Source organism: Poecile atricapillus, chromosome 2, assembly GCF_030490865.1.
Source record: "Poecile atricapillus isolate bPoeAtr1 chromosome 2, bPoeAtr1.hap1, whole genome shotgun sequence".
NCBI lineage: Eukaryota > Metazoa > Chordata > Aves > Passeriformes > Paridae > Poecile > Poecile atricapillus.
In genome coordinates, this window is record NC_081250.1 from 83198358 (window position 1) to 83268670 (window position 70313).

At 48.2% G+C, this 70313-nt stretch overlaps 2 protein-coding genes across 2 annotated transcripts; both read left to right on the plus strand.

Annotated features, from left to right (window-relative positions):
* The first annotated feature begins 11145 nt into the window (after nucleotides 1-11145).
* On the plus strand, nucleotides 11146-24924 carry LOC131576624 (myosin-7). The gene is made up of 40 exons (XM_058833537.1): nucleotides 11146-11221; nucleotides 11833-12050; nucleotides 12461-12604; nucleotides 13015-13171; nucleotides 13292-13319; nucleotides 13548-13659; nucleotides 14057-14149; nucleotides 14274-14337; nucleotides 14599-14697; nucleotides 14786-14889; nucleotides 14969-15107; nucleotides 15192-15310; nucleotides 15419-15568; nucleotides 15744-15914; nucleotides 16073-16382; nucleotides 16463-16530; nucleotides 16669-16756; nucleotides 16873-16990; nucleotides 17078-17201; nucleotides 17353-17489; nucleotides 17572-17698; nucleotides 17811-17939; nucleotides 18010-18252; nucleotides 18596-18772; nucleotides 18886-19031; nucleotides 19124-19214; nucleotides 19879-20268; nucleotides 20358-20484; nucleotides 20588-20706; nucleotides 20998-21194; nucleotides 21401-21584; nucleotides 21823-21988; nucleotides 22070-22194; nucleotides 22277-22585; nucleotides 22714-22917; nucleotides 23121-23246; nucleotides 23349-23624; nucleotides 24051-24146; nucleotides 24584-24718; nucleotides 24805-24924. The coding sequence occupies exons 2-40, from the start codon at nucleotides 11850-11852 to the stop codon at nucleotides 24823-24825; spliced, it is 5814 nt and encodes a 1937-aa protein (XP_058689520.1). The 5' UTR covers nucleotides 11146-11221; nucleotides 11833-11849; the 3' UTR covers nucleotides 24826-24924.
* Nucleotides 24925-27106: 2182 nt separating this feature from the next.
* On the plus strand, nucleotides 27107-43892 carry LOC131576623 (myosin-6). Its single transcript, XM_058833536.1, has 39 exons — nucleotides 27107-27220; nucleotides 28042-28243; nucleotides 28732-28875; nucleotides 29447-29603; nucleotides 29766-29793; nucleotides 29886-29994; nucleotides 30075-30167; nucleotides 30290-30353; nucleotides 30882-30980; nucleotides 31122-31225; nucleotides 31739-31877; nucleotides 31963-32231; nucleotides 32525-32695; nucleotides 32840-33149; nucleotides 33254-33327; nucleotides 33464-33551; nucleotides 33636-33753; nucleotides 33835-33958; nucleotides 34151-34287; nucleotides 34377-34503; nucleotides 34595-34723; nucleotides 34811-35053; nucleotides 35287-35463; nucleotides 35565-35710; nucleotides 35785-35875; nucleotides 36144-36533; nucleotides 36623-36749; nucleotides 36852-36970; nucleotides 37349-37545; nucleotides 37729-37912; nucleotides 37988-38153; nucleotides 38235-38359; nucleotides 38442-38750; nucleotides 38846-39049; nucleotides 40676-40801; nucleotides 40904-41179; nucleotides 41595-41690; nucleotides 43540-43674; nucleotides 43756-43892. The coding sequence occupies exons 1-39, from the start codon at nucleotides 27117-27119 to the stop codon at nucleotides 43774-43776; spliced, it is 5922 nt and encodes a 1973-aa protein (XP_058689519.1). The 5' UTR covers nucleotides 27107-27116; the 3' UTR covers nucleotides 43777-43892.
* Nucleotides 43893-70313: the final 26421 nt, after the last annotated feature.

Sequence of the window (70313 nt, forward strand, 5' to 3'; positions counted from 1 at the left end):
TAAAGTTTTTATAAATGTGTTTCTTGGAGAGAATCCCATAGTCCAGATCTTTCAGTGTGGGCAGGCTCAGTTTTACCCAAAACAAAGGTGGGCAACAGCAGCTTCAAGCAAGCCCTGTAAGCCTTTAAAATTTCTAGTTTCCTTTGAGATAATCTCAAGAAATTTTGGTTTTGTGTCTATTTTCTCCAGTCTTTTAGGAGTGGTAAGTAAAGACTGTATGTGTTTTGTAGATGCAAGCCAAAAACAATTCCTGGGGAATTTGGTAGTTGAGTACTAGTCAAAAAGATGAAAATAGCTTGATAACTAGGAGAAGGTATCTTATTTTTTATTGGACTAACTTGCATAGAGAGAAGAAATAAGAAAATGTTAATGTACAGAAACTTTGTGTGTTGAGCAGAAGGCACAGATTTTAAAGCTGAAGAAAAAGTTGAGTGCTTGCTCTTATGCAAACCAAAATTAAACATATCCCTATACCTGATAATTTTTCTATGGCATAAAATTTCCTGCCTAAATCTTTTAACCAAAAGAACAGTAGACCTCTCCCAGATGATTTCATGTTGTACAGTTACAATCTGCAGCAGCTGAAGCAAAGGAGTGATTCAGAACCTCCATTTAAAAGGAAAAAAAAATAAGCAAAATAATCTTGCATCACAAAAAGTATAGTTGAGATACAATCTGAATACTGATAAACATGATCTTGTTCCAGGTGCCATCCGCAATTTCTTCACAGGTAAAAAGCTGTGGGTGAAAACTTTGCAAGCAAAGCACCTGCTGCCAGGGAGCTCACTGAGCAAAAGCTGCCTCTGCTCTGCATCAGCTCTATTTCAACATCCACACTATTCAACAAAGCTGTCTTGAAAAAAAGGGTCCCAGCAGAGGGGTCCCAGCAGTTCAAGCCACCCACTCTGGTCCATCACAGCTGAGCATTACCTAATCCCTGATCACCAATACCAAATAATACCACTAATACTAAATCAACATGAACTTCCTGCTGCCCAGGTGTGTCTTTGGAGAAGACAAACCTGTGACTAGCATGATGTAATTGTAGCTCAGAAACAACCTGATGGCTGAATGGCAGGAGAAAGAGCTGCATTTCTGGAGTTTTAAATTAGATTTGAGGTTATAAATCAGCCCAACTCTCTGAAAGAGTCTTCAGCTGCTTCACCACTGGCTGGCAATGCCCAGGTGAATGGTATTGCTGTGGCTCCTATCTGCAGATCTGTGGCCTTTTCTCAGAGCTGTGCAAGCCTTCACTCAGCCAGCACCTTCCCTAGCCTTCCTCAGGCTGTCACTCTCATGCTGCTGTGGCCATGGCCTTGTCTCTGCAAACAACAATACCCTTGTTATGGTGGGTTCTCAAGGAAAATAGTTTCCACCAGTGCAAGAACTACCCCTTCTTTCCCACTTTTCCTACTCCTTGAGTACAGTTTTAGTTTGTGATATAGGAAAAAGAAATACTACCTGGGGTGATGAATAGTACAAATCACTTTTTTCCCTGTGTTTTCATTTTTTTGGCTCAGCTTGTTGTTGTTCTTGTCCTGACCAGGCTGCTGCCCTGTCACACCCTTAATTTCTATTTCAAGGGGTTGGGGTGGGCCTTGAGTGTGTAAAATCAATGAGAAAGATGTCCAATGTGTTTATAGTATTTTAATTTTTTTTCTTAAATAAAGACCAGCCACAGCTGTCCTGTCCTGTCAGCATTTCCAACTTGTTCAGGATTATCTGAAAAAAGTGTCTGAGCACAATTTTTGCAATGTGAGTTTTTGCTATTGTTCCTGGCTCAGCCAGGAAAAGCTTGTTACAAATAATTTGGTAACAAATATAATTTATCTCAAGAAAACTCTGCTGTACAGAAAACTGACATGCTTTCATTCACTTAACTGTAAAAAAGTTAAATCTTTTTAAAAATAAGAAATATTAATTATGAATGGCTTAGGCTGTTGCAGGAAGAGATATATGTATGGAAAGTTAAGAGTTTGACTGTGCTTTTCTGTAGTGTTTATATTGAAATAACATATATTGTTTAGCACATGACTAGCTCTCTAATTTTTTTGATAGGAGAAAAAGGTGTAAAAATTATATACCTCATTACCATACAATGTATCTATGATCATGACTGCTAAAGCTGGAATAAAAAAGAAAAGAGACCTTTCTTAGTCATCACTTGGTATTAATTCAAAAGCACCATAAGGAGCAGATGAAACAAACCATCTAAGTTAATATACACTTGTCAAGCAAGAAGCAGTACAATGGCATGACTCCAGTCTCTCAGAGGAAGGAATTTTTTTGTTCAGTGAAAGATGATATCTCAATGAGCTGCCCAGCACAGAAATAGGAAATGAAGCTAAGAAATGCAAAGCTCTTCCATTCTTCTCATCTTTTCTCCTTGCACCAAAAAATTGCTATCTTTAATTTTATGGGAGGATAGAAAGAAGAAAACAAACCATAACTTGTCATCAGAACTTGACAAAACTAGAAGTAAGTTTTCTTTTGTTGTTAACACATAATGACAATTTTCACAGACTATTAAAGGTATCAGCTCCCTATAAATATTTCTGTCCTATTATAGCTAAGCAATACTTAGGGGACAGAAAGCAGTTGAATGAAAACCTATCCCTTGCTAAAGGAACAAACAGTCAGTGGACTGCCAGCAAAGTCACGTAGCAGATTTTGGATGACATGCATGCCAGAGTTCCTTTGGATCTATCTAATATAAAGGACAATGATCTCTTTGTGTGCCAATCTGTACTTCATTACCTCATTAGGTAAAAATTAAACAAGGGCCCAATCTTCTCTCAGCAGACTAGTCTAGTTGATAACTCCCTACTTCATATTTTCACTAATTCACAAATTCACAAATTCATTAGCTGACAAAGGCAGTAACTCCAAAATACACTCTCTCAGCCAGTGTACATGTTGCTCTCACTTTAGCTTAGTCATAATGCTACTGCCATACCTCAGGCTTTAGCATGAGCTGTGTGTTAGGGCAAACCTGAGCAGGGGCCGAGTAATCACCCACACTCCACCACTTAAGTATAGGAAAAAAGTCCCACACTTCAGTGGGTGAGTTACTGCTACTCTTCCTGCCTCACTGTGAGGGTGCGGGAAAGCTTTGAGCACTTCCATGGGAAAGTCTAGCATCACGGTTTATTATCAGATAACATGCTTTCAGCATGATGTTAGCACTAACTCTGGTTGCATAAAAAAGATAAAACACAGAAAAAATTAGAGTGATCCTGAGTTTCAACCTAAGATGCAATATGCCAGTGTCAGACGGTGCCCAATCCATAAAAATCTCATACCAATGATATTTAGCAGTTTGTTCAATTCCTGGTATAGTCTTGACAGTCTGGTCAGTATAGAAATAGTCATTTGTTTCTGATAAGCAATTGTTTTCTTTTACTTGTTGATTAAATTTTTCAGTATTTCAGTTTGAGAATGTACCATGTCCCATAATGTTACTAAGGGTCCTGTCCAAGTTGTAAGATAGTATTTCAGCAGCAAAAACTGCTGAATTAGATTAGTGAATGAATTAGATTTTTAGTTTCTATAAAGTCATCCTGTCGTTGCAGAAAACATCACAAAACAAAACAAATGCAATACATACAACCCAATTTTTACTTGACTACAACCATGCAGTGATCACACACTGAGCCTAAATAGCAGTTACCTGAGGCCATATTATTTGTACAAGGGCCTTGTAGTTCTAAATGCTCAGGGCAGTACCATTAGTGCTTTCCCCATTTTACATCCATGAGTATTGATTGGGTTACCTTTATTATCCATGTATTTGGCCCATTGAACTGTCACCCACATTCTATTGGCTACAGTAATAGGGAATGGGGTGTGTAAATGGGTTCATTTTCACTTTCCCTGCTTATGGTGTGGTGCTAAACAGATCTACCCAACCGACTACTTTTGCTTGCTACTCCTAAGCTTTGTTAAATGGAAGTTATGACACTGGCATCAATCCAAATAACCGGGCCCCTAACATCACAATATCCCCATTATGGATCCTATGGGCTTGCCTTCCATATTACTTTATAATAAAGGTTTGCATGACAATGAGAGCAATGGCACTGCTGAAATTTGAAACAGATTAGTGAACATCAGCATACATTTCCTTGAAAATCTTCTGGAGTTTTCTCCGAGGGTTTAGGCTAATAATCAAGATGTCAGTAGTTGCATCCTTGCCACTTATTATGTTCAGGGTCTGTTCAATTATAGCTTGTCTGCTTAATAGTCCTAGACTGGACATTTAATTATTAAGGATTTCTCAACTGATAGAGTTCAATGCTCTTATGCCTAATCTAACTGTTCCTAATCCTCCAGAAAGATTCCTAACTTTGCAGATGTTCTGGTGAGACAGCACCATTGCTCAGATCTAAGTGCTATCCATTATGAGCAATGGGATTATTCTTGAGCAGACATTGTCCCATCAAACCCGAATGGAACATACAAAAACTCCAGATGTAAAAACTGTGAATCTTTTTGGAAGTCCTTGAATAACTATTACTGCTGTTGTAGTGGGAATGGGAATCAAGGAAATTTCAAATTTCATACTGACCCCTGTGGAACATGACCTTGATGGCTAGTTGGTTCACAAACTTAAAACGAATTCTAATGTTTCTGTTTCCCAGCAGGCATCACCACCCCTTGTTGTGTTATCCATTATTTCACACATGCGCAACTGTGCAAGAGGAAAAACACAGAAGAGCAGGAGCTTCAATAGTCTTGTGATTGTTTTGGGGGTCCTTTATAATGTACTTATTTCTCCACCCAAGTCCAGATTGTCAGATTCTGGGAGAGATCTTTAAACAAATAAAAGGTATCAGCAGTCAGATGGATATCTGATTCTTTCTACCTCACTAGTGGGTTTTGAATATACTAGGCTTCTTAGACTATGTAATGGAAAAGGTATGCTTGATTATAGCATCATCCATAGGTGTGCTTGATTATTGCATTGTGCATCAACATTTCTCTAACAATATCTGAGAATTCCCAATGGAAGGGTCAGGCTTTTTTCATATATGAAGGAAACATACTGACTTTATAGATGTTGTCAACATTCTCTGTGGTGATAACATTCCATCATGGAGAGTATTAATGAAGTTCCAAGTAATAAGTACTGTACTTGCTGGATGGACACTTTCCACAGCAAACAAACACATTTCACTCATATGTCCAAGACATCAGTGGCTCCTTGGGAATGGGAAAGACCTATGACTTGAACTGTGTATACCTCATGATGATAAATTTCATTTCCATTTCCTATGTTATTTTCCCTCAAACTCACTGCAAAATAACCCAGTGTTTTCAGAGCAACAGTGGTGAATTCTCACCTGATGTCCTGGATGCCACACTCTTCAAAGCATCCTGCTTGGTTCAGTGCAGGAGATTGTTCAAAACTGCTGTCTGTCAGGATTTTAAGAATTGCATGGCCTCTGATAAATTTATTTCCTAATTAGTGACACAATTTTTTTAAACAACCTGCTTCATCTTTCTCCTACACCATTACTCTGAGGTCAACATAGTTAATGCAATCCACTTAACTCCATGCCCAATATTTCTGTATTACTTTATTATACAAGTTACCTGACTGTTCCTGTTGTGGCATTGGGTGGGTAGCAAAACCTGGTGGCAAAACACTGTACAGGGGTCTTACACGCTACACCTAAAGGTACTGGCTTACCAGCCAGCATAGGTTAAAGAATAGGTGTTGGCAATGCAATTTTTTGTTCTTTCCATGGGTTCAGTACCTGCCAGTCCTTTGTAAGCTGGAAACAGCTTCTTTTCAAAAGTGGAATGACAGTGCTTATCACAGCCACACGCACAAATACACTGCCTAACAGTGACCTCCTGTGGCAATGGCAATGTTTCCAGTTCTTTCGACAGAACAGCAGTGGTCAGACTGATTAAAATGTGGACAAAAAGGAGTAAATGTGTATAGTGGAATCCCTGCCAGGTGGAAGCAAATTGCTCCCTATCTGCTTCTGGTACATGTCATAGAATCATACAAGCAGAGAATGACAGGCTGGACAATCCAATATTTCTTGTCAAAGCATTGTCTAGACAAGATGGCATAGGCACCTTGCCTAGCTGGATCTTAAATGTATCTAGTGTTGGGGAATCTACTGCTTCCTGGGGGAGACATTTCCAATGGCTCATTGTCCTCACTGGGAAAAATGTTCCTCTGGTGAAACAAAATGTCCAGGAGTAACTTTTACCCATTACCCCTCATTCTTTACATAGGATTCTTGTAAATATAGAATCTCCATCTTCTTTGTGGTCACCCTTCAAATACTAGAACATGGTAATAAAGTCTTCTGTAAGCCTCTTTTTCTCAAGGCTGAACAAACCTACTTCCCACTGAACAAACCTAGACTCTCTTCATATGTCAGGCTTTCCAGTCATTGGGTCATCTTAGAAGCCCTTCTCTGGACCTTTCCAGCCCATCCACATCTGTTTTGCATACTGGGGACCAAAACTGAAAGTATTCCAGGTGTGGCCTAATGAGTGCTGTATAGAGTGGGATAATGACTCCTCTGCTTCTGCTGGTGATATAGTTTTTGTTGTAACTCAGCATCGTGTTAGCTTTCTCTGCACTGTTCACCCATATTGAACTGCTTGTCCACCAGCTCCCCCAAGTCCCTTTCCACATAGCTGCTCTCCATCCAGGTAGATCCTAGCCTGTGCTGCATTCCTGGATCATGTTTGCCCAGGTGCAAGACCTTACATTTGTCCTTGTTGAACTTCATTAAGTTCTTGCTAGCCCATTCTTCCAGCCTATCCAGGTGGTCCTGCAGGGCATCTCTCCTTTCCAAGGGTCCACTTCCACACTCAGTTTGGTGTCATTGACAAACTTCATCTGAGTAAAGAAATACTGTTGTAGAGGAGAAACACAAGCCCCAATGGCTATTGAACTGTAAGGGCACTAGGTTGACCCTTCTCTTGAGATGGAGAGGAGAACAGCAACAGCACAGGTACCAGTGTTGGTGACTGGAGCAATGGGTGTTCATTATGTCCCTTCCACTTCCAATGAATTGCTCTCCACCCCACAGATGAGAAATCTGGCCACAGCTTTTGTTTTCCCTTATCCTCCTCTGGAGCCACAGTCCTTTGTCCCTAACAAAATGTTGCCAAACACTGCCTTTCCAGGTGATCTGTGGTGCACTTGGTGACAACTTTACAACTGACTCAGGCTTATGCAGGACCAATCTGATCTAAGCCAAGGATGCCAGGTTCAAGACCTGCAGTCCCTACTGCTGCTCTTGCATCTGCTGCTGAACTGCATGGGTTCTGAAGGCTTCAAGGTGCTTTTCCTCCTTGCTGCCCTGCAGGAAAATAAAGCCTCTGAAGATGTGACCCTGGTATTGTGTGTCTGCCTGTTCTTTTTCAACAAGTCTCTCTGCAGCTCACACCTGAGGGTAGTGCTTTATCCCCAGGGCTCTGTTCTGCCTTTTAGAGTTCTGTTCTGCCAATTAGAGTTGCCTTAGTTGTACCTTCCTCTCTGTACAAGTCTTTACTCCTCCTCAAGGGAGTACCGCTAAGAAAGGACAGTCTCAGCAGTCTGTATTTACATGTGCTGCTGCGGTCTGATCTCTGTGGCACTGCTCTGTCAGAAGTCACACACTACAGAGGAAAAGGCCACTCATTTCCCCTTCTCATTTCAGAAGGAGCCCTCTGGGGTTTTGAACTACCTCAGGCTGCAAGTGCCAGGCCACCGTGGAACCTGACCCACAGTTCCTGCCTGTCTTGAGTCAGGTCCCACAGGGATCCTGGTGAAGAAGAGGTAAAGGTATTGTGTCATTTTATCTGGCAATAGAGACCATCTATTTTCACTAGACTGAGTGCAAGGCCATTGTGTCAGGGATGCAAATATGTGGGGAGCACGGCTGGGGCAGGTGGGAGGTGGCTCTGCTGGCAGCTGGCAGCACTTGGCACATATGGAAGGCAGGATGGCAGATGGGGCAGCACAGAAACAGCTTTGTGTGATGGTCAGGGAACACAAATAGTCGAGTGGAATAGATGAGACTACTCTTGGCACTAAGAAAGCACTAGGAAAGGAAGCCCTGTCATTAGAGTGGATGGGGGGTGGGAGGGGTTTGAAAGCCCAGAGAGGTTTTGTCTGGCAAGACACAAAAGGCCTAATTGTCAAAACTAAAGTCAAGGAAAGCTCCAGCTCTGTCAGTCAGAATCATGTTCAAGTCAAGTGCTGTTCAGCCAAGAGAGAGGCAGTAGCCGACCTCACCTGTCCTGGGAGGATAAGGAGCTTCTGCAGGACCAGGAGCACATTTCAGGGAGGGAATGTCTGGGAGGGAAATGCCTGAGTGGTACAGTCATTGGTTTATGTGGGCCTTGTTCATGTTCCCATGCCAGTTTTCCAGTTCAGGGTCCTGGGTACGCTGAGAAGTGTTCTCACTATTAAAGACTGAAACTGAGGAGGCATTAAGTACCTGAGCATTTTCCTCATCCTTGTTGCTATGTTTCTCCCCATATCCAATAAAGTGTTGGAGTAAATTAGGTAAAATGTGGAGAAAACAAGATAAGTTATGGAAATGTTGGGGAAAATCAGGGGGAACTAGGGTGAAATTAAGAAAATTGTGGAAATTGTGAGAAAATAAAGGGGAAATTCAGGGAAACGGGGGAAAATTAGGGAATACTGGTGCAAAGTAGGATGGAAATAGGGGTAATCTGGAGAAAATAATAAAAATAAGGAGAAATATATTAAAAGATAGGTAAAGTGGAGAAATAAATGTCAGTTATGGAAATTAGGAATATAGTAAGGGAAAATTAGGAGAAGTTGGTGAAATTTTTGGAAAACAAGAGGGAGCAGAGGAAAATTTGGGAAATGAGATACCTTAGGGGAATCAAGGAAAATGTATGGAAATTTAGGGAAGTGTAGGGGAAATAAAGAAAAACTTGGGGGAAGTGGGGAAAATTGAGGGAGATTAGGGGAAATTCAGGGAGAATGAGAGGAAATTTAGGTGTAAAAGGTCAGAATAAGACAATCTGGGGAAATTAGGGGAAGTAAAGGGAAATTGAGGGAAAATTAGCAAAGTGAGGGAATTAGGGGAAATTGGAGAAAACAAAATTTGGCCATAATTTGGGGAAATCAAGGGGAAAACAAAGAAATTTGGGGCAAATTACTGAAAAAAGGAAGCACATTTGGGGTAAAAAACTGGAAAATTTGGGAAAATTAGGGGACGCCATGGAAATTCAAGGCAAATTGATGGAAATATAGGAAAATCAGGGGAAAACCAAGGAATTTTGTGGAAAAATCAGGAAACTTTGGAGGGAATCAGGAAAATTAGGTGAAATTTAGACACCTGGTCCTCTATAAGGCATCTAATGGGATTAATCGGGCCTGGATGCCTCGGTGCCCCTGTCTGTTCTTGGGTGAGCTATGGGGGTCAAGGGAGGGAAGGGGAACCTGAAGAGCCAGCCCCATATATGGTTATGAGGTGAAGGTGCCCCACAGCCCCACTGGCGTCACAAGCTGATCAGATGTCGGGGGTTGTGGGGGGGGATGTCCCAAAAATATCCCATTGTGGGGGGAGGGAGAGGGAACAAAGGCATAGGAGGAGGGGCACAGATGCCTGAATTCCCTTGGAGGGGGAAGGGGGGGGTCACACCTGTCCTTTGTCTGTCTGTCACTTCCCCCACCCCAGGGGGACCCAGGCATTCAGGCGAGTCTTTTGGCTTGCCTCATCTCTCCCATAATAAACTGGGGGGGATGGAGGGAAAGGGGAGTTGGAGGGGGCCCCTATAGGGGCTGAGAGTGGGCTATCCTGTGGGTCTGGGAGGTCCTATGGGTCTGGGAGAGCCCTATAGGGATTCTGTGAGGTTAGGAGTGGGTTGTATGGAAGGTCTATAGGGCCGGAAGTGGCCTCTGGTAAGGGGGAGAAACTATGAGTGTCCTATAAGGAAATATTTAGCAGTCCTATGGGGCTAGATGTGGATCCCTTAGGACCATGGGACTGGGGAAGAGTGTCTGGGAGTGGGTTCTATGGGGCTGTGCACATTTACAGGGGTCCTATTGAAAGGAAGTAATGGGAACACTGTGGGTCTGAGAAGGATTCTATGCATGCATCTCTAGAGCTGGAGTGGTGTCCTATGGGGCTGGGGGAGTACTGTGGTGCTGGAAGTAGGTCCTGTGAGGTAGAGGGGAGCTATAGGGTCCTTGTGGGTGTGATATATGGGGATCCCATGGGGCTGGTGGAGTTTTATAGATCCATAGGGGTCACTGGACCCTATGGGGCAGTGAAGGTTCAATAGGACTACAGAGCAGAGGGAGGGCCCTATGGATTTGGGGAGTGTACTGTAGATCCATATGGGTCACTGGACCCTATGGGGCAGTGAAGGTTCAATAGGACTACAGAGCAGAGGGAGGGCCCTATGGATTTGGGGAGTGTACTGTAGATCCACAGGGGTCACTATGTCCCTATAGGGCAGTAAGGTGGCCTTGAGGTCACCCGTCTGTCCATGCCCCCCGCCCCTCCACCCGGTGACGCAGCTGTAGAGGGGAGGGGGGATATAAGGGGGGGTCCCCCAGCCTGCATCTGCAGACCCAGGGGCAGGTGGGGCAGGGGGCACTTGGAGCACTGTGAGGGTCTGGGAGGGGGTTATGGGGGAACTGGGGGCAACTGAATGGGACTGGGAAAGAACAGGGAGGAACTGGGAGGGAACTGGGAGGGTCTATGGGTGAACTGGGAGGGTCTATAGGAGAATTGGGAGGGTCTACAGGGGAACTGGGAGGGATTTGGATTATACTGGGAGGGTCTATAGGGGAACTGGGAGGGACTGGGAGGATCTAGGAAGGAACTGGGAGGGTCTTTGTGGGAGGCTGGGATGATACTGGGAGCATCTGTGGGGAAACAGGGTGGGACTGGGATGATGCTGGGAGGGTTTATGTGGTAACTGGGAGGGACTGGAGTGATACTGGGGGAGGAGGGAGGGTACTGGATAAATCCTAGAGGGATACTGGGACTTATTGAGCAGTACTCTGTGTGTTTATGTGTGTGTGTGTGTGTGTCTGTGAGGTGATGTACTGGAGAAGTACTGGTGGGGCTGGGTGGGGATGCTGAGATGTAATTGAACATACTGAGATATACTGGGACATACTGTGGGGTGGGGGTGGGGGGCTGTTGTGTCCCGGAGCAGGACCAGAACCACCCTGAGTCTGCACTGTCATCCCCTGACTTGGAGACCACAGAGAGAGGTGGGGCAGAGAGTAGTGGTAGGAACTGAGGGCTGTCTGGGAAGACTGGGGGTGACTGGGAGGGTCTGGGATACTGGGATACTGGAAGGGGAACTGGGAAGGACTGGGAGGGATTCAGGAGTACTGGGGGGTACTGGGGGGCACTGGGGTGGGATAAAGAGCAGGCAGTGTGAAGCACTGCAAGGAACAGGGAGCACTGAGGTGGGCACTGGGACTTCCAAGAAGGAACCTGAGATGGAGATAAGGACAACTGGCAGGAACTAGGAGCACTGGAAAGGAACTGGAAGCACTGGAGAAGAATGGGAGAAGATGAGATCACCAAGGATGAACTTTGTATGGGGCTGACTGGGAGCACTGGAGAGGAACTGGAAGTACTGGGAGGGAACTAAATGATGGAAGCACTGAGGATGGACTTGGGATGGGCCAGCTGGGAGGAGTGGGAGCATTGGAGAGGAGCTGTGAGCACTGGGGAGAGATGAAGGGGTTGGATTGACAAGGAGGAAGTGGTAGATGTGGAGAAGAACAGGGAATGATGGGTTCACCAAGGAAAGAGCTGCAATGGGGTCAACTGGGAGGAACTTGGAGGGTCTGATCCCTCCTACCCCACCCAGCCCTGTCCAGCACCACCATGCCTGATGTGGAGATGGCCGAATTTGGGGAGGCCGCCCCCTATCTCCGCAAGTCGGAGAAGGAACGGTTGGCTGCCCAGACCCGCCCCTTCGACCTGAAGAAGGACATCTTCGTCCCTGATGAAAAGGAAGAATATGTCAAGGCCACCATTGTCAGCCGTGAGGGCTCCAAGATCACTGCTGAGACTGAACATGGCAAGGTGGGGGGACCCCAGCCACAGCTGGGACACCAGAACCTCAAAATAGCACCTGTATTCCACATGGGACACAAAGAACCCAACCCACCTTCTCTAGAACCCAAGAAACATCTAGACCCCAACATGCCTTCTCCAGCACCTACTATATGCTCAGATTCCACAGCATCTTCTCTAGAACCCAGGAAATATCTAGACCCTGATCCACCTCTCCCAGAACCCACTGGACAGCTAGACCCCATCCAATCTCCTTTGTTACCCCAGAGACACCCAGACCCCAAAACATCTTCTTTATCACTTGAGGAACACCTCTGGCTCTCAAGGGAACACCCATCTCCCAGCCCTTTGGGAGGGAACAACTGGGCAACTCCTTGCCCTGTGTTCCTGCTCCATGGGGTCCTCCTTACCTTAAGCAGACAGTGACGGTCAAGGAGGACCAGATAATGCAGCAGAACCCCCCCAAGTTTGACAAGATTGAGGACATGGCCATGCTGACTTTCCTCCATGAGCCCGCCGTCCTCTACAACCTCAAGGATCGCTACGCATCTTGGATGATTTATGTAAGTTGGGAGCCCATGAGGTTCTTCAGATGCCATCCAAAACTTGGATGCCTCTTCTGGAGACCCCTTGGGCCATATAGATGCAGGATGTCCCTTCTCCAGATCTCATGGTTCACCCATAATTGGGATGGTCCTTCTTCACACCTCTTGAGCCACCCAGAACCAAGATATCTCAGACCCTTTGGGCCACTCAAAACCAGGATGTCCCTTCCCCAATTACATGGGCCATGCAGAACTGGAACATCCTCTCTCCAGACCTCTTTGGTCCCCCACACCCAAGATATCCCATCTCCAGACCACAGGGGTCATCTGAACTCAAGATATCACCTAGACACAAGGATCAATTCTGCAGACCCCCTTGACCACCTGGGGGGTTACACCTCCTGACTTTGACCTTCTCCTTTCTCCAGACTTACTCAGGGCTCTTCTGCGTGACTGTCAACCCCTACAAGTGGCTGCCTGTCTACAATGCTGAGGTGGTGGCTGCCTACCGGGGAAAGAAGCGGAGTGAAGCTCCACCCCACATCTTCTCCATCTCTGACAATGCCTACCAGAACATGCTGACAGGTAGGAACCTTCTGCAGGGACCCCATACTATATTCCCTTATCCTTTCTGGGGAGCAGGAGATGTGGGGCAGAGCCAAAGTGGGCTCCAGAACCTCATGTTTCTTCTCCTCATCCCACCAGATCGGGAGAACCAATCCATCCTCATCACGTGAGTGATCTCATCTGTAAACACTGTCTTAGTCCTGCTTACAGCTAAGACACCCCCACCTGGCACATAGCCCCTCCCCTTCCCCCTTGAAATCATGCCTACTGGCCAACCCTTTATCACTACATGGCTTTGTCTGTGGAGGTCCATTATTCATCCATCCCCAGTGAGTCCCCACCCCCAGCACCATAGCACAGGTATCCAACTATTGCTCTCCTTGGCTACCTTCAGTGGAGAATCCGGGGCGGGGAAGACAGTCAACACCAAGAGGGTCATCCAGTACTTTGCTGTCATTGCTGCCATTGGTGACCGTGGCAAGAAGGAGGCAGGGGCCCCAGGCAAGGTAAGGGCAGTGGGTGCGGGATGGCAACCTGGGGTATGGCCAACATTCTGCCACTTGTCTGTCCAACTAATAACCCAATCAACCACACAAACAACTATCCAACCTAATACCCAAAAATCCAACAAACCAACCAACCAACCAACCAACCAACCAACCAACCAACCAACCAGCCAGCCATCTATCCAACCTTCCATACATCTGTCCCATCCCCATCCAACCAACTAACCATCCCTCCATCCACCTATGGCATCAACCCACATCCCTGTCCATCAACCCGACCACCCATGCAAACCTTCATGGACCACTGTGTTCTCCCATCTATCCATTTCAACCTCACACCCTACATCCCCTGCCCCTTACTGTGAGAACCCCCCTGACACTGTCCTACTCCATCCAGGGCACCCTGGAGGACCAGATCATCCAGGCCAACCCTGCCTTGGAAGCATTTGGCAATGCCAAAACTGTCCGGAATGACAACTCATCCCGATTTGTGAGTGTTGGGGGTGGAGTTTGTGAGGAAGAGTCTATGGGCTGGAGTTCATGGGGAAGGGTCTGTGGAAGAAGGTGTTCTGGGAGAAGGCGGCCACTACCACCCTCTTCCACTATTCTTCCAGGGGAAGTTCATCCGGATCCATTTTGGGGCCACTGGGAAGTTAGCATCAGCTGACATTGAGACTTGTGAGTAGGTTGAGGGATCCATGAGAGGACATCTTGTTGCCCTCCCTCCCTCCCTCCCTCCCTCCCTCCCTCCCTCCCTCCCTCCCTCCCTCCCTCCCTCCCTCCCTCCCTCCCTCCCTCCCTCCCTCCCTCCCTCCCTCCCTCCCTCCCTCCCTCCCTCCCTCCCCCCTTTTATATCTTCAAGCCTCTCACCATTCATCCACCTGGCCCTTTATCTCCTCATGCCAACTTCCACCCATCTTCTCTTCATACCCACCCCAGACCTCCTGGAGAAGTCCCGTGTCATTTTCCAGCTGAAGGCTGAAAGAAACTACCACATTTACTACCAGATCCTCTCCAATAAGAAGCCAGAGCTGCTGGGTGAGCCATGCTCCCAATGTACCCACACATACCTGATCCCACATCCCTTTTGAGACCTGCCTGTCCCAACCCCTTTTTCTCCTTTCAGACATGATGCTGGTGACCAACAACCCCTATGACTATGCCTTCATCTCCCAAGGAGAGACCACAGTTCCATCCATTGATGATGGAGAGGAGCTCCTGGCCACAGATGTGAGATGGGAGGCCATCAGGCAGTGTGTATGTGTCTCTGTGGGCTGCAGAAGATCTTGAACACATTTTTGTCCCATAGAGTGCCTTTGATGTCCTGGGTTTCACCCCAGAAGAGAAGAACTCCATCTATAAACTGACAGGAGCCATCATGCACTTTGGCAACATGAAGTTCAAGCAGAAACAACGGGAAGAGCAGGCAGAACCAGATGGCACAGAAGGTGGGGTCCAGCCAAGGCAGAGGTGGAAACTGGAGTGAACTCCACGATCCTTCTAGGTTCATATTTTCTCTTTTTCATCCTCAGAGGCAGACAAGTCAGCTTACCTAATGGGGCTGAACTCAGCGGATCTTCTCAAAGGGTTGTGCCACCCTCGGGTCAAGGTGGGCAATGAGTATGTCACCAAGGGGCAGAATGTCCAGCAGGTGAGTAGGAGATGCCCAACATGTCCTCCTTTTGGGGTGACATGGTGCCATCTCCAGCAAGGAGGACACCAAGAGGCCACTCTCACTGGTGGGGCATCCCTCTTCCAGGTGATTTATGCTGTTGGAGCCTTGGCTAAAGCTGTGTATGAGAAGATGTTCAACTGGATGGTGATGAGGATCAACAATTCACTGGAGACCAAGCAGCCACGGCAGTACTTCATTGGTGTGCTGGACATTGCTGGCTTTGAAATCTTTGATGTAAGTCCTGGTTAACTGTGTTGTGTTGACCCCATTGGGTCTAGAATTAATCCTATTGGATGCTCAAATGATCTTGTTTTCATTTGTGTTGACCCAGTTGGGGCTCAGGTTGACCCCACTAAACATATTAGTTGCTCTGTTGGACACATTGGCCATCTCCTCTCTTCTTCCCCAGTTCAACAGCTTCGAGCAGCTCTGCATCAACTTCACCAACGAGAAGCTGCAGCAGTTTTTCAACCACCACATGTTTGTGCTGGAGCAGGAGGAATACAAGAAGGAGGGCATTGAGTGGGAGTTCATTGACTTTGGCATGGACCTCCAGGCCTGCATTGACCTCATTGAGAAGGTACCACCTCCCCCAGGATCTCGTGGGGGCTGAAGGGACCTTTGGGGAAGGGTCCTTTCAGTTGCAGCTTGGCAGGAATCTCAAAGTTGGCCAGTTGGGTTGTACTTGGTAGTACAACCAAGTGTTGTACTGTAGCCAACATGTTTTTTTCTTCCTAGCCCATGGGAATCATGTCCATCCTGGAGGAGGAGTGCATGTTTCCCAAGGCCACGGACATGACATTCAAGGCCAAGCTCTTTGATAATCACCTGGGCAAGTCGGCCAACTTTGGGAAGCCACGTAATGTCAAGGGGAAACAAGAGGCCCACTTTGCCCTTGTCCACTATGCTGGGACAGTGGACTACAACATCATTGGATGGCTGCAGAAGAACAAGGACCCCCTCAATGAGACGGTGGTGGGGCTCTACCAGAAATCAGCCCTGAAACTCTTGGCCAACCTCTTTGCCAACTATGCTGGGGCTGATGCACGTAAGAGGAACCCCCTTCCTCATCATCTGGGCTTCTTCCCACCCTGTCTCTGTCCTATCTCATCCTTTCTTCTCCAACAGCTGTGGAGAAGGGGAAAGGAGCTAAGAAGAAAGGTTCCTCCTTCCAAACTGTCTCTGCTCTGCATCGGGTGAGAATGCAAGGGTTATTCGTGGACCCCAGGGTGTGTGGGTGTGGAAAAAATGTCCTAGGGCAAGGGATGACCCTTGGTGGGATAGGCTGCTGGGGTGTATTCATTCCCTTCATCACCTCCTCCTCCATCTTTCAGGAGAATCTCAACAAGTTGATGACCAACCTGCGATCTACCCACCCTCATTTTGTCCGCTGCATCATCCCCAATGAGACCAAGTCTCCTGGTGAGCTGATCCCTGAAGGTTGATCCAGAGGACAGTGCTGGGCCCTGGCCAAAGGTGGTGGTGGGGAACAGTGCTTTGGGGCAGGCCTTGACTCACCAGTCTTGATGACCCACCAGGTGTGATGAACAACCCTCTGGTAATGCACCAGCTCCGCTGCAATGGAGTGCTGGAAGGCATCCGCATCTGCCGCAAGGGCTTCCCCAACCGCATACTCTATGGGGACTTCCGCCAGCGGTAGGCACAGAGGAGAAAATGTGGGGATGGGGTGGACAACCCCACTGGGACTGATTTCAGAGGTTTCCTGTCCTCTCTCCTCACCAGGTACCGCATCCTGAACCCTGCTGCCATCCCTGAGGGGCAGTTCATTGACAGCCGCAAGGGTGCTGAGAAGCTCCTGGGATCCCTTGATATTGACCACAACCAGTACAAATTTGGACACACCAAGGTGAGGTCACTTGCTCTTAGTTATGGTGGTCCCACCATCCACAAGGATCTCATGGTAGGACCAGATGGACTCTATGGTCCCATTATCTACTTGTCTACCCATCCCTCCACCTCCAAATCCCAGCAGCACTTATCTTCATCTCTCCTCAAAGGTCTTCTTCAAGGCTGGGCTGCTGGGGCTGCTGGAGGAAATGAGGGATGAGCGCCTGGCCCGGATCATGACCCGCTTGCAGGCCCAAGTCCGTGGTTTCCTGTCCCGTCAGGAGTTCAAAAAGATCCTGGAGCGCCGGTAAGTGGTGAGATGGAGATGGTGTTGCATCCATGTTGAGTGGAAGCCCCTGGTGACCCACATCTTGATGTGGCTTCTCCAGGGACTCATTGCTGGTGATCCAGTGGAACATCAGGGCCTTCATGGGGGTGAAGAACTGGCCTTGGATGAAGCTCTACTTCAAGATCAAGCCCTTGTTGAAGAGTGCTGAGACAGAGAAAGAGATGCAGGTAGGACAGGGCCATGGGGGGAAAGGTGGGTGGGTGGATGGAGAGAGGAAGTGGTATGTGGGGACAAAAAGGAAGAAATGAGATTTACATGGTGCCTTTTTGCCTCCCACAGAACATGAAAGAAGAGTTTGGGCGGCTGAAGGAGGCCTTAGAGAAGTCAGAAGCCCGGCGGAAGGAGCTGGAGGAGAAGATGGTCTCCATGCTGCAGGAGAAGAATGACCTTCAGCTCCAAGTGCAGGCTGTGAGTGACCTAGATGTCCCAGCCCCTCACTCTTTTTTCATTCACCTCAAACCAAGCTTGCCCCTTCCAGGAGCAAGACAACCTGGCTGACGCTGAGGAGCGCTGTGACCAGCTGATCAAAAACAAGATCCAGCTGGAGGCCAAGGTGAAGGAGATGACTGAGCGGATGGAGGATGAGGAGGAGATGAATGCTGAGTTGACAGCAAAGAAGAGGAAGCTGGAGGATGAATGCTCAGAACTGAAGAAGGATATTGATGACCTGGAGTTATCGTTGGCCAAGGTGGAGAAGGAGAAACATGCCACTGAGAACAAGGTGAAAATGGGGAAAGGTCTTGACCTCAAACTGTAGGGAATTGAGCTGACTCAAGCCAAAGTAAGGGGAGTCTGGTGAAGACCCAAGGCTAGTTGGGTTGGGTTGACAAGAATCAAGGCTGTTTGGGTGGCCAAATTCAAGGCTGGATAAGTTGGGTCATGAAGACCCAAAAGTGCTTGGGTTGGGTTGTGATGATCTGGTTGGATTGCATCACCAAGAACCAAGGTTATGTTTTCCTAAATCTCCTGACTTAGACCCATCTTCACAAAGAGCAAGAACAACCTCCTGTCTCTTGTCCTACCTCTGGTACCAAACTGGAGGCCTGATATTTCTCCTCCTGCAGGTGAAGAACCTCACAGAGGAGATGGCTGGGCTGGATGAGATCATTGTCAAGCTAACAAAGGAGAAGAAGGCCCTGCAAGAATCTCACCAGCAAGCCCTGGATGACCTGCAGGCAGAGGAAGACAAAGTCAACACCTTGACAAAGGCCAAAGTCAAGCTGGAACAGCAAGTGGATGATGTGAGTATAGGCCAGTCCCACAACAGGCATGTAGTTGGTCCCTTGGGGTGTGGAAGTCCTTCTGGAGTGTGTATTTGTGGGGGCTGATGGGTTTGTGTTTGCCTCACTTGCAGCTGGAGAGTTCACTGGAGCAAGAGAAGAAGGTCCGGATGGACCTAGAACGGGTCAAAAGGAAGTTGGAAGGTGATTTGAAGCTGGCTCAGGAGAATATCATGGACCTGGAGAATGACAAGCAACAACTGGATGAGAGGCTGAAAAAGTAAGGGCCTGCACACTTGCTTTTCCTTTGCCTTTAACACCTCTGCTGAGCACTCGGGAGAATAACTTATTGATGTTTCTCCCCACACTTAGGAAAGACTTTGAGCTCAATGCCCTGAACACCAGAATCGAGGATGAGCAAGCAGTTGCAGCCCAGCTCCAGAAGAAGCTCAAAGAGCTTCAGGTGAGGTGGGCTTCAGCTTGGGGGTCAAGCAGAAAAAGGAATTGGTGCTCCCCATTATCTTCTTCATATCTTTGTGAGAAGTACCTAAACCAGTGTGCCACCCACCTGAGGTCAGAAGCCCATGGCATGTCTCTTGTCCTAGAACCTCTGTCATTTATTGCCTTGAAATGACTCATGGGCTCCTGGACAGGTTGGCTTTCATGGGGGTTAAGCTGAACCAATGGGTTTGGAGTACTCAGGGTAGGAAGAGCATCTTGGGTAGAATCATCTGAGATGAGCAGACCATCTGTGTTGAATCATGTTCATTCCAATGTCCTTAGAGAAGTTTGTGCTGAGTTGTCCATTAGTCCAGTTAGTTCTAGGACTGGCTGAGTTGAATGTCATCAAGACATTTGAGAATCTCAAGGTAACTTGAGAAGGTAGAGTGTCTTCAAATAAGGCCAGGTTGATCTGGAGAGCTCAGATCTTGACTAGATTGAAGAGAGCTGGATGGGATCAAGACTGGTTGAGGTGAAGGGTCTACAGTTGTCTGGGTTGAGCTGAAGAATCTACAGTTGGTTGAGTTGATTTGAATTGACTTAAAGAAATCTCCAGCTTGATCGGTTGAGTGGAGAAGTTGGGTGAAACCAAGTCTGCTGAAAACATGTTCATCCCTGGAGCACAGGCACGGATTGAGGAGCTGGAGGAAGAGCTGGAGGCAGAGAGGACAGGCAGAGCCAAAGTGGAGAAGCTGCGCTCAGACTTGTCACGAGAGCTGGAGGAGATCAGTGAGCGTCTGGAGGAGGCAGGCGGTGCCACATCAGTGCAAATTGAGCTCAACAAGAAGCGGGAGGCAGAGTTCCAGAAGATGCGGCGGGATCTGGAAGAGGCCACACTGCAGCATGAAGCCACAGCTGCAGCACTGCGCAAGAAGCATGCTGACAGTGTGGCTGAGCTCAGCGAGCAGATTGACAACTTACAGCGTGTCAAACAGAAGCTGGAGAAGGAGAAGAGCGACCTCAAACTGGAGCTGGATGATGTTGGCTCCAACATGGAACAACTGATAAAGTCCAAGGTAGGAAATAGGTCTCCAGCTATGAAGGGACAACACTTCCACTGCCCTCTCAAGGCTCCCTTTCATCTTCCTGCCCTTCCTGTTTGTAGGCCAATCTCGAGAAGATGTGCCGCACTATGGAAGATCAGATGAATGAGCATCGGACCAAGTCTGAAGAGGCTCAACGCACAGTCAATGACCTCACCACTCAACGAGCCAAGCTCCAGACAGAAAATGGTGAGAGGCTTGCTCCTCCCTAACCCAATTTCCCTATCTCTTACCTAGTGGGGTGGCTTTGGGGTGTGTCCCGCAAGTTATTATCCACCATTCCACCTGACAGGTGAGCTCTCCAGGCAGCTGGAGGAGAAGGAAGCTTTCATCAATCAGATGACACGAGGGAAACTCACCTACACACAACAGCTGGAGGATCTCAAGAGGCAGCTAGAGGAAGAAGTCAAGGTAGGGCTTTGCTGGGGGGTCAATGGGGCTGAAAGACACTTCCAGTGTCAAGGATGCAGTTGGTTTGGGATTGAGAGGTGCATCATGAGCTTGCCCTCACAGAAGGAGAAAATTAATTGAGAGTTCTCAAAAGTTCAGTAGAGTTGACGGGTTACAAGGAAGTTGGGTTCTCTTGGGTTAGGTTAGGTTGAGTTGGGTTGGGTTGCTGGAGTTGGAGTTGGAGAATGCCAACATAGCTCAAGTTGATATGGACACAATTTGTCCTCATCTCATAACTCTCTCCTCTCCCAGGCCAAGAATGCACTGGCCCATGCCCTTCAGTCAGCCCGGCATGACTGCGACCTTCTGAGGGAGCAGTATGAGGAGGAGACAGAGGCTAAAGCTGAGCTTCAGCGCTCACTCTCCAAGGCCAACTCTGAGGTGGCACAGTGGAGGACCAAGTATGAGACAGATGCCATCCAGCGCACTGAGGAGCTGGAGGAGGCCAAGTGAGTCATTTCCCCTTGAAGGGAGCTTCCATGGGGCAGGGGAGAGTGGATACTCTTCACAGTACAAGGATCCAGAGAATGTATAGGAATCTGGAGATGGAGGACGAGATCCAGAGCAGAGCTTCAGCCAGCCAGTGGGTGGAAGAAGGTTTGAGTTGACCCACTTGGTCCATGGGTCACCACAGCCAGGTTTTCTCCCACGGCAGGAAGAAGCTGGCCCAGCGGCTGCAGGAGGCTGAGGAGGCAGTGGAGGCGGTCAATGCCAAGTGTTCCTCCCTGGAGAAGACCAAGCACCGGCTGCAAAATGAGATTGAAGATCTCATGGCAGACCTGGAGCGGTCAAATGCAGCAGCTGCTGCATTGGACAAGAAGCAGAGAAACTTTGACAAGGTGAGAGGACCAAGGGTAGAAAGGGGGAAGGAGAAGGGTGGGAAGGGGGTAGAGAGATGTGGGTCCCATGAATCAAAAACAGGCAGGAGGATCCAGAAGAAAGCTGAACGACTTCCAAGGGCCATATTTTAGCAGAGCTTCAAGTCCCTTTCAGGAGGGTATTGGGGAAAGGAGGAGGAGGATGGAAAGAAAGTTCTTCATGGGCAAAACAGTAGCTGAGCAGGTTGGGTCCTCACAGATCTTGTCTGAGTGGAAGCAGAAGTTTGAAGAGTCACAGATGGAGCTGGAGGCATCGCAGAAAGAGGCCAGGTCCCTCAGCACTGAGCTCTTCAAGCTGAAAAATGCCTATGAGGAGTCACTTGATCACTTAGAGACTTTAAAGAGGGAAAACAAGAATCTCCAAGGTGAGACTGTGGTACTCCCTCTGCCCACCTTGTTGTACTTCACTACCTTTGACCAAGTCTGATGGGTTATCATCTGGGCAGAGGAGATCTCAGACCTGACAGAGCAGCTGGGTGGCAGCCACAAGACCATCCACGAACTGGAGAAGGTCCGGAAGCAGCTGGATGCCGAGAAACTGGAGCTCCAGGCTGCACTGGAGGAGGCTGAAGTGAGCCAAATCACATCCCTGTGAGGCCCTAATTTGTCCTAGTCTTCTCGGTGGCCCCCTAATTTCTCTTTGTCTCCACCAGGCCTCTCTGGAGCACGAGGAGGGAAAGATTCTGAGGGCTCAACTGGAGTTCAACCAGGTCAAGGCAGACTATGAGCGCAAGCTGGCTGAGAAGGATGAGGAGATGGAGCAGGCCAAACGCAACCACCTGCGGGTGGTGGACTCACTGCAGACCTCTCTGGATGCTGAGACCCGGAGCCGCAACGAGGCCCTGAGGCTGAAGAAGAAGATGGAAGGTGATCTCAATGAGATGGAGATTCAGCTCAGCCATGCCAACCGCATGGCTGCTGAGGCTCAGAAACAAGTCAAGACATTGCAAGGCTACCTCAAGGTAACCATCAGACCTCTATCTCATAATCATGTTGCATAAGTCCTACCACCCCAGAGTGGAAGAAACGTAGACTTTAAGCCGCTTCCCCATCCTCCCCATTCACCCTATTCCCTCATGCCACCTTGTAGGACACCCAATTGCAGCTGGATGACATGGTACGGGTCAATGAAGACCTGAAAGAGAATATTGCTATTGTGGAGAGGAGAAACAACCTCCTCCAGTCAGAGCTGGAGGAGCTGCGGGCAGTGGTGGAACAGACTGAGAGGGCCCGCAAGTTGGCCGAGCAGGAGCTGATTGAGGCCAGTGAGAGGGTCCAGCTTCTCCACTCACAGGTGAGACCTCACATACCTTCAAGGACGGAGGTCACCTCCATCCATGAGTGTGGGCTTCTAATGGGTTGATTTACCAAGATCTCCAGATCCTTTAGGCCTGCAGAGCTGGCAGGGAGTAAGGGGGCATTAAGTACATGGGAGCTGAAGAAGGATAGGTCAGCAGTTCAAGAGACACCTCCTGAGATCTTCTCCTCTAACTCTAGAACACCAGCCTCATCAACCAGAAGAAGAAGATGGAGGCCGACATCTCCCAGCTGCAGACAGAGGTGGAAGAGGCCATCCAGGAGTGCAGGAATGCTGAGGAGAAGGCCAAGAAAGCCATCACTGATGTGAGTGCCATGGTGGGACCAACATCTAGAATACCTTCCACTGGAGTGTAATGGAGAACATGCTTTGGTCCTCCTTCTCTGCTTGCTTCTCTCCTTGGGCAGGCGGCCATGATGGCAGAGGAGCTGAAGAAGGAGCAGGATACCAGCGCCCATCTGGAGAGGATGAAGAAGAACATGGAGCAGACCATCAAGGACCTGCAGATGAGATTGGATGAGGCTGAGCAGTTGGCCCTCAAAGGGGGCAAGAAGCAGCTGCAGAAGCTGGAGGCTCGTGTGCGGGAGCTGGAGAATGAGCTGGAGGCTGAGCAGAAGCGCCATGCCGAGAGCGTCAAGGGTCTCCGCAAGTCCGAGCGTCGCGTAAAGGAGCTCAGCTACCAGGTGGGTTGTTTGAGGTGGTGCTGGAGGTGATCCACTCTCCCTTATGTCTCATGCTGTACATGACCTAGAACATGGTTGACCTGCTGGCTGAAGAGACATGGGTAAACTAGACCACCCACTGCATGTATGTCTGATACTGTAGTGGGATCCAGAATATTGTCTGGGTCATGAACCACCTAGGCCACCTCTCGGTCCCAGAATCCATGGGGTCTTTGCATCATCCAGAACCTCACGTAGGACCTCATCAGGGGTGAGAAGATACCTTCACACAGGGAGACAGCCCATTTTCTGCCCCACAGTTGAGGCCACCCACAGATCTAGAGAAGCTCCAAGAACATCATTAACTGTCTCCTGACCCTCATTGCTCTGGTGGTGATTCAAAGCACAGGTAGGGTCATGTCCTGACCCACGTGTTTCACCCCACAGACAGAAGAGGACCGCAAGAACCTGGTCCGGCTCCAGGACCTTGTGGACAAGCTCCAAATGAAGGTCAAGGCCTACAAGCGACAGGCAGAGGAGGCGGTGAGCACTGGAGGGACATCTGTGGGACCCCCCCCCAGGAGGGGACTTCATGGGATTGGGGTGTGGGAGAGGATGTGGGGAGTAGCAGGGGACCTTGGGGTGGCCAAGGGGTGGAGTGTCAGGGAGTGAGGAGAGCAGGTCAAGAGAAAGTGGGGAAAGTGGTTGGGTAGTAGGATGTCGAGATGGTGGTGGGAAGGATGGATGGATAGATGGATGGATGGATGGATGGATGGATGGATGGATGGATGGATGGATGGATGGATGGATGATGAGTAGTTGTTTGGGTGGCTGGAAGATGGGATATCTGGAGCCACAGGTGGGTCCATGGTGGGCCAGATGGAGAAATAAGAAGATAGGATGAAGGGACAGCTGGCAAAGTGGCAGGAGGCCAGACAGTGCTGTGTGCGACCCTCAGCGATGTCCCTCTGCTTCCTCAGGAGGAACAGGCCAACTCCAACCTGGCCAAGTTCCGCAAGGCACAGCACGAGCTGGATGAGGCAGAGGAGCGTGCCGACATCGCCGAGTCCCAGGTCAACAAGCTGAGGGCCAAGAGCCGTGACATTGGATCCAAGGTGTGATTTCCCCCTGCCCTACAACTGCCCCATAGCTGCCTCACAACTTCCTCATGCTCACAGTCCCTTTTCTTGTTCTCCATCAGAAGGGACTCAATGAAGAGTGAAGCTCTGGATCCCCAACAATATCCCCTGGACCTCCAAGTGGCCCACCCCCACTCCTAGCCCCCTAACCTTGGCCAGCCAATAAAAAGCATTGAGCAGCAGCAGTTTTTGTGGGGCTGTTTGTGTGGGGAGGGTGAGGTTTCTCCATGGCATGTCACCCATAAGTTGTCTGTAGCCCACACAAGATCACTAGCCATTGTGCAGCACAGTGTGTCCCACAGCATGATGCAACCAGACCTACAGTGCAAGGTGATGTGAATCACGAGCTCAGCCTTGAGCTGCCCCACAGTGTATCTCTATCCATGGTGTTCTGTAACCCCAACCTGCTCCACACCAACCTAGATCCATGTGGGGGGAGAGACAAGTCTATGCTGGGGTGGGGAGGGACCCCAGGAGGTGGGGGACAGCATCTAGGACTCCCACGTATGGGGCAGAGCCTGAGAGGACTCCTCAGGAATGTCTTGGCTCCTGAGGTTGCACCTTCTCCTGCTGCAGGTATTGTGGTCCCTCTGTCCTGGCCTCAGTGTTCCCCCAGCCACTGGCTCCTCCTTCCCACTGCACACCATGTCCCACAACCCCCCATGCCCTACTGATATTCTGTCCCATGTCCCTCCGTTGCTCTGGACTTTCCATCCATCACCCCACCACCTCTTGGCCCACCAGCCCTGTGTCCTCCATCTCCCATAGCCCTTCTACCTCCTCCATGTCCCCCTGGTTCCTGCATGTTCTCTGTATCCCACTGTCCCTCTGTGTCCTGCCTGTCCCTCCCCAACAACTCCTCTGTCCCTCCCCCCTTCCTGCCTCACCCTCCCTTCCCCTGTCCATCTGTCATCACATCTCTCCCAGTCCTGGTGGCGTCACATGATGGACCCCAGGGGACCCCGGCATCCGGGCGGCTCCCCTCCCCCACCAAATTCCAACTGAGGAAGGGTGGCATAATGTTTCTATGGAGCCTTATGTGGACTCTATGGGGCTCTAAAAAGACTCTATAGGGATCTGCGGAGCCTCTCTGTGACTCTGTGGAGCAGTTATGGGGCTCTATAAGGGCTCTGTGGGGCAGAGGAGATAGTCTGTGGGCAGGGGAGTGGGATCTATGGGGCACATTGGGGAGGTGGGGACCTCCCTGCCCACGGGAATGTGTCACCTCACGGGAACACTTGTCACCTCCTTGATGACAAAGTGGACACGGTGTTCAGGGACTGCTGCCAGACCCCCCCCGTCTTTCAGAACCCATCTGGCCCCACGGCGCCTCACTGGGGGGGACGAGATAACAATCTCCCCCCCACTCTCCGGCCATGTCCCAATATAGACCTGGCAGGGTAGAGCTGTCACCACCCCACGGGTGACAGGACATTGGCCAAGGACCCAGGCATCCAGGCCCCATAGGCACCCCCTTCACAAGGGTCCCTGTAGTCCTAGCCCCATAGATCCCCTCCATGCACAAAGAACCCAAGCATTTGGGCTCAATAGACCCCCCCCCCCCCCCCCCCAAGAAACCCAGGCATGTGAGACCCATAGAATCAGCACAAACCCCACCAAAGCACCCTGGACCCCCTAGATCACACACACATAAGGGACCCTGGCACCAGCGCTCCAAAGTTTCCTCTCCTTGCCCCCTCACCCCCGCCCCCCCGCCCCGAGGGATCCAGACGTCTGGGCTTCATAGACACCTCCTGCACAAGAGACCCAGGCATCCAGGCCCCCAGCATACCTCACATCCCACCCCTAAAAGGACAACCCTTGCTCTGCCCCATAGATCATCCTGTGGGGTGAATATGTGGGTCCTGGATGCCAGGGTCACTGGAGAGATGCCACCTTGTGGCTGGGGAAGTGGGTGGGAGGTGCCCCCCTCCTTCTCTCTTATCAGCCACCCCCTCCCCAGGAATGCTCCTCCCCTCCCCATCCCATGATGGTCTATAAAGGCCTTGGGGCTGCGGGGCTGGCATAGGTGTTGGCGTGGGGCAGAGAGGGAGAGGGTGGGGAGCATAGTGGGAATGTGGGATGTGGATATGAAGAGCTGAGGGATGATATGGGGGGTTATGGGGTGCACAGGAGGGTTATGGGGCATATGGGGATCTATGCGGCACAGGAATCTGTGGGGGATATGAGGCACAGGGGGCCTATGGGACACATAGGGGTTCTCTGGGATGTGGTGACCTGTGGGGTACACATGGGGTTATGAGGCACAGAGGACCTAAGAAGCAGTGAGGGAAACTGTGGGGTAAAACACAGCAATGAAAGGGACACTGATGGTCTGTGGGGCACCCAGGGGGTCTATGTGGAAAAGTGATCTATGGGGCAAAGAGGGTCAGTAGGGGGCATGGGGTGTGGCCCTACTCATCCTCTGCATGTCCTTCCAGATCCCTTCATCTTACCTGCTAGATCTACAGACTGCAGGTGAGTGTGATGCTGTGGGGCATCATGGAAATGGGTGCTTGGGGAGGGGGGTCGGCTATGCTGCTGTAGGGTGTATGTGTTGCAATAGGGTCTGCACATCACTACAGGTGATCCATACTTTGCTATGGGGGTCTGCATATGGGGCTGCACAGGACTCTAAGGTTCCCTGCATTGTTATAGGGGTCCCTGCACTGCTATGGGTCTCTGTGCATCACTGTAGGGATGCCTGAACCACTGTGGGGGTCTGTGCATGGCTATAGGGGTCTTTGTGTTGCAGGGTTCCATGTATCACACCAGGGGTTGGTGGTCCCTGGTTGTAGAGGTGCCTGTATCAGTACAGAAATCTGTACATGGGGTGATGCATGGGTATTGAGGTCCCTGCATGACTATAGGGGTCTTCCTACAGCTATAGGGGTCTGTGCACTGTACAGGGCTCAATACTTGGGGTTATGAATGGCTGTAGGATTCTGTGCATGGGGCCATACACAACCATGAGGTTCTGTATATCACTATTAAGGGTCCTTTAATGGCTATAGGGGTCCTTGCAGGGAGTCTCTGAATCACTACTGGAATTTGTGCACGGTGCAGCGCATGACTATTTGGGTGTGGAGAGGGCTATAGGGCTCCCTGCACATCTATTGGGACCCCTGAACAGGGCTGTGCACAACTACAAAGCTGTATCTGGCTATAGTGTCTGGCACAACCATAGGTATCTGGGCCTGGCTATAGGGGCCCATGCATGGCAATGGGGTGCGGCAAATGGGGTTGTGTGAGCCTCACAGCTCCCCAGGTGATGCAGGGTCCCTGTCTGTGTGGGGCAGGATGGCAGACGCAGTGCTGGCAGCACTTGGGGCAGCAGCCCCCTTCCTGCGGCCAGGGGAGAGGGAGCGGCTGGCAGCACAGACCAGGCCCTTTGACCCCCGCAGCGAGTGCTTTGTCCCCCATCCCCGAGAGGAGTTTGTTCGGGGACGGGTGATGGGGCGGCAAGGAGGGGAGGCCACCGTCCAGACTGAGCTGGGAGAGGTAGGCGACTGAGGGATAGGGGTGGGTGGGCGGAGGGGGGCAAGTGGCCATGCAGGGCAAAGGATTAATGGGGGTGAGGGGGTAATGGAGGAAGGGGTTAAGGATGGGAAGGGTTGATGGAAGGTGGGGGCAAAGATGGCAGGTGGAGGAAAGAAAGGGGGTTGAGGGGTTGGTGGGAAGTAGGGGGGTAAAAAATTAAGAAGGGAGGGATTAATGGGATAAAATTAATGGGGGAGGGGTCAAAGGAAGGTGTGGGGTTGAAAGTTTGGGGGGGAGCAAACAGAGGAGGGGGAAACCAGACTGATAGTGGTGGAGGTCCTAACCCACTGAAGAGTCCCAACCGATGGGAGGTAGCCCCCAACCCATAGGAGACCTCTCCCAACCCATGGAAGAAATCCTACCAATAGAGCACCCCCTACCCCATGGGACACTCCTCAAGCCATGGACACCTTGCAACCTCCACCCCTATATGTCCCCATTCCCCCCAGACAGTGATGGTGAAGGAAGCTGACATTCACCAGCAGAATCCCCCCAAATTTGACAAGATTGAGGACATGGCTATGCTGACCTTCCTCCATGAACCTGCCGTCCTCTACAACCTCAAGGAGCGCTATGCCTCTTGGTTGATCTATGTGAGCCTTCCCACAAGCCTGTGGAGCACTTGGGATGTAGGCAGGGCCTTCCTCACAGCCTATGGGGTGGATGGAAACTAGTGACTTTTCCCTAAAGCTCTTGGGATTCCTGGAACCAGATGGGCCTTCCAGAGAGTCTATGGGCCACCTAAACCTGGTGTGGCTTTTTCATGGATTTTGCTACACCTGGAACCTGGTGGCCCTTCTCCAGCTCCCTTGGGCCACCCAGACCCAAGATATCCCATTTCTAGACTGCCTCAGCCACCAAGACCTGAGATGTTGCATCCCCTGACCCCTTTGGCCACCCAGATCCAAGATGTCACTTTAATAGCCCCCTTCATGGGATATATTATGTCCCGTCCCCAGACCCCTTGGGCCACTGACACATGAGATGTCCCATCTCTGCATGTTGTGGGCCACCCAGTACTGAGATGTCCCTTCTCCAGCCCCTTTTCAGACAACCAAAATCAGGACATCCTGTCACCATATCCCTTGGGCCACCTAGACCTAGAATGTGCTCACCTGGTGGGGTGACACCTCCTGATTCTGACCTACCTGCCCTTTTCTCCAGACCTACTCAGGGCTCTTCTGCGTGACTGTCAACCCCTATAAGTGGCTGCCTGTCTACAATGCTGAGGTGGTGGCTGCCTACCGGGGAAAGAAGCGGAGTGAAGCTCCACCCCACATCTTCTCCATCTCTGACAATGCCTACCAGAACATGCTGACAGGTAAGAATGTTCTGTAAGGACCTTAAACTAAAAGACCCCACTCCAAATAATGGCTCCTGACTTAGAACTGGTTCACACCTGGGAAGATGGAGAACTTCAACCCCAAGACCTCAAGCATGTTTCCCAACTTCATCCCACCTGAGTCCTCTCTTTCCTTGGCAGACCGAGAGAACCAGTCCATCCTCATCACGTAAGGCCCTGCTTTTTCCGTTCCCCCCAGCAGTGGGGTGGGATGAAGGATCCACCAGGGTGTTATCCAATATCTCACTGTTGCCCTCCCAGCGGAGAATCCGGGGCGGGGAAGACAGTCAACACCAAGAGGGTCATCCAATACTTTGCCAGCATTGCTGCCATTGGTGACCGCAAAAAGGAGGTGACCAATAGCAGCAAGGTGAGTGCCTCAGTCTATGTGCCCTTGGCAGAGTGTCTACCCAGTGGTGTCCACACCTAGCTTTGTCCCACCTCATCCAGGGCACCCTGGAGGACCAGATCATCCAGGCCAACCCTGCCTTGGAAGCCTTTGGCAACGCCAAGACCCTTCGCAATGACAACTCATCCCGATTTGTGAGTGATGGGGGTGGGTTCTATGAGGAAGGGTCTGTGGGGTAGTTTGTGGGACAGGTTCTATGGTGTGGGATCTGCTGCATGAAGGCAGCCACCTCCACCTCCTGCCACTGCTTTCCCAGGGGAAGTTCATCCGGATCCATTTTGGGGCCACGGGGAAGTTGGCATCAGCTGACATTGAGACCTGTAAGTGGGTTGAGAGCCCAAGGGGAAGATGTCTTGTAGTCCATCATCCATCCATCCATGGACTTACCTATCCATGGATTTATTCATCCGTCCTAGGACTCATCCATGTATGGACTCCTCCATCCACCCATGAACTTCATCCATCCACCCAGGAACTCTTCATCCATACATATCTCCCTTTCTCCCTCCATCCAATTACCTCTTCATCTCCATCTCCTTATCCCACCATCCACCTGACCCTCCATCTCCAATTCTTTGTCCCTCCATCTTCTTGTGGCTATCTTCCTCCCTCCCTCCTTGCCTCCACCCATGTTCATCCCTTCATCTGTCTTCATGGTTGATGGATTCATCATCTTATCCAACTATCCATCTGACCTTCCATTTTCCTCTCTTCTTCCCTCCATCTCCTCATCCCCCCATCCTGATACCCCTCCTTTTCCATCTCCTCATCCTATCATCCATCTCTCCATATCTCAATCCATCTCCTCCTCCCGACTTCCACCCATCTTCTCTTCATACCCACCCCAGACCTCCTGGAGAAGTCCCGTGTCATTTTCCAGCTGAAGGCTGAAAGAAACTACCACATCTTTTACCAGATCCTCTCCAATAAGAAGCCAGAGCTGCTGGGTGAGTAGGGTGCTTGGTCTTGAGTCTTTTACTTCCTCTCCTCCAATTCTCTGCTCCTTCCTGGGGTAATTAAGAATGATTGGGGCCTTTTAGCCAGTGCAAATGCTGAGTTTTTCTCTCTGTCCTGGGCCCATGGAACAGAGATGCTTCTCATCACAAACAACCCCTATGACTACAGTTATGTCTCCCAAGGAGAGGTGACTGTGGCCTCCATCGATGACTCTGAAGAGCTGTTGGCAACCGATGTAAGTGGTGGGCAGGTGGACATCCCCATGACGTGTTGAAGGTGAAGTGCCAGGTGGATGGTTGAAATTGTAGAAGATGGATGGGTAGAGGAGAGGAGGAACATAGGGATGAGAAGTAGAGGATAGGAAGGGTGGAAGATGGTAGGTTGGTGGACTGTGATGATGTGGGGTGAGGGACAGAAGGTAGGACAGGAGGCAGAAGGTGGAGAAAAAACAGGTAGGGGAGTACTTTGATGGACAGATGTGTCCATGGGTGAACAAGTCCTCAAATGGATGAGCCCATGGATGCTTGGATGGACTTAATGGTGAATGGATGAGCCCATGGATGGATGAGTCAACTGATGGATGGATAAGTGAATCCATAATAAGTGAGTCCATGGTTGGATTAGTCCACAGATGAATGGAGGAGTTTATAAGCTGGAAGGGCAGAGGGACACAAATCGTGGCCAGCAGAGAGTCATGACCACATCTGGTGGCAATGCTCTCTCCCACCCCCTTCCACCTATCATCCAGAGTGCTTTTGATGTCCTGGGCTTCACAGCTGAGGAGAAGGCTGGTGTCTACAAGCTGACAGGTGCCATCATGCATTTTGGCAACATGAAGTTCAAGCAGAAGCAACGGGAAGAGCAGGCAGAACCAGATGGTACTGAAGGTGAGTGGGTACAGGATGACATAGATCTTGAGGTCACCAGGTTAGGTGGAATCTGACAGCATGTCTTCTTTTTGACACTCTGCAGATGCTGACAAGTCAGCCTACTTGATGGGGCTGAACTCAGCTGACCTTCTCAAAGGGTTGTGTCACCCTCGGGTAAAGGTGGGCAATGAATATGTCACCAAGGGGCAGAATGTCCAGCAGGTATACTACTCCATTGGGGCCTTGGCCAAGGCTGTATATGAGAAGATGTTCAACTGGATGGTGGTGAGGATCAACAACTCCCTGGACACCAAGCAGCCAAGGCAGTACTTCATTGGTGTGCTGGACATTGCAGGATTTGAGATCTTTGATGTGAGGACTGAGGGGCTGGCAGGGTATTTGTCCTCTTGGGGGTTGTGTTGATCCAGTTGAGTGTTGAGATAACCTTCTGAAACTTCATGTTGACCTCTTCTGGAAACCTGATCTCTTTGGGCCTTGTGTTGATCCTCTTGGGTGTTGAGTTGACCTCATTGATACTACTGGGCATTCCGTTAACCCGGTTGGTACTCAGGTTCACCTATGGATCTCATAAAGCATTCTGTTGACCCTGTTGAGTGTTGAGTTGATCCATTTAACCCCATTTGCTATCTCCTCTCCTTCCCCAGTTCAACAGCTTCGAGCAGCTCTGCATCAACTTCACCAACGAGAAGCTGCAGCAGTTTTTCAACCACCATATGTTCGTGCTGGAGCAGGAGGAATACAAGAAGGAGGGCATTGAGTGGGAGTTCATTGACTTTGGCATGGACCTCCAGGCCTGCATTGACCTCATTGAGAAGGTACCACCTCCCCCAGGATCTCGTGGGGGCTGAAGGGACCTTTGGGGAAGGGTCCTTTCAGTTGCGGCTTGGCAGGAACCTCAAAGTTGGCCAGTTGGGTTGTACTTGGTGTGTACTGTAACCAACATGGTTTATTCTTCCTAGCCCATGGGAATCATGTCCATCCTGGAGGAGGAGTGCATGTTTCCCAAAGCCTCAGACATGACATTCAAGGCCAAGCTCTTTGATAATCACCTGGGCAAGACGGCCAACTTTGGGAAGCCACGTAATGTCAAGGGGAAGCCAGAGGCCCATTTCTCTCTTGTCCACTATGCTGGGACAGTGGACTACAACATCATTGGATGGCTGGAGAAGAACAAGGACCCCCTCAATGAGACGGTGGTGGGGCTCTACCAGAAATCAGCCCTGAAACTCTTGGCCAACCTCTTCTCCAACTATGCTGGGGCAGATGCTGGTGGGTGAATGGATGATGGGGTGATGGAGGGATGAGTTGATGGAGAAGACTACTCTTCACTAGTCACCCTCTTTCCTGTGTTACCCTATCCCTCTTCTCTCCAGGTGGTGATGGAGGAAAGGGGAAAGGAGCTAAGAAGAAAGGTTCTTCCTTTCAAACTGTCTCAGCACTGCATCGGGTGAGGGACCTACATAGTGGAACCAATATGGGGCAGTGGGAGGATAACCTCCTGAGTGGCGGATCACCCCTTCAGTCCCATAGAACCTCTCTTGCTCTCTCATTAGTCAGCTTCTTCCCTCCTCCCTCCTCAACAGGAGAACCTCAACAAGCTGATGGCTAACCTGAAGACCACCCACCCTCACTTTGTCCGCTGCATCATCCCCAATGAGCGGAAGGAGCCAGGTGAGCAAAGGGCCAGGCTGAGGGCAGGGAAAAGGGTAGTAGGTGTGGCTTGTGGCTGACACCACCCCTCTATCCCACTGCCAGGTGTGATGGATAATCCCCTGGTAATGCATCAGCTGCGCTGCAATGGGGTGCTAGAAGGCATCCGCATCTGTCGCAAGGGCTTCCCCAATCGCATCCTTTATGGGGACTTCCGCCAGCGGTAAGCACAGAGCTATGAGGCAGTGGTGGACAACCGAACTGTGGCTGACCTCAGGGTTTTCATGCACTCTCTCCTCACCAGGTACCGCATCCTGAACCCTGCTGCCATCCCTGAGGGGCAGTTCATTGACAGCCGCAAAGGCGCTGAAAAGCTCCTGGGATCCATTGACATTGACCACAACCAGTACAAATTTGGACACACCAAGGTATGGGCACATGGTCTCTCCATGGTCCTACTACCCATGGGGTCATGTGGACCCCACTGTCTCACCACTGATGTGGTGCCTATCCACTCCACCATCCATTGCTTCATACCCCCAACAACCTATTACCCATTCATCTGTCTATGAACCCTTCCCAACCAATTCACCCTCTCACTTCCCTCCTTCCTTCATCAGGTCTTCTTCAAGGCTGGGCTGCTGGGACTTCTGGAGGAGATGCGAGACGAGCGCCTCTCCCGCATCATCACTCGCATCCAGGCTCAGGCCCGAGGGCAGCTCATGCGCATTGAGTTCAAGAAGATCCTGGAGCGCCGGTGAGAGGGGGAGGGTCTTTCTCCTTAAGAAGGGACCCCTGGTGCATCACCAGGTTTATGGTATAGTGGCATCTGTGTCACCATTCTAGGGACTCACTGCTGGTGATCCAGTGGAACATCAGGGCCTTCATGGGGGTGAAGAATTGGCCTTGGATGAAGCTCTACTTCAAGATCAAGCCCTTGTTGAAGAGTGCTGAGACAGAGAAAGAGATGCAGGTAGGAGGAGGTAGGATCCAAAATGGGTTGGGTGGGGTTGATGGATGGAGGGGATTAGAAGTAGCTACTGGTCTCCTGGGCTTTGCTTCAGAACATGAAGGAAGAATTTGGGCGGCTGAAGGAGGCCCTGGAGAAGTCAGAGACCCGGCGCAAGGAGCTGGAGGAGAAGATGGTCTCCATGCTGCAGGAGAAGAATGACCTTCAGCTACAAGTGCAGGCTGTGAGTGAGACTGCCCCCCAAAACCATGTTAGGGGTTGACCAGCACCCCTCTAAGGCCACCCTACTTCATCTACCACTCCAATACAGGAGCAGGACAACCTTAATGATGCTGAGGAGCGCTGTGACCAGCTGATCAAGAACAAGATCCAGCTGGAGGCCAAGGTGAAGGAGCTGACAGAGCGACTGGAGGATGAGGAAGAGATGAATGCAGAGCTGACAGCTAGGAAGAGGAAGCTGGAGGATGAGTGCTCAGAGCTGAAAAAGGATATTGATGATCTAGAGCTGACTCTGGCCAAGGTGGAGAAGGAGAAACATGCCACCGAGAACAAGGTGAGGGTGGAGAGACGCCTTGACCTTAAGTTGTGGGGATTTGGGTCAACACAACCTGGTTGTGTTGGGTTGAGGAGATTCAAACCTAGTTGATCTGGGCTACGTGAAGACTCAACATCCTTTGAGTTCTTTACCACTGTAGTGGCCTCATTGACCAAGAACAACAGCAGCTTCACCCAGTTTTGCTCTACCTCTGGGACTAAGCTGGAGGCCTAGTGTTTCTCCTCCTTCAGGTGAAGAACCTCACAGAGGAGATGGCCGGGCTGGATGAAACCATTGCCAAGCTAACAAAGGAAAAGAAGGCTCTGCAAGAATCTCACCAGCAGACACTGGATGACCTGCAGGCAGAGGAAGACAAAGTCAACACCCTGACAAAGGCCAAACTCAAGATGGAACAGCAAGTGGATGACGTGAGTATGATCTGGTCCCACAATGGGTAGTGCTGAGGAGGTTTCTGGAGCAGATATGATGGAAAACTGAGGTTTCCCCCCATTTCCATGTTTCCACACAGCTTGAAGGCTCCCTGGAACAGGAGAAGAAGGTCCGCATGGACCTGGAACGGGCCAAAAGAAAGCTGGAAGGTGACTTGAAACTGACCCAGGAGAACATCATGGACCTGGAGAATGACAAGGAACAGCTGGAGGAGAAGCTCAAGAAGTAAAAATGGACCTCTTTCCCTAGTCTAAACTGGGCAAGGGCAGGGACCTCACTGCTAATGCTTTGATTTGCAGGAAAGAGTTTGAGATCAACCAGCAGAACAGCAAGGTTGAGGATGAGCAGGCTCTGGCTCTGCAGCTCCAGAAGAAGCTGAAAGAATTGCAGGTGAGGAATCTATTCTCTGCTTATTTGGGCTGGACTGGAGAGACTCCAGCTTGTTGGGTTGAGGTGAAGAGTCTCTATCTAGTTAGGCTGAGTTTAGGAATTTCCAGCTGGTTGACAATGTTCAGATGTTTGGGATGAGATGAAGAGTTTTCAGCTTATTGCGATGAGTTGTGTTGAAGAGTCTCCAGCTCAATTGGTTGAGCTAAATGGAAAAGATGGGTGGAGCCCAACAGTGTCTGCTGACAGCCACTCCATCCCTGGAGCACAGGCACGGATTGAGGAACTGGAGGAGGAGTTGGAAGCAGAGCGGACAGGCAGAGCCAAGGTGGAGAAGCTGCGCTCAGACTTGTCACGAGAGCTGGAGGAGATCAGTGAGCGTCTGGAGGAGGCAGGCGGTGCCACATCAGTGCAGATCGAGCTCAACAAGAAGCGGGAGGCAGAGTTCCAGAAGATGCGGCGGGATCTGGAAGAGGCCACACTGCGGCATGAGGCCACAGCTGCAGCACTGCGCAAGAAACACGCCGACAGTGTGGCTGAGCTCAGCGAGCAGATTGACAACTTACAGCGTGTCAAACAGAAGCTGGAGAAGGAGAAGAGTGACCTCAAACTGGAGCTGGATGACCTCAGCTCCAACATGGAGCAACTAATAAAGGCCAAGGTAGAAGGAGGGCATGGTGAACATCTTGTCTCCATCATGGGCATCATTCTCCTCTTTCATTCCTTCCCTCCATAATTTCCTCCTCCAAGGTGGGCATGGAGAAGATCTCTCGCACCATGGAGGACCAGGCAGCTGAACACAGGGCCAAGCTGGAGGAGACACAACGAGTCCTCAATGACACTAGCACCCAACGGGCCAAACTCCAGACTGAGAATGGTGGGAACTCTGACACACCATACCCCTCACCCCATATCCTCAGCCCCTGCTCCATATCTTCAAACCCTGCCACACCCTTGAAAACCTGCCCTACCTCTGCAGGAGAGCTGTCCCGCCAGCTGGAGGAAAAGGAGGCCCTTGTCTCTCAATTAACTAGGGGCAAGCAGTCATACACCCAGCAGATGGAGGACTTGAAGAGGCAGCTGGAGGAGGAGATGAAGGTGAGGTTTGTGGGATGGCTGATAGGGTCTCCAGGAAGGCCACAAAACAAGGTGGAAGCACCAAATGAAAGTCAAGTTCACACCAGTTCAGTGGGGTGGTTGCATCTAAGAGTGGTTGAGTTGGGTTACATTAGTCTAACAGCTGAGAGGCTGGGCTAAGAAGGTCAGTTCTGAAGCAGCTGGGTTGGCCTATGGTGGTTGAATAGCATTGGATGAGGGGACTGGGTCAGACTAGAGATACCCATCTTTAGATCTCTCTGGGTCTAGATGTGCTGAATTTGGGTGGGATGAAGGTTTGGCTTAGAAATGCCAGTGCTTACTAAGTTTGAGGACCTACACATAGCTCAAGTTCACCTTCTCCTTGCCTCTCCCTCCCAGGCCAAGAATGCACTGGCCCACGCCCTCCAGTCGGCCCGGCATGACTGCGACCTCCTGAGGGAGCAGTATGAGGAGGAGACAGAGGCCAAGGCTGAGCTCCAGCGCTCACTCTCCAAGGCCAACTCTGAGGTGGCACAATGGAGGACCAAGTATGAGACAGATGCCATCCAGCGCACTGAGGAGCTGGAGGAGGCCAAGTTAGTAATCTCAGGCAGGCATCTCAGGGCAGGGGAGAGTGGACACCCTTCCACTTTAGAAGAATCTGGAGAATGTATAGGTATATGGAGATGGTAGATATCCAGAGCTGAACAGTGGGTGGAAGGTTTGAGTTGACCCATTGGGTCCATGGCTCACCACAGCCAGATTTTCTCCCACGGCAGGAAGAAGCTGGCCCAGCGGCTGCAGGAGGCTGAGGAGGCGGTGGAGGCGGTCAATGCCAAGTGTTCCTCACTGGAGAAGACCAAGCACCGGCTGCAAAATGAGATTGAGGACCTGATGGCAGATGTGGAGCGATCAAATGCAGCAGCTGCTGTGTTGGACAAGAAGCAGAGAAACTTTGACAAAGTAGGAGGATACAGTGGTGAGACAGGAGAAGATGGGAGACATGGGGACAAACAGTGACCCCTTGCTTTGGTCCAGGTATTGTCTGAGTGGAAACAGAAGTTTGAAGAGTCACAGATGGAGCTGGAGGCATCGCAGAAAGAGGCCAGGTCCCTCAGCACTGAGCTCTTCAAGCTGAAAAATGCCTATGAGGAGTCACTTGAGCACCTGGAGACCTTCAAAAGGGAGAACAAGAATCTCCAAGGTGAGACTGTGGTACTCCCTCTGCCCACCTTGTTGTACTTCACTACCTTTGACCAAGTCTGATGGGTTATCATCTGGGCAGAGGAGATCTCAGACCTGACAGAGCAGCTGGGTGGCAGCCACAAGACCATCCACGAACTGGAGAAGGTCCGGAAGCAGCTGGATGCCGAGAAACTGGAGCTCCAGGCTGCACTGGAGGAGGCTGAAGTGAGCCAAATCACATCCCTGTGAGGCCCTAATTTGTCCTAGTCTTCTCGGTGGCCCCCTAATTTCTCTTTGTCTCCACCAGGCCTCTCTGGAGCATGAGGAGGGAAAGATTCTGAGGGCTCAACTGGAGTTCAACCAGGTCAAGGCAGACTATGAGCGCAAGCTGGCTGAGAAGGATGAGGAGATGGAGCAGGCCAAACGCAACCACCTGCGGGTGGTGGACTCACTGCAGACATCTCTGGATGCTGAGACCCGGAGCCGCAACGAGGCCCTGAGGCTGAAGAAGAAGATGGAGGGTGATCTCAATGAGATGGAGATTCAGCTCAGCCATGCCAACCGCATGGCTGTTGAAGCTCAGTGCCACCTGAAAGGAGCCCAGGCTCACCTCAAGGTGGGATCACCACACCTGTAGGGAGGTCTTCCTAGCCCCCTAACCCCATCAGCTGCTGGCTGATGGACATCAGTGCATCCTATTTATCCTAACAGGATACCCAACTGCAGCTGGACGATGCGGTAAGAGCCAATGAAGATCTGAAGGAGAATATTGCTATTGTGGAGAGGAGAAACAGCCTCCTTCAATCAGAGCTGGAGGAGATGCAGGCAGTTGTGGAACAGACTGAGAGGGCCCGCAAGTTGGCTGAGCAGGAGCTGATTGAGGCCAGTGAGAGGGTCCAGCTTCTCCACTCACAGGTGAGACCTCTGAGATGGGTTTTTAAAATCACTAGGGCGCTTACTCATTTCTCACTGTGAGATATGGATTAGAAGAAGGGCAAAACAGACTTAAAAGGTATAAAGAAACTTTATTAACAGGACTACAAGAATAAGAAACCAGAATAAAACCTCCAGAAACCTTTCCTCCCTCTGCCCAACTTTTTCCTTTCCCAAATGACAATGTAGAGACAAAACCTGGGATGTTAAAACAGTACCAACTATAGAATAGTCTTCTCTCAGTCTTTGGAGGGAGACGAGTTTTCTTTTGTCATGCCATGGAGACTTCTCCACAAGAAATAATTCTCGTGGCTTTTCATTTCTATGAATAGCTGCCGCCTGGGTAAAATTCTGCCATCATGAAATTTCCTCCCATTTTCACAGCCCTCCTAGAGGTGTGTCCATGGGCCATGAACTCAAGGGGTATTATTTTAAGGATGATTTATTCAAAGGCAAAGGTTCTCTCCATCTGTCTCTGTGGTCATCTCTGGGAACAGAGGTTTCCTTCTCTCCCTGGGGGCAAAGGATCTTCATCAAATCTCATCTCTCTCTCTCTTTAAGTGTCTCATGGGATTACAGCTACTCGAACATCTGCTTAGCTTCATCAATGGATATCTCTGCTCAAATTTACAGTTTGAATACTTAATTCCCCCAATACTCTTTTATGAATCAAAGGAGATATTTTCACTATATCATTGTCCATCTCCATGGCCCTACCAAAAGAGTATATCAGCCCCATTTAGCATCTCCTCATCCCTCTTCCATCTGAGGCTCAACTCTTTATTTTACTGACCTTGATGTTTTCATGTTGTCTCTCTATATGTCACTCCATCCTTTTCTTTTCCTGGAGAGAGGGACAAGGTCTGCTGGTCATCTGTGTAATGAAAGGGTTAAATCTTTCCCTGGTTGCAGCAGTCACAGTGTTAGTCACACTAACATGTATTTCAGGCCATGTTAGTGCCTCCCTCAGCCCTGAAGCTGCTGGGAGGGGTGTCCTGGAGCCGTCTGTGCAGGATGGGGTGGGGGTTGGTGAGTGTCAGCAGCTGTGGCCTGGCCCAGCCTGGGGCTGGGCTCCCTCCCCTGACCTCCATCCTCCTGCCTGGGAGTCACTGGGGTCTGGCCCAGCCACCCCCAAAGGCTGCACAGGCCACAGGGGAGCAGGGCTGGCTTCATCAGAGCTCTTCTACCTTTCAAGGCCAGAAAAAAAGAGAATTCCCGGGCTTGTGGTTTTTAAAAGGAGGTATTCACAGAGGTGGACCTAATTTTCAATGGTGCAAAATGCTGTTCGTTCTCAGAACTGGCCAGCTATTGGCCTATCTCAGGCACAGAAGCAGCTCCCAGCAGCTTCTCTCAAAGAAATCACTTCCATGGGTGGTTCTTACTCCTTTCCCTAAATGTCAAACTACCACAACCTCAAATACTTTCAAGAAGAGAGGCCACCTCCATCCATGGGTGTGGGCTTCTAATGGGTTGATTTACCAAGATCTCCAGATCCTTTAGGCCTGCAGAGCTGGCAGGGAGTAAGGGGGCATTAAGTACATGGGAGCTGAAGAAGGATAGGTCAGCAGTTCAAGAGACACCTCCTGAGATCTTCTCCTCTAACTCTAGAACACCAGCCTCATCAACCAGAAGAAGAAGATGGAGGCCGACATCTCCCAGCTGCAGACAGAGGTGGAAGAGGCCATCCAGGAGTGCAGGAATGCTGAGGAGAAGGCCAAGAAAGCCATCACTGATGTGAGTGCCATGGTGGGACCAACATCTAGAATACCTTCCACTGGAGTGTAATGGAGAACATGCTTTGGTCCTCCTTCTCTGCTTGCTTCTCTCCTTGGGCAGGCGGCCATGATGGCAGAGGAGCTGAAGAAGGAGCAGGATACCAGCGCCCATCTGGAGAGGATGAAGAAGAACATGGAGCAGACCATCAAGGACCTGCAGATGAGATTGGATGAGGCTGAGCAGTTGGCCCTCAAAGGGGGCAAGAAGCAGCTGCAGAAGCTGGAGGCTCGTGTGCGGGAGCTGGAGAATGAGCTGGAGGCTGAGCAGAAGCGCCATGCCGAGAGCGTCAAGGGTCTCCGCAAGTCCGAGCGTCGTGTAAAGGAGCTCAGCTACCAGGTGGGGCTTTTCAGCTGGCTTAGGTCAATTACTGCCCCTTGGCCATAGAGCCTCATATCTCATGCTGTATATGACCTAGAACATGGCTGACGTGCTGGCCAGAGAGACACAAGCTGTCTAGATTCTATACTAGACTATCCACTGCATGTATGTCTGATACTGTAGTGGGACTCAGAACATGGTCTGGGTTATGAGCCATCCAGGACACCTCTCACTGTCCCAGCATCCAGAACCTCAGGTGAGACCTCATCAGCAGCAAGAAGACATTCCACCTCCTGCTCCCAGAGCTGAGGCTACCAACAGATCTAGAGAGTCTCCACTCCCCAAGAACATCATTATCCTGACCCTTGTAGATTGGGTGGTGATTCAAAGCACAGGTAGGGTGATGTCATGATCCACGTGTCTCACCCCACAGACAGAAGAGGACCGCAAGAACCTGGTCCGGCTCCAGGACCTTGTGGACAAGCTCCAAATGAAGGTCAAGGCCTACAAGCGACAGGCAGAGGAGGCGGTGAGCATTAGGCAGGCAGCCATGGCACCACCTCCCAGGAGGGGACAGGGTGGATTTAGGATGTGGGAGGGTATGTGGGGAATAGCAGGGGACCTTGAGATGAGGTGGTCAAGGGCCGGAGTATCAGGGGGTGAAGAGGGTGGGTGGGACTGAGAGATGATGGTTGGATGTGGGAAGGCAGGAAGGCAGGCAGGGAGGAAGGCAGGCAGGCAGGAAGGCAGGAAGGAAGGGAGGGCGGAAGAGAGGGCAGAAGGGTGGAAGGAAGGGTGGAAGGGTGGAATGAAAGGGCGGAAGGGCGGAAGGAAGGGAGGAAGGAAGGGTGGAAGGGAGGGCGGAAGGGCGGAAGGAAGGGTGGAAGGGAGGAAGGAAGGCTGGAAGGGAGGGCAGAAGGAAGGGAGGAAGGAAGGGTGGAAGGGAGGGCGGAAGGGCGGAAGGAAGGGCGGAAGGAAGGGCAAAAGGAAGGAAGGGCGGAAGGGCGGAAGGGCGGAAGGAAAAGCGGAAGGAAGGAAGGAAGGGCGGAAGGAAGGGCGGAAGGAAGGAAGGGCGGAAGGAAGGAAGGGCGGAAGGAAGGAAGGGCGGAAGGAAGGGCGGAAGGAAGGAAAGGCGGAAGGAAGGAAGGAAGGGAGGGAGGAAGGGAGGAAGGGAGGAAGGGAGGAAGGGAGGAAGGGAGGAAGGGAGGAAGGGAGGAAGGAAGGAAGGAAGGAAGGAAGGAAGGAAGGAAGGAAGGAAGGAAGGAAGGAAGGAAGGAAGGAAGGAAGGAAGGAAGGAAGGAAGGAAGGAAGGAAGGAAGGAAGGAAGGAAGGAAGGAAGGAAGGAAGGAAGGAAGGAAGGAAGGAAGGAAGGAAGGAAGGAAGGAAGGGCGGAAGGGGCGGAAGGAAGGGAGGAAGGGAGGGAGGAAGGGAGGGAGGGAGGGAGGGAGGGAGGGAGGGAGGGAGGGAGGGAGGGAGGGAGGGAGGGAGGGAGGAAGGGAGGGAGGAAGGGAGGGAGGAAGGGAGGGAGGGAGGAAGGGAGGGAGGAAGGGAGGGAGGAAGGGAGGGAGGAAGGGAGGGAGGAAGGGAGGGAGGAAGGAAGGAAGGAAGGAAGGAAGGAAGGAAGGAAGGAAGGAAGGAAGGAAGGAAGGAAGGAAGGAAGGAAGGAAGGAAGGAAGGAAGGAAGGAAGGAAGGAAGGAAGGAAGGAAGGAAGGAAGGAAGGAAGGAAGGAAGGAAGGAAGGAAGGAAGGAAGGAAGGAAGGAAGGAAGGAAGGGCGGAAGGAAGGAAGGGGCGGAAGGAAGGGGCGGAAGGAAGGGCGGGAGGAAGGGCGGGAGGAAGGGAGGGAGGAAGGGAGGAAGGGAGGAAGGGAGGAAGGGAGGAAGGGAGGAAGGGAGGGAGGAAGGAAGGAAGGAAGGAAGGAAGGAAGGAAGGAAGGAAGGAAGGAAGGAAGGAAGGAAGGAAGGAAGGAAGGAAGGAAGGAAGGAAGGAAGGAAGGAAGGAAGGAAGGAAGGAAGGAAGGAAGGAAGGAAGGAAGGAAGGAAGGAAGGAAGGAAGGAAGGAAGGAAGGAAGGAAGGAAGGAAGGAAGGAAGGAAGGAAGGAAGGAAGGCTGAGTGGATGGAGGGAAGGACAGATGGCTTGAAGTTTATGTGGGTATAAGATTGGATGGATGGATGGATGGATGGATGGATGGATGGATGGATGGATGGATGATTGAGTAGATGGTTGGGTGGTTCAAAACTGGGATGTCTGAAAAAGCAGATGGTTCTATTGTAGGCCAGATGGAGAAATAAGTAAGTCAGATATATGGAGAGCAGATGGGGTAGCAGGAGGCCAGACAGAGCTGTGTGGGAGCCTCACTGATGTCTCTGCCCCCTCAGGAGGAACAGGCCAACACCAACCTGGCCAAATTCCGCAAGGCACAGCATGAGCTGGATGAGGCAGAGGAGCGTGCCGACATCGCTGAGTCCCAGGTCAACAAGCTGCGGGCCAAGAGTCGTGACATTGGAGCCAAGGTGGGACTTTCCCCTGCCCACAGGTGGCTCATGGGCCATCCCATGGCTGCCCCACAACACCCCCCTTTTCTCCTCCATCAGAAGGGACTCAGTGAAGAGTGAAGCTCTGGATCCCCAAATATCCTACCTGAACACACAGCTGTCCCACTTAGACTTCCGAGTCCCCAGCTCCCCCTAGTCCCCCAAGCTTGAGCAGCCAATAAAAAGCACTGAGCAGCAGCAGTTTGTGTGGGGTTGGGTTTGTGTGGGGAGGGTGGGGTTACCCCATTGTATGGCACCTGTAATATGGATGAAACTCACACAAGTTTCTAGTAAATCTGAAATTTATGAAGAAGAAATTTATGGGATGTGGAAAAAGGGACAGGCCACATGGGAGTATTATAGGAGAATTGTCAGAGTAATCAGGGGTGCAGTGAGGAAGGCTAAAGTCCCTTGGCATTGAATCTGGCAAGGGATATCAAGGACAACAAGAAGGGCTTCTACAGGTATATCAGCAGAAAAAGGAAGATTAGGGAAAATATGAGGCCACTGCTGAATCCGATGAGAGAGCATCTCTGTGGAGAAAGACTTGGGAGTCTTGATGGGTGACAAGTTGACTATGAACCAGCAGTGTGTCCTTGGGGCCAGGAGGGCCAATGGTGTCCTGGGGTGTATCGGGAAGTGTGTGACCAGCAGGTCAAAGGAGATGATCCTACCCCTCTATTTGGCCATAGAAAAGTCACATCTGCAGTACTGTAGTTGCAATTCTGGGCTCCTCAGCACAAGAAAGACAAGGAGTTACTGGAGAGGGTCCAGCAGAGGCCACAAAGATGATCTGGGATCTGGGGCATCTCTCCAGGGAAAGAGATTGAGGGAGTTGTGCCTAAGTCTGGAGAACACTCAGAGGGGCTCTCATCAATGCATCTCAAAGGCGGGTGTCCAGAAAATGGTGCCAGACTTTTCAGTGGTCTCCAGAGACAGGACAAGAAGCAATGGCCATCAATTAAAACACGAAAAGTTCCATGAACAGGCCACAAACAGGAACAGGCTGCCTAGGGAGGTTGTGGAGTCTCTGTCTGCATATATTCAAAATCCACCTGGACATGTTCCTGTGTAAATTCTCTAGGCGACCCTTCTTTTGTAGGGGGGTTGGACTAGATGATCTTCAGAGGTACCTTCCAACCCTAAACATTTTGTGGAATGCCGACAAATGTGGACCTGGCACACCCTACAAGATGTTGCAACCCACCCCACAATATGATTTTACCAATGGGGACTATTTCACACTGCCGCACAGGGTATCTCAGCCTTCCTCGCACCAATCCATGTCTGTTTGTGGGAGGAGATGTGCTGGGAGGCAGGTACAGGACTGGGAAGGGAGGGTCCCCAGGAGGTGGGGGCCAGCATTTGTTACCTCCACATGTGGCACAAAGCCTGGGTGAGGCCTTTAGGGACCTCCTGGTTCCTGAGCTTGCAGCTTCTGCTTCTGCTTCTGGTCCTGGCCTTGGTGTTCCCCTAGCCACCAACTGCTCTGTCCCACTACCCACTATGTTCCATTTCCCAACATGTCCCACTGTCCTTCCGTTCCAAATGCTTTCACCTGTCTGGCCTGTCCATCGATTGTTCCACCACCCCTTGGCCCAACAATCCTGCCTCCTCAAACTTGTTACCCTCCATTTCTCATTGTCCCTCCATCTCCTCTATGGCTCATTGTCCCACCGTATGCCACCATCCCTATATGTTCTCTACCACTCCATTTCCTCTATGTCCCTATACATCCCACAATCTCATGTCCCACTATCTGTCCATCCTCTCCACATCCCAGCATCTTTATAACTCATCATCCCCCCATTCCACCACCCCTCTGGCCCTCCACCTCCTCCATGTCCCATTATATCTTCCATGTTCCATCACCCCACCATTTTCTTCATGTCTCTCCATCCGTCCACATTCTCCCAGTCTCACCATTCCAGTACATCCTGTCATCCTTCCATGTTCTCCAGGTCCCAGACATGGAAAGATGAAGATGCAGCATTGGTGGATAAAATGGCTTGCCAGCTCCAGGAAAACAAAGAAAATCTCAGAAGAGGGTATTTCAAGGACCCAAAAGAGTACCAGCAGGCTGTCAGTATATGGACTGGCTAGAAGGCAAAGATTAAATAGCACAGAATGGTAAAAGCCATGGAATAAAGGATGGACTTTACCCTGGCTTCAGCTGAGATGGAGTTTCCCAGTAGCGGCAAGGTCCGGATGGGCAGTCAGTGGGAGGGAGGAAGGCGTCCCGGCACGGCTGTAGCTGCTTTCTGAGCTGAGGGCCACCCGCGCTCCGCTCTGCGCCCCTTCTGCAACTGGCACTGCAGGACCGAGCCAAACTCCAAGCCCCTCAGAGGAAAGAGGGAGGGAGAGAGGTACCGTGGGCCGGTCTCGCTCCGCCCCCAGCGCGATTCAGCTCTAGCCGCGTCTCCTCTTCGGGCCCTGTCCCGCCTATTTCCTGGGGGTTGCAGGTCACTATTCGGTGAATCGCCCTCCAGTCTCTGAGCTGCAGGGGGCAATGAGGACCCCGAGCATTGTCAACGGGAGAGCGCCGGGGAACGAACCCGCCCAGGAGGCGGCAGCGAGTGCCAGCTGGTGCCTCTGCGCCCCTGACCCTGGGGAGAGGCAGAGCTTTGGGTTGTTTCTTGGGGTTTAGTTTGGGCACAGCCAGCTCGTGTGTGTGTGCCAGGAGCTCCTCAGCGAGCTGCTGCCTGGAAGTGGTGCCTTTACACCGACAGAATGGCATCAGCTGCAGCTGGAGTCGCACCAGTAAGTACCTCTTGCATCTTCTATGGCACAGTACCTTGTATTAGCTTTTTCTTATTTATCTGCCGTCCATTTTCTCCCATTTTGAAGGATTTGTTTTTATTTTCTTTTGCTCACTAGAAGTTGAAAAATATATGGAGAGATAGGGTGTTCTTTATTAATTTTTTTACTTGGGGATTGGGTTTGGTTGTTTTACAAATAAAGACCTGCCAATGGACAGCTACTGTCTTTGCTTTTAGTCAGTGCGTGTGAAGGACAGGAAGCCAAAGGCTGCAGTGTTTTTTGCTGTCTCATGTGCCTGTCACTGCTTTTGATCACAGAATCATAGAATGACTAGGTTGGAAGAGACCCTCAATATCATCAAGTCCAACCCAGCCCTAAAACACCTCAACTAGACCATGCCACCTAGTGCCACATTCAGTCTTTTTTTAAACACATCCAGAGATGGTGACTCCACCACCTCCCTGGTCAAACTATTCCAATACTTTATCACCCTTTCTGTAAAAAACTTTTTCCTAATATCCAACCTATATTTCCCTTGGCACAGCTTGAGACTGTGTTCTCTCGTTCTGTCAGTTGTTGCCTGGAGAAAGAGATCAACCCTCACCTGCCTAAAACCATCTGTCCGGAAGTTCTAGAGAGTGATAAGGTCACCTCTGAGTCTCCTTTTCTCCCTAAACCCCAGCTCCCTCAGTTGTTTTTCATTGGGCTTGCATTCCAAGCCCCTCACCAGCCTTGTAGCCTCCTCTAGATGCACTCAAACATTCTCAACATCCTTCCTAGACTGAAGGCCCAGAACTGGATGCAGCACTCAAGGTCTGGCCTCACCAGTGCTGAGTACAGGGGAAGAATGACCTCCCTGCTCCTGCTGGCCACACTATTCCTGATCCAGGCCAGGATGCCGTTGGCCTTCTTGGCCACCAGGGCACACTGCTGGCTCATGTTCAGATGGCTGTTGACCAGTACCCCCAGGTCCCTTTCTGCCTGGGCACTGTCCCCAGCCATGCCATAATCCCTTTGCTCCCAGCCTTGGAAAATCATCCGACTAGCTCCAGCCCACTGGAGGTGGGAGGGGTATGGCAAGGACAAAGGTAAAAGACGAAGGAGGCTTTCTCTTCCCAGAATGTTGTCCCTCAGTTAATTCTGGAACTGCTAGAGGGAAAAAAGAGACAAGGAAGGAATTGTGGGGATTTTTAAACTGAGGGAAAAGGGGGAGGGGAAGGCAGGTTACAGCCAAGGGGGTGAAACCAAAGGGGAGGGGCAAGGGGGAAGAATCCAACATGCCATAGACCCAGGAGGAGAACAACTCGGAAAAACCATTTAGTTTAACATATAGTGCAACATAACACAGCCACACAGTCCCCAGCCTATAATGTTGCAGGAGGTTATCGTGGTCAAAATGCAGGACTTGGCGCTTGGACTTATTAAACATCATCTTATTGGATTATGCCCATCCATCCAATCATTCCAAGTCTCTCTACAGAGCCATTCTACCTTCCAACAGATTGACACACACTCCCAGCTTAGTGTCATCTGCAAATTTACTAAAGAAAGACTCGATACCCTCACCCATGTTGTCAGTAAAAATATTGAACAGGACAGGCCCCAGCACAGACCCCTGAGGGACACCACTGGTGACTGGCTGCCAGCTGGATGCAGCACCATTCACCACCACTCTCTGGGCCTGGCCATCCAGCCAGTTCTTAACCCAGCAATGGGTGCTCTTGTCCAAGCTGAGGGCTGCCATCTTTTCCAGGAGTATGGCGTGGGAGACAGTGTCAAAGGCCTTGCTGAAGTCCAAATAGAAAACATCCACAGCTTTTCCTGCATCTACCAGGTGCGTCACCTGGTCATAAAAGGAGATCAGGTTGGCCAAACATGACCTACCCTCCTAAACCCTCCTAAATATGCTGGTTGGGTCTGATACCCTGGCCATCCTGTAAATGCTGCATGATGACACTCAGTATAAAGTGCTCCATTACCTTACCAGGTACTGAGGTAAGGCTGTCTGGCCCATAATCACCAGGATCCTCCTTCTCAATCTTTTTGTGAATGGGTGTCACACTGACCAGCTTCCAGTCATCTGGAACCTCACCAGTGAGCCAGGACTGTTGGTAAATGATGGAGAATGGCTTTGTAAGCTCATCTGCCAGCTCCCTCATCACCCTAGGGTGGATCCCATCTGGACCCATAGATTTATAAACATCCAAGCAGGTCAGCAGCTCTCTGTCTGCCTCCTCCTGGATATCAGGGGGACCATTCTGCTCCCTGACACCATCAACCAGCCCAGGAGGACAGTTGTTCGGAGGAGAAGCCATCTTCCCACTAAAGACTGAGGCAAAGAAGGTATTAAGCACTTCTGCCTTCTCCTCATCTGCAGTTACTAAGTTCCTTCCCACATCCAATAGAGAACAAAGGCTGATCTTACTCTTCCTTTTACCATTAATATGTTTATGAAAACATTTTTTATTATCCTTTAAAAAATTGCCAAATTAAGTTCAAACTGAGCTTTGGCCTCTCTGTTTTTTTTTTTCCTACATGCACTAGCAACCCCCTTAAATAGTTCCTAAGAGACCTGACCCTCCTTCCAAAGTTGATACATCCTCTTTTTTTCTTAAGTTCCTTCAAAACCTCATTGCCCATCGAGGCTGGATGTTTTCCTTGGCAACTCATCTTTCTGCACACAGGGCCAGTCTGTTCCTGTACCCTCACGGTATCTGTTTTGAAGCGTGCCCACCTTTCCTGTACTCCTTTGTTTTTAAAGGCTGCTTCCCAAGGAACTCTCTGAATAAGTCTCCTAAATAGGCCAAATTCTGCCCTCTGGAAGTCCAATGTAGAAGTTTTATTGATGTTTCTCCTAATATCACCAAATATCGAGAACTCTATAATTTCATGATCTCTATGTCCCAAGCTGCCTCCAGCCACCACATCTCCCACTAACCCATCTCTGTTTGCAAACAATAGATCTAACATAGTCCCTCCCCTGGTGGGCTCACTCACCATCTGTGACAAAAAGTTGACCTCCACACATTTTAAAAACTTCCTGGATTGCCTCTTTTCTGCTGTATTAAGTTCCTACCAGATGTCTGGTAGGTTAAAATCACCTACAAGAACAAGGGCTGGAGATTGTGAAATATTCTCCAGGTGCTTATAGAATAAGCTGTCCACCTCTTCTTCCTAGTAAATTTGTCCTTGGAACTAGTTTTCTGAATGAAGAAGCACAATCCTCTGTATGAGACCACTTTATGGAAAAACTTGAATGCTGTCTCAAAACAGAAACAAAAATGTTTTGCATCTGATTCCCTAGGAATTGCATGTGCTTCCCCTAGAATAAGCAAGCCTGGTCTTTTGTCTCTACGATGAAATGTAGCACCTCATTCATGTTCCAGGTGTGTTCAATTTGTTAAGTTGCCTGAAAAAGGGATGCTAGCAGTTAACTTTTACCATAAATACTTTCTTTTCTGTTATTTCATGACAGCAATACTCTATGCCACTGAAACAACCAGAGAAGAGCCTACTTCCCTCCCAGATTCTGGGTCTAAGTGACCTTTCAAGAGCTCCCCATGAAATGCCACTGTCTGGGTGCCATGGGAAGTGGATCAAAGAGACTGATTCAGCCTACATGAGGCTGGCAAAGAAAGGAGGCCTACCTGATGAACATCTGTGTGGCTTCTTGGGTTTTCCTTTGTTTTCTTTGGTTTTGCTTCAGTGTGGTATAAAGTGTTTGTAGATGCTACAGAAGGATCCTCTGGACTTTTGAAATAAACTCATGAAAAAATGAGGAAATTAATTTCTTCCTGACAAAACAGCAATCTGAAAACAAAGGTAGAGCTTTTGCAACTAGATAAGAAGTCAGAAAAGTATTGGCTTTTGTCTTTTTTTCTCCTGATGTACTGAAGCACTATATTCCTGTGGTAATGAAGTCCCCTCCAGCCGCATATGCTGCACCTGACTGGTACTCACACTGTACCAATCCCACAGGGATTGAGAAGCCACAGTAAGAATGCTGAGTCCCAACATATCTTGGCCTCTTTCTTTACCTGTTAACATTTTTGAACACTTCTGTACTAAAGTGCAGGATTTGTATACCTTGTACAAACAAGCATTAAATCTTTGCCTGCAGGAGCTGTGTTTCCTCTCTACCAGACTATATGGTTCACAGAGTTTATGGCTGATGACCATTATGGTAACAGTTATGAGACAAGAAGTGGGCCTTTTGTTTTTGGTACAAAAAGTGTTTGGCAGTGGGAAGCTGGGGACAAAGAAAATGCAGAGAAAAAGAAGGTAGGATGGAGAGACATCCTGTGATGATGCTTTGTTTGTAGAGCTTGTAAACACTTCTCTGTCTGGGCCTGTTGCTTCTTATAGGAGGGAAGTTGTAATCCATGTGAGCTTCTGTATTCCAGAATCAATATATATATTGCAGTTAGAGAACAAGAAGAAAGCCTTGTTTTCTTAAATGCTGCAGGTGTAGTGTAAGAAATGCAGTTTCCTATCACATTATATGGTACATATACTTCAGTATAAATAAAAAACAGTAGTTAGTTTCTGTCTTCTTATGCTTTATTTCTTCTGCAATTCATTCTTGGTGAAGACACATTTTGTTTCGTAATCTTGGGTAAGGAAGAAGATAAGAACAGAAGACTGTTCTGAAAATGAAGTTTAATTTACTTTGAAATGGGAGTTCCCAAAGATAATGTGCTAGCTGTCTTTGAGTGAAAGATGTAACCAAGACAAAGTAAGTATGAATAAACTATACCCCAGACAAATCTTTCTGTACTGACAAGTGTTTTGTCTTGGAGACCTCTCTGCTATCCTCCCTTTCATCCTCCCTGCCCCTGCCCAGTTTAGATGCTGAAGCCTTATGTTTTTTGAATATCCTCTATAATCTCAGTTGCCACATTTACCATAGGCTTTTGGGGTATTCCTGGAAAGGCATTTGATGTACTTGAACACTAGTACCTCCCTTCTTGAACAGAAGGGCAGATGTTGGACATTTTAGGACAAAAAGTCCTCAGCCTTTGCTGAGATGAATAACTAGTGCAAGTTCAGAATGATGTCTTGTGTAAATGGGAACATCTCATTACTGGATAGGCTTGGGAATATTTACTGGATCTGTGGCAACAGGCAAGCAAGCAATATATGTTTAAATTTCCCTGATGCTTGTTGGTGAAACTTCTTCTTCTTCTTTTTTTTTTTTTTTTTTGTTTGTTCCAATCATAGATTTAAGGCACTGAAAATGAAAATTTGACTTGCTGCAGTGCCTCTTAAAGGAATTGAACTAGGTCAGAGAGGAAGTGCTGTTTCTGAGTCCCTTACTCTCTCACTTAAGAACCAATTGTGTTCTGTGGTCTACGTGTCATACTTAACTTTGATAACAGTAATTCAATCCCATGTGCTGACTTGTAAAGTGGAACTGAGGTTCATTTCAGTTTTGGTGCAGCTTGGTTGAGACCCAGTTTCACTCAGTCATGTGTTTAAAAATTTCATGTGCTCCTGTGGATGCTAAATGCAAAAAGCAAGCAGGGAACACTAAGTCACACAAGCTTCTCACTCTGGCCTGAGAAAGCATAAGGAAAAATCCAAACAGTCCTTGGAAAAGGACAACAATCTTTGCAGGGGTTGTTTAGGATCCTTCTTGTTTACTTGTAAGAAACAGTCAAGGGGTGGTGACCAATGATAGTGATGTGTAACTTTAATTGTCATGAATAAAATCTTTCAAGAAATCCACCCTGGTTAAAATACTGTGTTTAGTTATGTACAGTTAATGTTCTTATCCCATTTGTAAACCTTGTTTGTTGTACCCCTTGTTTACTCTGACGGTTATTAGTAATGTTAATTACTTACCAGTTTTTGAAGTGCTTTAAGGGATCTTATGAGACATTCCTCAATCCCTTTCCCTTACTTCCCTGCTACTATGTAACAAAGCTGCTCCCATGGGGGCTGGGCCACCTAACAAAGCGACTCCCATGGAAGCTGTGCCACACTAGAACAAAGCAACTCCCAGGGAGCCATGCAACCAAATAGTATGCAAACTAAGTCATGCAAGACACTAAAACAACGAGCTAACAGAGGAATAAATAGACAAAGAAACATATTCTAGCAAGCTATGATGAAAGAACATCTTCCTACATCACCTAAGCCTGCTTAGAAACCATCTCCCTACATCACCATGACCTAAAGAGGACTGGAAAGGACTGACCATCCCAGACAACGAGCCAGAAAAACAGGCCCTCTGGCTACTCTCATGAGGATGGTGAGCCCAAGCTCTGCAGTGTGTGTTGCAAGGCTGAATTGTGGCTTTTACTTGGAACTGCCCTTGTGGGAACGGCTGTGGTGCAAGCAACTCCTCAGGCCTCACCCCCACCCCCCCCACCCCCCCCCCCCATCACTTCAAGAGCTGAATCTTAATGAAGGCATAAAACAGAAGTCTTGTCTCCTGGCCAATTTCTTTCATTAATGACCAATGAGAGTTTTACCTCTCAGACCCTCTCAAATCTGTCTATAAGAAGAACAAGGATAATAAAACTTGTTCTCTTTGACAATGCAGCTGTGAGAGTCAGTGTCATGCTTCTCGCTGTTCCTAATATAGTGCAACATCTGGTGATCCCTTGATGTACATTTCATCCACGAGCTGAAGGACGTTGGAGTCTCCCTCCTCCTCCTTTGAGAGGTAAGGAGTTTTTCTTCCATGTGCTCCTAGAGAGCTACAGGTCTGAGCAACCCCGGGCAGAGGGCCCAGCCAGTGAGCGGACCTGGAACGGCAATCTCGATGAAGCTAGAGTTTATAATCCCGGGATAAACCACAGTGTTAGCGTAATTGCATTTGCGGGCCATTGAGATAATGGTTTTCCTGCAAAAGGGAACCAAAGTTAAGCAGAGGAACAACTCGTTCCCTCTCTGAGTTGGAGGTAAATAGCTTAGAACTCACTGAATCAGAAGGCTTTAAAATGTTACAGCTGTGGCCACTTAGGCATGGTATCGAGAGAGCGGCAGCAGCAGCAGCAGAGCGTCCTGCCACGGCCAGCCTGGCTTCCCCGCCTGGGATGTACTGCACTCCCTGTGCCAGCCCGTCCAGAATTCTTAAAACATGAACTAGCTCCAGTGATTCGGCTTTGGACAGAACACTGTGGTCACGAAGCTGAGAGACAGCTGGACAAAAGACGCTGTAACAGAGATTTTTCCCCATGGTCCCACCCCATCAGTTTTGCGGTGAAAAAGTTTCCTGTCTGAGTGTTTTATGCCTTTAACTTTCCTATGTTTGTTTTAACGATTAGCCATGTGCTCTCTCTGCCGCTGCAGGTGGAAGCTCCTCCGCCTTTCCCCCCTGCTCCGGTGCCGGAAGGGCCGAGACGGCAGCCGGGCGGGGCTTGAGAAGCCACGGCTCGGGTTTCTCGGTCCGGGCTCCCCTTCCCCCTCCGTCCCTCCCACCACACGGCGCGGCAGCCGCCACCATGCTGTTAGCACACAGCACGTCAGGGAGGATGGGCAGCTCCCCCGCTCCCGCAGAGCGGCTCCACCAAGGGAACGGCGGCTTTGTCTTGCCCCCTGCCCCCCTCCCCGGGGGGCGATGAACAAAAATATACTGATATATTAATTACAAAATGTGAATCTACTGATATAGCATGATATTGTTGATAAGTTACAGTTTTAAAGATTCATTTGGTTTTGACACCAGGATTTTTGGGAATCTTGTTTTAAAATTATGTCATGTAAGAGGTTCTTTTCCAGCTAGGCACTGGCTGGGCACTGGCTTTACCTTAGCTCTTTCTGGACAAGAATCACCAACAAGCTCAGATATTTCTGCAACAAAATTGCATACGAACACTTTAGCTCTTTGCAGTTTCTGGGCTGACAAAAAAGAAACCCGACCAAACAAAAAAACCAAACCAAAAAAAAAAAAAAACAACAAAAGAAAAAAACCCAGATTAATTTGAACAAAGTATATTTGTATTAATTTGAAAAATGAATTATCAATCTAAAATTGGATTGACTAACAACAGTAAAGTTTAATTAATTTATTAGCTTGGGAGAAGGTATGTTTGTCTTTTACTATCAGCAGGTCCAAATAGTCACATCAAACACCTATCACCTTTGAGGAGTGAAAAAGGACGTGTGTTTCAGGATTCAAGAAGACATATAGTGATGCTAAAGATCAATGTCTTCAGCTGATGGACTATGGATGCTAAGTCTGAAATAGAGACCACAGCGCCTGTGGAAATTGCAGACCACATAGCTTTCTCAGTCTTGCCTGGGAATTCATAAGGAGGAATTAAAACAATCCTCAGATAGAGAACAGCCTTGCAGGTGCTGTTTGTCTGTTCCTTGTTTTCTTGCAAGAGAAAGTTGAGGGGTGGTGAACCCCACTGACCAATGATAGTGATATGTTAGTTTACTAACCAATAAGAGTTTCTTTTCTGTACTTTCATGTATTGGTCTATAAAAAAGACCTGAGGTAATAAACCAGGGAGAAATTCTCCTGATCGTCTCCCAAGAGAGTCTGTGTCGTTCTTCTTGCCGTTCCTAATAGAGCGACAATGGACTTTTCCCAGACTTTCATTTATTTGGACTTGTCAGGAAAATTAATCCACAAACACCAGAGGTTTACGTCCAAAAAGGAGATAGATGGGTCATTTTACTTTATTTGAATAAAGGGAGAGGCCATGGGGCATTCCCCTGGGGTCTCTCAAATTTTTGGAGGGCGCAGCCTCCTTTTATCCTAATTCCCAGCTGCTTGTCCCTTCTCTCTTTCCCCATAGGCTGAGGTACTTGAGAGGTACAGGCTTCCCAGAACACCTGATACCTGGAATACCTTCCCCCTCCTCAATGCATAATCCTTTCTTAATTCTTAACTCTTGTGGAATTCATGGTGCTTTTTCAGTGCCTCTTTCATCTTTCAGTGGAATCTATCCTATTGTTTCTGTTGTCTCTCAGTGATAGTTGCATCTTATCAGCAGACCCACTGCTTATTTGCAAAGACAAACTCATCATCCCTCTCAATCCCTCCTCTTTTAATTTTTGGTAATAATTGTCTTTACATACTTTAGTTATCATTGACTTAATTTTTTGTTCTTGGGTCCTTTTTGGCTTTGCAATTATTTGCAGTGGCATCACTCTCTGCCTTTTTGTAGCTATCTCTGGATCAGTAGGCACGGCTACTACCTGCATTCCTTTGATCACATGTTGAATGAGTTGTATTAAGCAAGGGATCATGCATGGTAAAAAGATTAAAGTTGCTACCACACATAAGAGGAAAAAAAAAGCATTTGTTTAATCCACAGTCCACTAGGTAACCATGAAAACATGTTCTAGTCTCATCTTTTCCATGTTTGGACTGGTAGATGAGCTTTCTTATTCCTTTTGTTATTTGTTTTACCACTTTTACCACTTTCCCTTCTTCTGCTAATAAATAGTCTAATACCATCTCATGTTGAAACATTGCATTTTTCATCTGAGTAGACTGGTCAGCAAGAAGGTCAAGAGCTGTAGCTGTCAGGTTGATTATTATTTCAAAGACAGCTTACAACTTAATTATCTGATTTTAATTATAAATGGGTTCTCTGGCACCTGATGTTCATTCAGGTGGTCATTCATCTTTGCCCCACTGTTTTATAGCCTTAAGGAGGGCAGTTGGGGGTCCAACAATTTAAACCCAAAGATTGAAGTCCAGTCACAAACACTCTTCCTTACATATATGCTTCCTGTTCTATTTAGACAATATATGCCTCTTTCAGAAGAATGAAGCTGCCATGGATTTCTTTTTTTGTCTCAAAATCTTGTTTCATTATGGACTTCACTCAGGGTGCTAACTTAACATTTAGGCTTGACCAGGCTGGCCACCCAGTTTTCAGATCTCTCTGGCTCTCTGCAGACTCAACAATTGCTAAGGTCAAAGGTTTTGCTACTTCTTTTCTTAAGATTAAAAATTTATTTTCTCACTTTACTCACTTCACTCTAACTTAACTGAAAATATAAAGGTAAAATTATTAAGAGAAACATTCTAATACTGTAATAATCTAATTTCCTAACCTAATTTTCAGTTTCATGTTGTCTTTCACACCACCTGTGGCAAGTGAAGGCACAGAAACAGCTTAGCATAAAGAAGCAATGACAGCATGGACTGCCCCCAGTGACTGGAGATCTGAGAGTAGGGATGCTCATACAGACTATTTCAGCAGTCAGTCTGTGGGTAGGCACTCAGGGCTTCCCCCGATGTCGACACATGGCTACTGCTCTGGTCCACTCCTGCAGAGTGTCAGTCATGGCTTCCCATCCTCCTCTTCCAGCTGAGATGTCCCAACCTCTGTGCCTCAGAGACCTTGACTCGAGTGTGATGGGTCCACCCGTGTTCAGCTGTCTTGATGGCTGTTTCTGTGATTAGCAACACTTGGAAATGTCCACGCTACTTAGCCACCAGTGATGCTTCTTTTCACTCCTTAACTAGGACTCAGTCTCTTGGTTCTCACTTGTCCAAAGGCAGGGTCTGTGTCAGCTGAGTTTCCTGTCAAAGAGATTTCACAAGAGACAGTATCCGAGCCACATACTGTTTTAGATATACATCACTTATCTCTACCCCCACCCCAGGCTGAGAATTACAAGGATAAGGAATTCCAAACATCAATTCAAAAGGAGATAGTTGAATATCTTCCCTGGGTCTGGCCCTTATTCTTGCTAAAGCCAGTGGTAAGAGCCGCAGCCATGGCATTTTCGTTTCTATCACCAGCTTCAGAAGATGTTTTTTTATTTCTCCATTCATCCTTTTCAACCTGGCCTGAGCTTTGGGGATGCCAGGGAGTGTGGAAGTTCCATTGTATCCCTAAAGCTGTCATTACTCCTTTAAGAATTTTTCCGGTAAAATGAGTTCCCCTGTCTGAATCTATTGCTTCCACCATCCCACATCTTGGAATTATTTGTTCCAAAAATACTTTAATAACTGACCCTGTAGTTGCTGAAATGGCTGGGAATGCTTCTGGCCACTCTGTTAACATTTATTACTGTTATTATTAATCTTGACATACCAAAAGATATTTAAATCTCTCCACCCGGGGCATTTCAGTAAAATCCGCTTGGCATGTCTGGAAGGGATGTACGGCCCAAGGCCTCCCTCCCCTGATAAGTTTCTTTGTAACTCTGTTATTGATTTTAGCACAAATCAAACCCTCAATAGCTTGTTTTGCCAGAGCAAAAAGACCCACAGCAGCACACGTCCTGAGGAAGGCCTCTGCCATCCCTCGGGAGCCTCGGCACCTCCCCCATGAAGCTGCTTCAACAACTGCAAGGCCAGAGCTCTCTGCATCTGCCGCTCACCATCCTCTTCAAACCAACCACCCCCTTTTTCTTCTGCCTCACTCTCTACAACTATCTCAAGTTCTTCTAGCAGAAAAGAAAACTTCTCTGGCAAGGGAGCAGCCACTGGGAGCAAGGGAAGTATCCCAGAGACTTCCGGCAACAATGCAGCTTTTCGAGCTTCCTCATCAGCCAGTCTGCTTCTCTTTGCGTCTTCTGAGCACCCTGCCTGGTGCCTTCTAATGTGCGCCATTGCTACCTCTTGGCAAATTCACCACCTCCAATAGGTGGGAGATTAAATTCTCATGAGCCAACATCTTTCTTCTGCAGGTTAATAAACTTCTTTCTTCCCATAGTTTCTCAAATGCATGTATCACTCCATATGCATATTTAGAATCAGTAAAAACATTTACTCTTTTTTCTTGATATAATTCGCAGGCTCTCACAAGAGCATACAGCTCTGCTGTCTGAGCTGACCAGGTGTGTGGTAACCTCCCCCTCCTTCTAATCGCTCTCTATTCACGACAGAGCATCCTGCAAGTGGCTTTCCTCCCTTTAGTTTGCAGATCCGATGCACTTGAAACAAAGCTTTAATTTGATGTGAAGCTCTAACAACCAATACCCACCACCCTGTCAGCTCCCGGGCCTCAGCTACCCCCAGAGCCGCAACTCCACAGCTCCACAGACAATGGGGCAGCCTCTGGCTACCAGGTCCACCAGTCTAGAAAGGCAACAGACCTCGTGCTCTTCCATGCTCTTTCACTAAAATTCTTTTAGCATGACTTTGCCTACCATCTACACACTGCAACAACTCAACTCCTGAGGGTGGAGCAAACTCTTCTAACATTTTTCTTTTGTGAAGTTTGCCCAAACAAAAGAGGTGACTTTGTATAAACATGATCTAGTTCAGCAGCAATGCCACCGCCTCAAGCCAATCACATCACATTTCTTCATTTTTTAGTAACTAACCACTCCCCATCTCAATTTTTGTATCAAGTCCATCCTAGGCGTAGGGAGGTGACTAACAAATTAACCTCTGTTATAAATCCATATTGTGATATTGGCTTTCACAAGTATTAGGATGAATATTATATGTTAAATGCTTTTTGGCTATGTATGTACTTTTTCTCTTGCTAACAAGTTTTAAACATAAAGGAATTTCATGATAGAAAGCAAGGAAACCCCAGAGGGCAAAGACAGTGGGGCCCAAGCTGTTATCAGCAAAAGACAATGGAGACCAGGCTGTTATCAGCAGACAGGACCAGGCCGTTGGCAGCAGAAGGATGTGAAGCCCAGCTGTCACCGGTAGCAGGAGGAAGGGGCCCAGACTGTTATCAGCAATGACCGATTGCAAAGAAAGGAAATCAAATTCAAATAAAATGATGATCAGCAAAATAAAAACCATACAAAGCATGCTCTGAAAAGGCGGGTTCAGGGCAAAACCATGCAAAATGCTTCTTAGAAAAGTTTGAATATGCATTAAACCCTCACAGCAGGAGGGGATAAAAAGGGTGTTCCAAAGATATCAGGTGTGTTCCTGGCAACTGCCAGGGCACCCAGCCGTTTTAACCCTTTGCTTTATTTTCTTTGTCTCCTAATTGTCTTTTTGTTTATATTAAACTTTTTATAATTTATTAAGTGAATCTAGTTTTTCACACCTCCATTAAGGAAAACTCTAATATTTATAATATTTTATAACTTTTAACATTTATAACTTTTATTAAGGAAAGAAAACAAAATACTTTCCTTTGAAGTTTTCCCATAATTTCCACAGAGGAAGTGCATGACAAATACCCAGGCCTTCCATAGGACACTATTTTCACAAGGTCGCAGCTACAGAATTTTCTTTAGGTCCACAACAAACCACAGACTGGTGGGAGTGTTTCCCATAAGGTATGAGTTGCAGCATTGGCTTGATAACTGAAACTTTCCAATTCTGGCTTTTTACAAAAAAACATACAAAAAGCAGAGGGGTGTGGTCTCCTCCAAACTGGAGCCATTCAGCTCTGCACAAAACCTCATGTAGAGAAATGAATTAAATCCCCAAATTAATTTACTACAATTTTTACAATTCTTTCAGAGAAAGTTGTGTTCAAACTTCTGAGCCCACAGAAGAAACCACAATTTTCACAACTCCTTTGAACAATCAAAAAAATTCTTTAGACAATTTTCCCCCTGGGGGATAAAAATTAAGGTGAATTGAGAGGTCTTTGTTTTTACTAAGACACACACTTGTCATTGATCCAGATCTACTTTAAAAGTTAACAACGGCTCCAGGCTGGTGGATATAATGAGAGCCTTTGACACTCTTGACAATCCAATTCCCTTATCTTCTGGACTTTCTCAACAGTCCAGCTGTTTGGTTTTTTGTTTTGTTTTTTTTTTTTTTTTTTTTCAGACATTGCCGTTTTCAGTGTCCTATGCCCTGCAGACAGCACACAGATCCTTTCCCAACCACTGTCTGGGTTGGGTCTCCCCTGCTGGGGAGAGAAAGCCTCTGCCACTTCCTTGTGGCCGATCCCGTCCCCTCTGCCCCGGGGGACGCCTTGGGCCATGTGGTTTTATCCTCTTTGGCCTGAAAAAAACCATCATCTTCACCTTTCTTGGTTATGCTTACTCTCTTTACCACACACCATATACCAGAGCCAGTCCCTGTCCTGCCACATTGTCCAAACTGCTCCTCCCTGCTCCAGTGCTCCCGGTGGGCATGGCCAGCAGCACCACAGGTGGCCAGGGCGTCCCGCAGTCTCAAAGGGCCGGCAGCTGCTGCTGCCCCTGCCCGGGGCCGGTGGGGTCAGGCACTGCCTGGTGCTGAGTCCCAGCAGCCTCACAGGCCCCCAGCCAGTGCTCCTGGTCCTGCACCTCCACTCCTGGTCCCTGCTTCAACCATATCTCTCCACACTCTCCATCAACCAATCCTGTTCCATCACACTAACACAATCCATCCATCCATCCCCTGTTGTCAAAGACTCCTTCTTGACTCCCCTTATTGCCCCCCACCAGATGTGGATTCTCGAGATCCCTTCTAGTTCTAGATGATATGATATGATGATATGATGATATGATGATTGATATGATATGATATGATATGATATGATATGATATGATATGATATGATATGATATGATATGATATGATACGATGCTCCCCTTCCCCATCACCACTGTTATTCTCAGGTGGAGCTGTAGGAACAGCATTTCCCTGATCCCTTTGCTCTGGAAGGTGAGGATACAGGGACCTGCAGCTGGCCTTGGGTCAGCTGGTAACACTGGAGGACAAGACAGGGGAAGGTGCTGAAAAACATTCTAATCTTCACCATTTTCTTCTTCTCTCCCTTTTTTCTCTTCTCCTTTTTTTTTTTTTTTTTTTTTAACCCATAGATTTCTCCTGTTTTGTGTTTAAACCATATCAATCCACATTCCCTTTCAATCCATTCTTTCCAATTCTCCTCTAGATACCTTCACAGAACCCAACACAAATGAATTTTGTTTTCTATGGTGACCATGTAAGTCCATTTGGCAACTTATACTCTGGTCATACATAATAGCAATATTTTACCACCATCTCCATAGTTACCTCTGTATGAATGCATAATTGTCATCGCTGAAGATGAATAGATCACAAGGACACAGGTCAAGGTGTGGTGAAAGGAAGAGAAAGTTTATTTTTCCCCCCAGGCTTTATAGGCTTTTGACCACGGCCAGGGATTGGATGGTCAGGATAACACTTTCTCACTGCACTGGCCATGAGAGATGCCCATCACAAGACATGTAACATAAAGAATGTACACATATCTATGTTTACAGTTACTGTCCTGGGAAAGTCCTTAGAAAACTATGTTAGCAAGCTCAAAAGCTGAGTTTTCAGGGCGACACATAATCTGTCCCAAGATCTCAGCATTCTCCCCAAGGGACTCTCTGGTGGTATTACGGGATCGTCATCCCTTTTGTCGGGACCTCTTCCCAGCTGTACCCTTGCAACCCTCCATGGGTGCCCTGTTTGACCTGTGCTACCCTTCATGGGTGCCCTCCCAGGCTTGTCTGTGCTACCCTCCCTGGGTGCCCTCCCAGGCTTCCTCCCCGAAGATCCCATTTTACTCACCAGTGAGATTTTCAGTGGTCCCTCCCTGTGGACTCTTCACGGACCCCCCTGGTCCACCACTCGCCTGTCTCCTGGACAGTCTCGGGAACCCAATTGCTCATCCGGTGCCGGCCGCCACCAAGGGGAGCTGATCACTGAAACTGGGTGAGATGCACCTTCAGCTCCGCTCGCTGCCCACTGCCCCGGATGGTGGAAATATCCCAGACCAAGCCCCCAAAAATTGTCAGGAAAATTAATCCACAAACACCAGATATTTATGTCCAAAAAGGAGACAGAGGCATCCTTTTACTTTATTCGAATAAAGGGAGAGGCCATGGGGCATTCCCCTGGGGTCTCTCAAATTTTTGGAGGGCGCAGCCTCCTTTTATCCTAATTCCCAGTTGCTTGTCCCTTCTCTCTTTCCCCTGAGGTAAGGCTGAGGTACTTGAGAGGTACAGGCTTCCCGGAATGCCTGATATCTGGGATACCTTCCCACCTCCTCAATGCATAATCCTTTCTTAATTCTTAACTCTTGTGGAATTCATGGTGCTCTTTCAGTGCCTCTTTCATCTTTCAGTGGAATCTATCTTACTGTTTCTGTTGTCTCTCAGTGATAGTTGCATCTTATCAGCAGACCCACAGCTTGTTTGTAAACACATAGATCCCTCTCAGACTCTAAGCCAAAAATTAATAATTTTCCAAAAAGATGTAATAGTACCTCATGTAATATCTCACATGTTTTTGGATTTTTTATAAGTACCAAATGCTGTGGTTTTACTTTGTGGTAAATGGGATAATTTAGATCTTTGGGAATCCAATTCATCAAGAAAATTCCTTCATTGATACTAATGTTTTCAATTCAGATTCTCCTCCTACAAGTATCACTGACAAAACTGAACAAACAATGATCCAATCCTGCATAAAGCCCATACAGCTCACTCTGGTATTTTTACCACACTTTCTGCAAAGGTAAAAAGTGTAAGTGCAAATAGACAGATTTTCAAAGGCTCAGAAAAGGCTTTGGAAATTCAAAACTTAAATATTTGGCCTGTACAGTTTTGCAGCCTTTATCAGAGTAGACCTTCTGATCCTTGAAAAAGTAAGTTGTCTCATCAACTATCACATACAGTTGCAAACAAACAAAAAAACCCCAAAAAACAAATAAACAAACAAAAAAAGCAGTACCCATGAATTAATTGCTCATTTGGAAGAATTTGAAAATTGTGAAAAACAAGAAAAGCTATTGATACCTACAAAGATGAATCTGACTGTCAAGTGGTAAAAAGTCACAAACCAAGTTTGGTCCAGTTAGGTACCTCTGAGTTTGGTCATTGAATCTGCTTATATAGCAGACATAACCAAACGGTTAGATTATTCACTTTGGAAAGTCAATAAGGCAACTTTGTTTCATTATTGAAAAATTTTCCTGCACATTCAGAATCACTCCAATTTACCAAGTTTAACTGATTCCTTGAAAGAATGAACAACAGGGCTTGATAATAATGCATGAAGGATTCAATAGCATGTGCCAGAGAATCTCCCTGACCATTCTAAGTCAGGGCTCAATTCTGTCTGGTAATCAACAGGTTACTAAAGGGACCTCTGGATACTGTGTTTGTTCTCTTTCTTGCAAGGGCCCAGCAGGAGATTATAAATTCTGCCTTTCTGCCCTAAAAGAAAAAAAAGGGAGCTGTGGATGCTAAATGCAAAAAGCAAGCAGGGAACACGGCCTGTGTGAAACTAAGTCACACAAGCTTCTCACTCTGGCCTGAGAAAGCATAAGGAAAAATCCAAGCAGTCCTTGGAAAAGGACTGTAGAGAACATTCTAACAGAGCAAGAACATGATATTTTAGTCAGAGCCTGCGTGCACAACCCTGCGTGTACAATTCCAGAGACAGTGTCCTTGAGATTTCCTGGAGCAGTGAGAATGAAGAAAAACAGTGATGTTGTGTACAAGAAAAAGAATGATAAACAAAATGTAGTAGCGGATAGTAGCCTTGTTTAAGCTGCATGAACCCTGTAAGACCCTATAAGAAAGTACTAAATATAGCAATAAACGAAGTGCACTTTTACCTCTATGAGGACTCTGTGAATATTCTGAGCGTTTTCCTTTACCTGGCGCCTGAACAGGGACTCTAAGCCGGGTTGACAGCTCGAGCAGATTCACCCAGTAGATAGACGCGGAAGTGGATTGGAGCTGGGAGAGCAGGTTTGCACAGCAGGTGGACGCAGGAAAGGAATGTAAGTTGTGGAAAACCGATTGATGGAGGAGCTTGAGCAGAATCCAAAGGCTAGACGGCGTCAGCACTCAGGTAGTAAGGGTCTCTCCCTTCCCCCCATCAGTGGCTGCCAGCATGAATGTTGAATTTGCAGCAGCACAAAAACTGCTTCAAAGTATCCTTGTTAAATGAGGAGAAGCAGGATAAAGACCTGGAAAAGCTCATTGTATGGGCTAGAGAAAACGGGTACTTGAAAGTGCCTCCACTGCTATTCGTAGTGGAAGAATGGAAAGAAATAGGAGATCAGTTGTGGGAAAAAACAATTATGGGGAAAAGCAAGCACACTCTATCTTATGGCTCGACTTGGCAGATTGTAATTAATACCTTAAAAAACATGAAAGCAGAATCTACCTTTGCTGCAGCTGCCTTGCAAGCTATGGTTCAGTCTGAGGATACTGCGTCACAGCTACCCCCTGCCGCACCAGCCAGCCGTCTAGGTGCTTTCTTTGGGATTGGACATGTTCAGCCAGTCAAGGGGTTAACAGGAAAGCAATGTAGCTCTGTCTCAGAACTTCTAAGAACTCAAAAAGATGCCGTGACCGGCGGGTCCACACTGGAGGAGCAAAAACCGGAAGTTATCCCACCAAGCGCCGATGTAGAAATAATGCTGACTCCAGAAAGAGAAGCCACCGGCCCTGGCCAGGCGGAGCCTCGAACATCAGCAGAAATAAGAGAACCAGACTGCAAGCCGAAGATTTATCCCTCACTGCCATCTACTGTTCACTGGGGAAAACCACAAGACGTTCCTCTCCCTCAGATGATTATCTGTGGATGCATTCTGAAGGTGGGTGTCCACCGGCAGGGGAAGAGCCAATGGATTGCAATGATACACCGAAAAAAGACTTATTAGAATGGCAACAACAAATAGAAGAACTTGTGCAGCAACTGCAAGCTCGCACTGAGCAGTTGTTAGGCACAACTGATGCTCAATGTCACCAGGAGAAAGCAGCTTCACAGCAAATGCTGAGACAGCATGGAAAATCTGTTCAACAGTTGCAAGATATGATACATCCTGAACCATCTGCTCCACCCTTAGACACTTATAATGCCACCACCCTATTCAGGTTCCAGTTCTACTACCGTAGAAGAAGAAAATAAGAAACAAAGATTGAGAAAAAGGTGGACTGGCATCATTTGAGATGCAATCCCTGAAGGAGAGTGGCAAGCAGCAGGGGCAGTCACCTGCCCTATTCTATATGATCAACAAAATCCACGATGCGAACAGCATGACTGAAAAATTTTGCAACAAGCCAAAAAGACAGTCACTGAACATGGCATCAAATCTGAAGCTATAAACACAGCATTAGACTGGCTATTCACATCTGATGTTAATAGCCCCACAGACAGCCAGAATTTAGTGCATTTACTTCTATCTCCATTGCAATTCATGGTGTGGGAAAAAGAATGGGGAAGACTAGCTGCTTTGGAAGCCAACCGACCTCAAGATCAAAATGATAATGCTGTATGGACTTAATCCTGACATGCTCACTGGCTCAGGAATCTACAGTCACATGACCATACAACTTAATAATCCCCTTAAAATGCATCACCTGTCAGTGCAACTTAGCCCATCAAGCATTCAGTGCTGTGCCCGATTCAAAACCTCACCCTTCCTTTACAACTGTATGGCAAGGCCTTACAGAGCCGTAACCCGATTTTATTGATCATCTGTCAGCAGCTCTGAAAACTCAAAATTATATGACTGAAGGAGCAAAACAAAACATGTTTAAACTGTTAGCTTTTGAGAATGCCAACACAAAAATAAAGCTTATTCTTTCTACACTTCCAAAAGAAGCAGATGTGGGAGACATGTTAGATATAGCCATGAGAGTTAATCAATCACAAGGACAGCTTACAAGCTAATGCAGTTGCAGAAGCCATGAAACCAACTACGAACCTACTTGCAGCTGCAGTTAGCAAATTGGGAAATGAACACAAACCAGGTACCACCACCCCAAGCATTTGTTACTGATGTGGCACCAAAGGACACTTCTGAAAGTCCTCCCAAGCTACTGTATGGTGTGATCAATGCCAAAAAGATAATCATGCTACTGCTGCATGTCATTTTGCAAAAAACGGGAGCAAGAGTGTGAAGAGCTGCCACGCGGGGACACAAGTAGCTGGCCCAACTCTATAAAACAATTCAGCCCACCAGCAACCAGGGAAAGTCTGGGAATCGATTTGGCAGCATCAGTAGATGTCACTCTTATCAACAGTACCATCCATAAAATCCCAACTGGAGTCACAGGACCCATTTATTCTGTCTCCAGTGCACTTGGTGCTTTGCTAATTGGAAGGTCATTTACTGGAGTTGCAGGACTCATTGTTCTCCCAGGAGTTATTAATGCTGATTATACTGGTGAAATACGAATTTGTGCTTATACATTAGCCCCTCCACTCATGATTAAAAAAGGGACAAGAATCACCCAATTGGTATTGTTTCAGAAGGTAGTGACTTAAAAAGACATTTTTTGAAGCGCCCCTGAGTGTGGAGCTCAAGGCTTCAGGTCTACTGGAAATACAGTGGTGAATCTTGTGCTACAAATGAAATGTTGACCAATAATCGAGGTCACCTTATGTCAAAAAATGAAACAACAAAGAGTCAAAACGATGCTAGATACAGGATCTGATGTCACCATCATCAGCCGAGCCTGGTGACCAAGAGATTGGCCTCTCCACTGAGCCTTAAACTCAGTACAAGTTGTAGGAGGACACTCTATACCACTGAAAAGTGTTCACCCAACTCAGTTTCAATTTCCCGAAGGACAAACTACCGCTTTGTGTCCATACATTATGCCTTTGCCTGGAAGCCTGGGAGGGCTCATTGGCTGAGATATTCTAAGCCAGCTCGGAGCAACATTAACACTTCCTACCCAATCGCCTTTTTAGTGGTTGGCACTGCTGAAAAGCTGCCGACCCCAAAAATTCAATGGAAAACTAATGAACCTGTGTGGGTCGAGCAGTGGCCTCTCTCTTGAGAGTGGCTAGCAATCGCACATGAACTTGTTAAAAGAGCAGCTCCAGGCAAAACACATACGACCATCGCTCAGCCCATGGAACACCCCAATATTTGTCATCCCAAAGAAATCTGGCAAGTGGCGACTACTGCATAATCTGCACAAAGTAAATGATCAAATGTGGACAATGGGAGCGTTACAACCAGGGATGCCTTCTCCCACAATGCTACCACAGGGGTGGTATCTTTTAGTTATAGATTTGAAAGATTGTTTCTTCAAAATACCCCTACAAAAAGAAGACACAGTGCGGTTTGCTTTCACCTTACCAGCCAGCAATAAAGTAAGTCCAGCTCAAAGATTTGAGTGGGTGGTCCTTCCACAGGGGATGAAAAATTCCCCAACAATGTGCCAACTGTTCGTGCATTGGGCACTGACACCTGTACGTACAAGGGTCTCTCAGACAATTATTTACCATTATATGGATGATATTTTGTTCTGTCAACCTGACCCATTCCAAGACAATGACCTTGCATATATTACTGCTCAGCTTGCTGCAAAAGTCTTGGTAGTTGCCCCAGAGAAAATACAGAAACACAGCCCCATGGAAATATCTAGGACAGATTCTGACAACCGCGCCCATCAGCCCACAAATATTAGAATTAACTACTGAGATTAAAACCCTTAATGATGCCCAGAAGTTCATTGGAGACCTACAATGGGTACGTTCCATTGCAGGCATCAGAAATGATGAAATGTCACGTTAATGAGCCTCTTAGAAGGCACTGATCCACATACTCTAGTTACCCTCTCTGTAGACCAGAAGAAGTGGCTCACATTCTTAGAAACTACTCTCAATGCCTGCAGAGAGAAGATTGCCATATGTGCCCTTGGGGCTCTTAATCTACAACCATCCTGTTGCTCCTTGCAGTATCATATTCCAATGGCCTGATTGGCAAAAAGAGAAAGGGGAAGAAGACCCATTTGAAAGGTGTTATGATGCCAAGCAGCCTATCAAAGATGTACAGTCTGTTGGACTATCAGCAAAATATGAAGAGCCTTTGACAATTCTTGAAATGATTTTCACGCCACATACACCGCCTATGATTATTCTATGATTATTTGGCAGAGAACAGAAGCAATTGCTTACCTCATCAGAAAAGTGAGAATGCAAATAATGGATATTAGTGATAATGAACCTGAGCATATTAGCCTCCCAATAAAACCGGAAAATTTTGAATGGATGCTGAGACATTCAGAACCGATACAGTTAGCTCTGGTTAGTTATCCAGGTACTGTGCATAATAGGCAACCTAAAGATCCATGTCTACAGATTATTCTTAAGCCACAATGGTTACAGCAGCCCAAAGTAGTGCAACAACCAGTAGAAGGACTTACAGTATATCCTGATGCAGGAAAACGGCGGCAAAAGGCAGCATGCACCTGGCAAGAAGGGTCAAGCTGGAAAAGTCATACAATAGATGGAGTCACATGAATCACTGCAAACGTTAGAGCTTACAGCTGTCTCATGGGCACTGTCTCATTGGCAAGACAGAAAACTGAACATTGTGTCAGACTCATTATATGTGGTAGGTGTGGTACAACGCATGGAAGACGCTCTTGTCAAGCCACCAAAAAATAAGCAACTGTGTCAATTATTTTTTACAAATTAAGAGAGCTATTGAAAATAGGGAAGAATCTTGTTGCATCATTCACATCCATAGTCACCAAACAGAGTTAGGTCTTGGAGAAGGCAATGCAAGGGCTGATATGCTTGTCAGTCCTGCTGTTGCAGCACCAAGAGACTCTTTCACAGCAGCAAGAGAGAGTCATGCTCTCTTTCACCAAGCTGCAAAAGCCTTAAAAAGACAATTTGATATCAGTCTAACAGATGCACAAGGCATTGGTGAAATCCTGTCCACAATGTAGCCAATATGGAACAAGCTTAAGCTTAGGTGTTAATCCCAGAGGTCTTCAGGCCTGTGAGATTTGGCAAATGGGTTTAACACATGTACCTGAATTTGGTTGCCTCAAATATGTACATGTTACAATAGATACCTTTTTAAAAATTATTTGGGCCACTGCACAAGTGGGAGAATGGAGTATACATGTGAACCAACATTTAGTAGCTTGGTTTGCCGTAATGGGAGTGCCAAAAGAGCTGAAAACAGACAATAGACCTGCATATGTAGGAGCACAAGTATCTCGGTTCTTACAAAAATGGGGAATTAAACATGTAACTGGGATTCCCCATGTGTCAACCAGACAAGCCATTATAGAAGGAGCCCACAGAACCTTGAAAGAGTACTTAAATAAACAAAAAACACCAGAAAAACCAGACCCCACCATTCGATTACAAGTGTCATTTACTCTAAATTTTCTCAGCTTAGCTGGAGATTTAGAGAAGCTCCCTGTGGTGATTCACAGTAGTCAGATAAAAATGCAAGCGACTCCAGAAATTAAATTATATTATAAAAATCAAAAAACAGGTATCTGGGAGGGACCAACCCCACTGCTGTTTAATGGGTGAGGATACAGTGGTGTTTCCACAGATGCTGGACCTCTAAGGGTGTCTATCAGATGGACCAATCCAGCCACGAAAGGTGCAAAGAGCAATGTGAACATAAATGCCTTTGATCAGTCATTAGTCGGCTGTCAGCTGACATTGCATGAGCAGCAAATGTTCCAAGACTGAATTGGTTTGAGCCATATTCTATCTCTGAAAGAATTTTAGTAGAAGACCTGAAAGAGTATGAAAGCCCAGTCTGACTATATATAGAAACAGAAATTGCAATTGTATCCCTTGCCCTTTGGGAAAATTGCTTTTACACTTAGCTTGTAGGAATGCCAAGGCACATTTACTAGAAGTAGTTAGAGAATAGTTAAGACAAAAGTTTAACTTGTGTAATAATTGTTGTTTGCAAACTATTAATAATTTTAGAGAAGATAGGTACAAGAATTAAGGTGAGCACATTTGAAAGTTCAGTTGAACTTGAGTTATACTAAGAAGTATAAGCTTTAAAGAAAATTATTCAACAAGTAACTAAGGATGATTAATTCTGAAAGTATGGTGTCATTTGCGTGAAACAAACTACTCACAGTAATTATCTTACGTATAATTCCGACTAACTATCTGCTAACTAGCATCCAGAAGCAACAAAACATATGGGTTACTCTAGCAAACTTGACAGGCCAGGATTCAATATGCTTAAGCCTAGCCACACCTGGAGATCCTTTTCACACCTGCCTCATAGGAGTCCC

Bases quoted from the DNA above. Each gene is read 5' to 3' on its own strand.
- LOC131576624 (XM_058833537.1), top strand. From the start codon at position 11,850: ATGCCTGATGTGGAGATGGCCGAATTTGGGGAGGCCGCCCCCTATCTC. The intron at 19,032-19,123 runs GTAAGGGCCTGC...CCCCACACTTAG, and splicing joins CTGGATGAGAGGCTGAAAAA to GAAAGACTTTGAGCTCAATG. The intron at 21,585-21,822 runs GTGAGAGGACCA...GGGTCCTCACAG, and splicing joins AGCAGAGAAACTTTGACAAG to ATCTTGTCTGAGTGGAAGCA.
- LOC131576623 (XM_058833536.1), top strand. From the start codon at position 27,117: ATGGGGCAAAGAGGGTCAGTAGGGGGCATGGGGTGTGGCCCTACTCAT. The intron at 28,244-28,731 runs GTAGGCGACTGA...CATTCCCCCCAG, and splicing joins TCCAGACTGAGCTGGGAGAG to ACAGTGATGGTGAAGGAAGC. The intron at 29,604-29,765 runs GTAAGAATGTTC...TTTCCTTGGCAG, and splicing joins CTACCAGAACATGCTGACAG to ACCGAGAGAACCAGTCCATC.